General features: G+C 35.3%; 2 protein-coding genes and 1 non-coding gene across 4 annotated transcripts; 2 read left to right on the forward strand and 1 right to left on the reverse strand.

Moving 5' to 3' along the window:
* Positions 1-2,913: 2,913 nt before the first annotated feature.
* On the forward strand, positions 2,914-4,025 carry LOC129236271 (uncharacterized). The gene is made up of 2 exons (XM_054870560.1): positions 2,914-3,502; positions 3,589-4,025. Exons 1-2 carry the CDS (start codon positions 2,914-2,916, stop codon positions 4,023-4,025), a joined length of 1,026 nt encoding a protein of 341 aa, XP_054726535.1.
* A 10,634-nt stretch (positions 4,026-14,659) lies between these two features.
* On the forward strand, positions 14,660-14,766 carry LOC129236627 (U6 spliceosomal RNA). Its single transcript, XR_008581686.1, has one exon. It is a non-coding gene; the product is annotated as a U6 spliceosomal RNA (small nuclear RNA).
* Positions 14,767-29,388: 14,622 nt separating this feature from the next.
* Positions 29,389-50,161, reverse strand: LOC129253372 (acyl-CoA Delta-9 desaturase). 2 transcript variants are annotated; one of them, XM_054891728.1, is made up of 5 exons: positions 49,965-50,161; positions 32,043-32,379; positions 31,593-31,929; positions 30,429-30,775; positions 29,389-30,352 (listed from the first exon to the last, which is right to left on the reverse strand). In XM_054891728.1, exons 2-5 carry the CDS (start codon positions 32,377-32,379, stop codon positions 30,120-30,122), a joined length of 1,254 nt encoding a protein of 417 aa, XP_054747703.1. In that variant the 5' UTR covers positions 49,965-50,161; the 3' UTR covers positions 29,389-30,119. The 2 variants fall into 2 exon arrangements, with proteins under 2 accessions (XP_054747703.1, XP_054747702.1); XM_054891727.1 differs by having other exon boundaries at positions 49,721-50,161.
* Between the last annotated feature and the right edge of the window lie 21,928 nt (positions 50,162-72,089).

The following is a 72,089-nucleotide window of genomic DNA, read 5'->3' on the forward strand; positions in this document are numbered from 1 at the left end:
GGCTAAAGTCACCCAGTCTACACTCATGTATGCAGCACCCATATGGGGTAAAGCCCTGATACAGAAAACATACGCGAAGAAGGCGGAAATAGTTTTTAGACTTATTTCCCTTAGAGTTGCCTGTGCTTTCAGGACAGTGTCGTTTGAAGCAGTATGTGTCATATCGGGTATCATGCCACCAGATATAATGGCCTCTGAACTGGGTAGAGTGTACGACAAAGCCAAAAGCCTAAACAGGAGGTTAACGGCGGAAGAGCGTAAAGAAGAAAGACTGGGGAGCATAACTGAGTGGCAAAATCGCTGGGACCTAGCGACAAAAGGAAGATGGACGCATAAGCTTATCAGAAGCGTACAGGCTTGGGTTGAAAGAGGACATGGTGACACAGATTACTACCTCACACAGTTCCTGACGGGGCATGGATGCTATAGAGAGTATCTCCAAAGACTCGGCCACGAGGACGCAGCTGACTGCTCGCTCTGCGGCAACGGTAGTGAGAACGTGGAACATGTGTTCTTCTCCTGCCCGAGATACGCATCTGAAAGAATGTGCATTGAAGAAATTATAAAAGAAAAAATAACCCCAGGCAACATTGTAGATCACATGCTGCGGTCGAAGTTGGTGTGGGCCAAGATGAAAGAATGGTCCGCAAATGCGTTACAGGAACTGCGAAAAAAGGAATGGGAACGCAGTAAAGAAAGAAGACAAAGAAATAATGAGAGAGAGATATAAGTGAAGAGCCATAATGGCTAGCTTGGCCCTGCGATGCAATGCTTAAACGGCGGTACCCCAGGGCAAACTAAAGCTACAGAAGTCGGAGTTAGGGTTTAGTACGTAGGTGTACTGTTTCGCAAGTCCAGTTTAGTAGTAATACTGACTGTGCGTGGTCCCGAATGAGGTGCACCCTTAGCGATCAGTATGAATCGTGCATGCCATCTATATTGACGGTATCTATGTAAGATTCCCCCTTCGGATAAAAAAAAAAAAAAAAAAAAAAAAAAAAAATACATACATATATACGCTCACTTAAGTAGGGGAGAGCAAGATGTCGAACGTTGCCGTTCGTTTGCTTTGTTTGCTTTGTCGTTCCTTCCGCTCTTTCGCTTGCAGTTCATTCAATGCAATGAGCAAGGTAACTACATATGAGCAAGGTAACACTAATATGAGCAAGGTAACTACATATGAACAGTAATGAGCAAGGTAACACTAATATGAGCAAGGTAACTACATATGAACAGTAATGAGCAAGGTAACGACACATTTTTTCGTGCGTGCAGCCTGTTAAATCGAATTATAAGACGTTATCACGTCAAAAATTTAAATATTGTTTTTCATTTTTCCCCAAATGAAGATATTCATCGCGACCTTAACATCGATACAGTAACAGAAATCATCCACAAATGCAGCACAAATTATATTGTCCGTTTAATCAACCATACGAACACTGACATGCGACAACTCCCATCAGCAGAAAGGACAAACCCAGGCGGCTCAAACGACCAACCCCAACTCAGCTGATAACTAGAATAATTTAAAGCTATGTATGTACATACACTTGTAAGCTCACACAAAAACTTAACCAACATGCAATATTGTTAATGATTAATGTTATGAAATCTAAGCTGTAGAAAGAATTACTTAGTGTCATACGGCAGATTTAATTAATAAGGGAGGCAAAACAACAAAAAAAAATTTTATAAATAAAATTCCTGTAAATACCCTAAATTTTCGAGCTCTAGACCAACGGAACCCTTTAAAAACAAAAAATAAGTCAACACAGAAAGTGTGTACTGTAGCATATAAACATACATATGTATGCATATATGTATATTAAGCAACAATTTTTTAAGCCCAAAAAATGATTTTAAACCCAAACTGAAGTTCAAAATAATTCACGTTATGTACACCAGTTACATCATTACAAATTTTATTTTAGTGCAAAAAGCTATTACCACTTGCAGTTTGTTCTCAACTGAAGCAAAAAACTATTTTAAATGCAACAGAAGAGAATATAAAATGAGATGATACAAACTATTTGGATTTGAATTGGTCTCATTTGATAGGTAATAAAGATTAACGGACACATAAAACATACATACATACATATACATGTACAAACATACATCCATTTGCATCATCAATTACAGTTCTCATCAAAGAACTCTGTACATAATGACGTTTTAGCCACTGATCGAATACTAATTGTCCAATTGCCAGAGCTCTACGGGTGCTAACGGTAATTTCCATATACTCGTGCAAATGTTTGTTTACCAATAAATGCGTGCTACTTAAGACAACTTTTACGCAAAATAATAATCAGGTCTTTATTTTTTTGTTGTTGTTATACAAATACATTTTCCTGCCATTCTAATTGCATTTGTTAGTATGTTAATACGCCGGTTTGTTTGTATGTTGGAATGTATCAATTAAGTGAAAACAGCACCAACACAAATCGATGAACTAAAAGTTGAATTTCTAAACAAACTGTGGTGGATAGCCGTCACAGAAGAATGGCATTGGCATTGGCAGTTAGATGTGCTGAACTAGATTCCTTCCAAGAACCCCATTAAAACGGTATTGCATGGCAGATACATACATACATATGTTCAGTGCTGTAGTAGCAGTGAGTTTTCTTGGCAGAGTCGAATGCCGTTTTAGTTTCGCCACCAACAAGAAAGTCTAGAATTTCCGGCTAGAAATCTCGATCATGAATATCAAAGAACTGCAACATTTGGGGTTTGCTGGCGCGCTGCACAATTGACCGCATCAGTCGCTGATCGCGCACAAAAGAGCACAGAAGTGCAACAGAATTGTAACGCGGCAAAGCGAGCGATAGTTGATTCTACTTATCACTCATTTCTTATTTATAGCAGAAATAAATTCAGTACTGAGCATTTGGGCGATTGCTTTAAAACATGGCGTGCAAAATTTCTCAACCAACTTACTACTCCCTCATTTTGGTTTTTATTACTGTTGTTGGGCTAATCGCTTCCACCAATCAAGAGCGTTTGAATGATAGCGCGCCCACGCCGCCAAGCGACCAGCATAGCGAAGCGTTTAATAATAGCAGCAGCAGCAGCAAAGCCGACGCTGCAGCCACCGCTTCGGCTGCACGCCACACTAGAAAGCTGGTTAAAAGCGTGCCATACTTTCAGGCGTCTCTACCAATGCGCGTCTACGAATGCTTACGGGACTTTAGCATTTTGCGTTGCACGAAATTGTTTGTACTGCAGAAAATGGAGGAACGCAAGAGTTTCAGCCACACAGGCAACTTGACACGCGATTTTCTCGATCAATTCTTCGACTCGGAGGACAGTGTGGGCAGTCTGGTGAATAACAAATACTCTGATATGTCGGATGAGAAGCTGAATCAATATTTGGTTTCGAAATTTCAACGATTCTTCAAGCATCGCGATATCAAACTGCATTTCCTGCCGGGGATTATGGTAAAAATTGTGCCGAGCCGTGACAATAAGTTGAACTTCACGCTGAAGAAGAGCAAAAGTGAGTTGCTTATAGAACAGCAGCAAACCTAAAATTCAGAAAATTCTTAACTTTTGTACTTTGTCTTTTGTTTTATGCATCCATAGAATCAAAGAAACAAGACGTGCATGCGAGTGGTCGCGCTTCAAACCTTGTTGAGGAAATCGATGAAACTCTGGGCATAGCGGATGTGACAGAAACCCAAGTCGATGAGTTTGCGCACACAAAGCAAGGCGAAGCTGGTTTAGGTGGCGCTGGAAATGCCGTTGGTGGTGGTGGTATACGCCGCAAGAATAAAAAGAATTCCTCCTTCTCCTCCTACAAAAGCACCATCCTACAAATGGCCGTGCCGGTAATGGTTATGCCAGCTATTCTGATGGGTACTGTGCTGCCATTCCTATTGCCTATGCTGAAGATGGCAACTATCATGTCGATGGTGTTGAATAATAGCGCCTTCATTGCTGCACTAATTTATGCAGCTCGTACACATGCGAATGCGCAGGAGGAGCAGCATATCAGTTATCCGCCACAGGGATACTTTTAGCGACTGTTTCATTATTTGATTTTCTTAAGCATCTGTAAAAGTAAATAAAAGTTGACAAATATTGAAGTAAAATATAAAAAAAAGTTTAATGGGTACCTTGACATAAGCGATTTAATTGGCTTAAGAACTCTTAGTTTTTCAGAATTTCATGTTTTGAATGTGCTTTGATATTTGTGCCTAGAAAGTGCCTAGAAATAGAACAATCATGTGACAAATCACGGATATTCACGAAACGACTTGCAATACCGGTGCGTAACAACCATTCGGAATTCGGAGTACGTTGGTTCGTATCTCCGTGAAACAACAAAATGAAGAAAAAGTTTTTTCTAATAGGGGTCGCCCCTCAGCAGACAATGGCAAACCTTCGAGTGCATTTCTGCCTTGAAAAAGTTCCTCATAAAAAAAACAAACTGCCGTTCGAAGCCGTCTTAAAACTGTGGGTCCCTCCATTTATAGAACAACATCAAGACCCTTTCCACAAATAGGAGGAGGAGCTCGGTCAAACACCCAAAAAGGGTGTAAACGCCAATTATCTGTATGTATGTATGTACATATATATAGTACATACACTTGCCAAAAAAAGTGTCCGTACACAAAGAAATGTAAGCAACATATTAAGAAATTCATTATAATAGAAAAACTATAAAATTTTAAACTTTTGTGAGAAATGTCTAGTCAGTAATTTTTCTACATTTTTCCCTAAGCCCAACTTTAAAAATTAAATTTTACAAAACAAAAACAAAAAACTTCACTTCAGCGAAGCAGAAAAAGTTTACATACAAATGAAAACAGGGATTTCCCACAGGGATACCCAGTAACGGTTTTATTTTAGTTTGTAATTTATTTTGCTGTTACTACATTACTTTAGAGTTCTTTTAAAGCTTTTGTGTACAAGAAATAGCGATGGCCATCAAAACTGCAGTGTTGGCGGAAGAAAAATTACCCTCAAACTTAGAAATGAAGACAAATCTTTCCGCGAAATTGGGCAAATCATAGGAAGAAGTCACTCTTCTGTGCAATACAACTGGTTCAATTGTGTCAGAGCCCCTTCTAGTGGACATAGCAAGCTGGCCGTACGAGAAAAACGAGCGAAATTGCAATCAGTGAAAAATAATCCCCGAATTACGGCTTCTCAAATATGTGAAAATATTTCAAATTCTGTTGTTATTGCGTCGTTCTAAGCGCTTAAAGAAAACTTTAAAATTTGTTTATCAATCGCATAAGCTTGTCATTTTTGGTACGCAAATTTCATCATTATATTAAATTCCAACATAGGTTAGGTTAGGTTAGCCTGGTTGGCAATAAGCCACGCATAGACCTTTTGGTCCCTAGCGATACCAGATGGAGACCGACCTCTATGAATCCCTAAAGTAGACATCATGTAGGATGTCAGCGCTTTTGGCGAATCTAAGTAGGGCTGGGAGCTCCGCTTTTGAGACGGCTTCCAGACCCTCAAACAGTGGGGCTCCCAGGCATCTTAGTCGCTTTGATAATGCCGGACAAATGCACAGAAGGTGTTCTAAAGTCTCCTCAACATCCTCTCTGCATTTTCTGCATTTGTCCGTGTTAGCAATCCCTCTCTTTCCCTTATTTTCTTATCCCTAAATTCCAACATAAATAAACGTAAAAAATCTCGCTTCTCGAAAAATTTGAATGTGGCAAAACTACACTTATTATTTGTATCTGCAGGAATGTCAAAAATTCTTTACTTTTATTTTAAGTTTTAGCAAAACATTGGATATCTTGGATATTGAAAAAAATCAATAAGAAAGTAAAAACGTAATTTTTGACTCAAAAAGCGTCCAAGCGTTATCCGAATAGAAAAACGTCAAAATGATGTTCAAAACTTCCACATGGCATCGCCACATGTAGAGTTCACTTAAGAGGTTACATACGTCCATTATTATTCTTTTTTTTAGGCGTATTTCTGTGGAAGTCGATTGTAAAAATTCCCTATAGATACAAAGTTATGGTAGGAAATGTGACTGCCCGACGAGAGTTTGATGCGCACAGGTAGCTGTCCTTCATTTGAGGCACTTGAAAGTTTAAACTCGTTTTTTTTTCGGCACGGTCTGCATGATAACTCATACAATTTTTAATATTTTTTGATGCGGTTTTTTTTTTAATATTCGAAAGGGCTGGAATTTAGAACAATGTATATTGGGGAATTTTTGGAAAACTATAATGTTTTTATTAATGAAACTTGGTGGAGATGTTAGTGAGGTGTTAAGGGACACTCCTTATAACTTTAAATTATTCGAGAAATAAATGTTTTGTAATTATTTGCCTTCAAAATGCCCTCGGGAACTTCACTATAATTTGCCACATTACACTCTATATTTTTTATTGAGATTGCAGTTGATTTATTTGAATAATTTAATTTGGAAATTTATAAGTTGATATTGATGCGGTCACAGAAACAGGAAGAATAAAAAATTAGAAACAGAAAATGAATAATGATAGATGGCACGCATAGTGTTGCCAGAAATAACTTGAACACGCCCTCTCAATATGCGGATCATCTAAGTAGTTAAACCAAGTCCAGTACGACATCTTTCGTGATTAACTTTTGAGAGTGATTTCGTCATAACATCTGCAACCATATTTTGCGTTGATATGTGTTGTAGCTTCAAATGGCCAGCGGCGACTGTTTCACGAATGAAATGATGTTTAATGTCGATGTGCTTCGTGCGAACATGAAAAACAGGATCACCAGCCAAACATTGAGCTCCTTTATTATCAACAAAAATTGTTATGTCGATAAACTCTCGTAGACCAAGCTCAGTTAACAAACTTCGTAAATAGATTGCTTCTTTCGCTGCTTCTGCTAAGCTAATATACTCCGCTTCCGTTGAAGATAGTGCGACCGGGCGCTGCTTTTGCGACTTCCAGGTAATCGCAGCGCCGCTAATTAAAAATACGTAGCCGGTATATGAACGACGATCTACGGTACAACCTCCCCAATCAGCATCCGCGTAGCCAATCAGTGGGTCATTCGTCTTACGAAACACTAATCACCTATGTGCCGAGCCAGCAAGATATCTCAGAACTCTCTTCGCAGCCAACCAATGGCACATAGATGGGTTAGTTACATACTGTGCTAAACGCGATACAGTATTAGCTATGTCAGGTCTCGTTGCCACTGACAAATACATCAAACTTCCAATTAATTCTCTATAATGATTTATTTCAGACAGCTTTTTCGAATCTGGAAACATAACATTCACTTCGGATGGCGTCATTACAGGATTGCAATCTTCCATACCATATTGCTTCAACAAATTCATTACATAACCTGTTTGTCGCAAAGTGATATAATCTGCAGATTGACTTATTTCAGGTCCCAAACAATATTTCGCTTGACCCATATCTTTGATCTCAAATTCCTGCAAGAGCTGCTTCTTTACGTATTCAATACATTTGAAACTTTTCGCTGAAACTAATAAATCGTCGACGTACACCAATAACAAGCAAAACTCATCACAGATTATACCAGAAAACAAACAGGGTTCATTTTTTAATGGCTCCAATCCCATTTCAGATAGCTTTGTTCGAAGTTTAATATACCACTGGCGACCACATTTCTTGAGGCCATATAGAGCCTTATTAAGCTTACACGCGTTACCACCATTATGTAAATTTGTGAGCATATTTCCAGCACATATACTAATAGGACAATTATCGCTCCGTTTTGACACAATACGCTTCAGTATCTCAGGTAACATGTCTGGAACCTTCATGAATACGTCTTCATCTAAAGGGCCATTGAGATAAGCTGTAACGACATCAAATTGCCAAATTTTTAAGTTAAAATGAATGGCCAATGCCAACATCAGTCGGACTGTCTCCAACCTCGCAACAGGAGCAAACGTCTCATTGTAATTCACACGGTATTTTTGACTATAACCCTTAGCTACAAGTCGTGCTTTACGCCGCTCAATTTTTCCTTCGTTTCCATACTTGTTAGTAAGCACAAATCGACAGCCAATAATGTTTTTGTTATCGCCGGTCTTCACGATCTTAAAGGTGTCATTTTTAAGAATACTAATAACTTCACTCACAGCGGCCGCCGTAGCCGAATGGGTTGGTGCGTGATCACCATTCGGAATTCACTGAGAGGTCGTTGGTTCGAATCTCGGTGAAAGCAAAATTAATAAAAACATTTTTCTAATAGCGGTCGCCCTTCGGCAGGCAATGTCAAACCTCCGAGTGTATTTCTGCCATGAAAAAGCTCCTCATAAAAATATCTGCCGTTCGGAGTCGGCTTGAAACTGTAGGTCCCTCCATTTGTGGAACAACATCAAGACGCACACCACAAATAGGAGGAGGAGCTCGGCCAAACACCTAACAGAAGTGTACGCGCCAATTATTTATTTTTTTTTTTTAATAACTTCACTCTTAATAGCATCTTTCCATTCATCACTATCGGGACCTCTCAAAGCACTTCGAGTTTCAATTTCGGCTATTCCAGTAAATACGTCATCACGCTGACGAAGTGAACATCTGGAGGATCGGAATCTTGTGAGGCTTCTTCTAAATTTCGAGAATGGAATAACTTTCGTGGACGCCCTCTATACCCGCGGAGGAGTCGTGGTCTTCCAGGTGCCCTATTTCCAACCTGTTTAATATCATTCACAGGGGTAACATTTTTCACAGAATCACCTTCAGTATTTGCTGAATTATCTCCCTGCATCTTCGGAGGAGAAAATTCAACGATCTCTCGCTCATCATTATCGACGTTTTCTTCTTCGTCAGACAACAACAACTCATCAACAACCACCGTATGTGGTGACCGTGGTAGATTCATCTCTAAAAATTTAACATCTCGAGCATAGACTATTTGATGAGTATTGGGGACCCATATACGATAACCCTTTCTGTCTCGTGGGTATCCTACAAATATACCTTCTATGGCTCTAGGAGCAAGTTTATTTTTACCTGGATTCTTATCGAGCACCATTACTTTTGATCCAAATACTTTCATGTGATTGAGCAGTGGTTGGTCGCCATTTACCTTTTCGTAGGGTGTTTTCCAATTTATACTGCTCGATGGGCACCTGTTGCGAATGTATGCAGAGGTTGCAACAGCTTCCGCCCAAAATGACTTCTCTAAGCCAGATTGTGATAAAAGACACCTAGACATGTCCAATAATGTCCGATTCATCCTTTCGGCGAGCCCATTCTGCTCAGGAGTATTGGGAATACTTAGTCTCCTCAAAATACCGTTATCTGAAAGATACTGATCAAAAATGTTATTGCAGTACTCACGACCATTGTCTGATGGTAGACACTTTATTTTCTGTCCTGTCTGCCTCTCGATACAAGTTTGATAAAGTTTGAAAGCGGTGAAAACGTCTGATTTTTGCCGTAAGAAATAAACTTCACACCAACGTGAACTGTCATCTATAAACGTGACGAAGTACCTGGCACGGCCAATTGATTCTTCCCTGAAAGGGCCAACGACGTCGGAGTGCACGATCTTTAGCAATTCTTTGCAATGCTCACGGCTTTTATCAAACGATAAAGCCGTCATTTTGCTCTTCAAACAAGTTTCACAGTTTGAAAGTTCTCTACTCTCGCTAACATTCATTTTAGGAAGTGCCCCCTGACTAACTAATCTTACTAAGTCTTTGGAGTTAAGATGGCCTAGACGACAATGCCATTTAAATAACTCAGAGCATCTGACTTCAGCAATCGCGCATTCGTTGCCTTCACGTACAAAGAACAAATCACCTTTACGATCAGCGACTAAAATTTTTTGCCATTCTCATCACTAACATATGCTCCATTCTTGACAAATGTTACTGTATGCCCTTTGTTGGTGATCTTTGCAACAGATATCAAGTTTGTGCGCAAGTCCGGCACAAATAATGTATTGTTGAACTCAATGAGTTGTTCGCCACCACAACCAGCAACTGCCAGCTTAACTTTACCCTTGCCTTTGACTTCTGCACAAGCTTGACTAGCGAGATTCAGTTTAACCTTTGTTGATTTGTCAATAGACGAAAAATTTGAAATATCGCCACATAAATGCGCCGTACATCCACTGTCAAGAATCCAATCATGTTTCGACCTGAAACTATGCTCACTTCTCCAAGTGTGCTCAGCAGCAGTATAACAAGCTGCATACGATTCGTTTACTTCTTGATCTTGTTGTTTTCCGCGATTCGCACTATCACCTTTTCGTGCTTTACAAGCACTTGCCTTGTGCCCGAAGACACCACACTTAAAACATTTAAAGTTGTGCTTAGGAGTGAACTTATCTTTACACTTTGTAAATTTCTTATGAGCATGTATACGCTCCCCAGCGGCCATTGCAATAACCGCACTTCCCGAAGCTTGTTTACGTGCCTCGCTCTCTTCAATAATTTTTACCTTCAATATATAAGCCTTGGGTAGTTCGTCTCTTGACTCAATAGCACAACGAAAGTTTTCGTACGACGATGGCAAACTATACAGCAGCATTATTGACAATAAATCACCATTTATTGGTACACACATGCTTTCCAACTTGTCAACTGCATCGAAGAACGTAGCAATATGCTCTTTAACATTACCGCCCTCATCTAATTTGTGTAGCATTAGCTGTTTCAAAAGAGTTGCTTTGCGCGCCGGTCCTTTTGATGCATAAATTGACTCTAATTTGAGCCACACGTCCCGCGAAGTGTCGCAGCCACGAACTTGCTTCAATTCTGATGGTTGAATTGGAAGAACTAAATCTGCCTTAGCCTTTTTGTCATTTTTCAACCACAAGGCTTTAGCAGCAGCATCACACTCTGTTGGCATAGCACACGTGCCATTGACATAATCCCACAAATCATTTTTAATCAGCAACGCCTCCACCTGCATACTCCAAGTGTCAAAATTCTCCTTGGACAAAAGCTCAATTCTGGATGAGCTAGATACTGAATTCACAGCCATCTTAGATGCACTATCAAGAGTCGATCCACGTGTCTGTTGGATAATTTCTTCTTTTGGAATCTTCTTTTGGAATCGCCTTTCCTCGGTTTTACTCAGTACGCGCAATTGAAATTATGTCAGCAGAATTATTTTGGGTAACTGGGCTCATAACCTATTGAGATTGCAGTTGATTTATTTGAATAATTTAATTTGGAAATTTATAAGTTGATATTGATGCGGTCACAGAAACAGGAAGAATAAAAAATTAGAAACAGAAAATGAATAATGATAGATGGCACGCATAGTGTTGCCAGAAATAACTTGAACATTTTTTAACACTTCACTAAAATTCACCAAATACCTATACACTCACACGCCTGTTTTTACTTATTTTTATGCTAATATTCTAATTATTTTAATTAAAATTAAATGCAAATTCATTTGCCCATGCAATCACTTTCCAATTTTAAACGCGAATAAGAAGAAGATAGGAATGACAACAGTATGGTGTTGCCGGATGCCTGCAAATGAAACAAAAATATGAACAAAAATTAAGTATTTAAGTTTAGTGTTCATGATGGGGATGGGGGTTATTGTGCCTCCTTACTACATACACGCATATGATGTTTTAATTTTGGGTTCAATGGTTTTAACACAGAAAGGAGTTCTACGCAAAAGTACTGTGGATTGCGTAGCCGGAGTTGGACTGATGAAGGTTATTTTTTGAAGTGCGGCCGAAGGCGGCCCACGCGAAAAGGAATTCTACGCAAAAGTACTGTGGATTGCGTAGCCGAAGTTGGACTGATGAAGGTTATTTTTTGAAGCGCGGCCGAAGGGCGCCCACGCGAAAAGGAGTTCTACGCAAAAATTCTACAAATTTACAAAAACCCTTCTAGTCGACGCTCCTGTAAAATGCAACAGAACCCGCGTATGTATACCGTTTGTTTAACTGTTATTTTCCAATGTTATTTTTTCCATTGTTTTTGATACGTATGTATATTGTTATTGGTAAGTACATCGTAGTATATTATTAATGATATATTCAAGCGTGCAAGTTTGAAATCAAGTGAAAAGTTAAAATACGGTCTTTAAAAGATATTATTGAAAATTTTAAGAATGAATCCACCTGAAAGCGGTAAGTTTATAATTTTATTTATAAATATATCTCATAGTATATTAATAAATTTATTTATAGATTGTAAACTTCCCACAACGAGCAAAGCGATTCCAACGCCAGGCAATACTTCTTTGCCAAATAGTCTGACGACGTTGGAAATAAAGTCCATGTGGAATTTTTCGAAAATAATTCAAAAACTGAACACAACGGAAAAGTGAGTGGCATTTGCGGAGGAAAACGGCCTTGTGTTGCGTTCCAGGCTCTGTCGCACCCACAGGACCCAAATGAAACTACAAGTTAGACGGAACGATTCTTTGGGTACCTTCAGGTGCAGTAAGGACAGTGCAAGAGGAAGTCAGAAGTGTCCAGAGCTACTGATATCGCTGCCACACATTTTTTATCTTATGTACGCATATGCGCTCCGGTGGTCGCACGAAAATGTACGCTTTGAAAATTATTTGGAAGGATCCTGTCTTTCGACAGCCACTATTTGCGACTGATATAATTACTGCCGTGAGGCGGTAAGTTTATACCAGATTGACAGGCAGTAGTCGGTGGGTAGGATTGGGGGTCCAGGAAAAGTAGTACAAATTGACGAAAGTAAATTTGGCAAGCGGAAGTACAATAAAGGTAATAAGTAATATTTGTAATAAAGTATGCAATTTTTTTAATCAGTATGTTTAAATTTAGCAAGAAGAGTGGAAGGCCACTGGGTTCTTGGCATTATTGAGGACGGTAGTGAGGATCTCCGCCTAGAAGTGTGTCCAGACAACATACGTTCCGCGGATGTGCTCATAGCTTTAATTAGAAAGCACGTCAAAGAAGGCTCTATTATACATACGGACTTCTGGAGAGCCTATGACTGCTTGGCTAATTATGGGTGTGAGCACAAAAAGTAAACCACAGCGACCCCGACAACCCCTTTGTGGCGGAGGATGGTACTCAAAGAGTTCCAATGGCGCGTAGAGAAGAGATATTTCGATAAAGAAAACTATAACCACCTTGTTTGTTTTACAGATGTTATAGTTGAATATTTGTGGAGAAAATCTGTAAATAAAAATCACGAAGACCCTTTTGTTAAACTGATCGAAGCAATGGAATACACTTATAAACCGTAATTTTTGGCTTTTAATTACTTTATTAATATCATTGTTTTTAAGTTTAAATGAGTTGTACTTTTTTATATTCAAAAATATTTCTTAACTTTTACTTACAGCAAAAAATACTGCAGTTTTACAATGAACCTTCGACTGAACATCCCTGCGTGCGAACTTCGTTTTCATTTCAGGTGTATGGCAACACCAACTTTTCGCTAAATTAGAGAACTTTAACATTAAATTACTTAAAAACTATAAGCCTCCGGCAGGTTCTGTTTTCAGTTTTAAGATGGGGATACACCCCTCTATCACCCCCTTTTAACCGTTTTTTTTTTTCAAAGCGATATACATTATACTAAAGTTTTCCCTTCGAAAGTGTTTTCTCTATAGCCTTTCGAGCCAGATTTTTGCATATCTAAGCATAATTAAAGTGTGACATTTATGACGTAAAACGCATACTTCTTTTAAAATGCCGTGAATTGCAAAATTTTTAAACAATCCGGCTCGACAGACTATAACTACAACTTTATTTTACAAGAAATTTTTCACTTTCTACAGAGCCATCAACATTTCAAGGAGAAATGATGCAGACCATGGAGCAATTTTTTTTTCATTGTACTTTGGGTCACGTGATTTTTTATAAACTATTTTTTGTAAAGAAAAATTAAAATGAATTTTTTTTATAGAGTTTAAGTACTAATAAACAATGTACACAATTTTTTTATATTTATTTCTATTGCTATCCCTTCTTCATTTTTGGCGCTACTGGACTTATGTAACCTTAAGGGAAAACCCGATTGAAGTCAAGAATGATAGAGAAAAAGATTACGCTTTCCGAATTCGCTGTGTCGTAAGAGCCCATGAATAAACAAGCAAAAAGAAGGTAAATTACATGTTTGCGAAGAAGAAGACTAGTCGAAAGCAAAGGAAACAACCAAACACAAGAAATTATACACAGACACACAATTTCTTGCAACGGCGTCTTTCTCATAAAAACGCAAACAAACTGCATTTGGAGGCTTTATATTAATTTGTGCTGACACAATTTAACGCACGGCACTTCGTTTCCATTAGTTTGATTAGTTTAAATCTCACAAAACTACCAAGCCATTCACTGAATTTTCACAAAAACGTGATTTTTTCTACTTTTCCTTGTTCGTTTGTTTTGTATTGCGAACTGAGCTGACGCCACACTTGTCAAAACCGCGAAAAATAAAAAAAGTGTTTTTCAATAGCAACCGTAGTACTCAATTCGCCTTGGATTGAAGTTAACTCAATTTGCGGACCTCACAGAAAATGTTATGTTAACAGTGATGGTCGGATTACAATGAATAATTTTTTTTTACAAGATACCTTTAGGCGCAATCACGAAGAAAATGAACAAAACACTTAAAAAAATTGATTTTTATGCGGATTTTTTTAACGTATTGTAGAATTTTTTTAACTCACCCGTTCTCCTTTTTCGTGGTTTGCAAAGTTGTGTTTTAAAAACATATTTAATTATTTTTACAGTTTACAGTATTCTTGCTTCGGCAGAACACATACTAAAATTGGAACGATACAGAGAAGATAAGCATGGTCCCTGCGCAAGGATGACACGCAAAATCGTGAAGCGTTCCACATTTTTAATGGAAACCCTCAAGGATCTCCTCTCTCCGTGACTCTTTTCTTAATAGCTCTTGACGAAGTTAGCAAAATTATGAGCCTACAACTAAACATTAAGCATTGTCTATATGCTGACGCCTTATTTTTAATACGCAATAATAAGAAAATAGCTGATATTGAAACTTCATTTTGTACAGCTCTAAGCGCTTTGGACGAATGGTCAAAACATTCGGGTGCTCTTATTTCATTTGAGAAATACAAGCATCTGCATGTCTGCAGGAAATACAATCGTATCAGCTTAACATTCAATATAACAATCACACCATAAACAATGTAAATTTTATGAAAATACTAGGTGTTATTTTTGATAATAAACATAGCTTTAAGCATCATTGTATTAAATTAAGAAGTGATTGTAAAATTTTTGTCATCAAAAAAAAGTTGTATACATACAAACACTCCACTTACCGCAGCTAAACTAATTATACAATCAAAAATTGACTACGGTCTGCAAATATATGGAAAATGTAGTAAGTCTACCATTAATAAAATATTTTTGTGTCTTTGGGTTGGCTACAGTAATGCCTTGAGTAGTGAAAACCGTTCATAGCAACGTCCTGTACCCTAAGTATCCTCTGTATTTTCAGTCGCAACGTGGCCTTCGTTTGAGCATCGTATTACTGTCGATGAATAGTGAAAGTTGCACACATTTGAAAGATTTTGTAATGGAGTAAATTGAACAAAACCAAATGGAATCATCTTCGGAAGGTTAGTAAAATACGAGAAATCTTTAGTGCATATCAATACCTCGACACACAATTTTTAGCTGCAGCAATACGTAGATACATTTTTTGCAATTTTTTTTATAAAATTTGAGTTTTCAAACTGTATAGTAATACAACGCCGTCATATGCTGCTTTGAAACCTATTAAAGGTTACTCAAAAAAGTAATGGTTACTGAATAAAACAAGATTCAGCTGCTACCACTTGCTACCTTGCGACCCCGGAAACATATAAATTTACATGCATCTTGATTATGTTCTAGAATATACGCTATTTCACGTGAGGGGGTGGATTTTCAAAATTTTAAGATCAAATTCGTAATCAGCGACCCCGACAACCCCCGAGTAAGAAATTTTGAATCAATTACTTAATTTTTTGAGTTTTGTCCAACTTTTCGGGAATCGGCCGCACTGTTCGCGGTTCGGAAGAGTTTACGTGCTTTTAAGACAACACCTACTATAAATATGCTAACGGAAGGTGGTTTTCAAGTACTTGAAGATCGCGCGAAATATTTTATGTCAGAAGTCGCATAATATACAAATTATTCTGCGATTCCATATACAAAATATTCCTGCGATTACATAAACAGTGCACCAATTTTCTGAAGCATAGTGCACCCTCTGAAACGAAGTGGTTGGAATCTCCTTTTCACTGATGGCACCAAGCAAGTCAATGACATCGCATTTGCTGTTACAAATGAAGATGGGGAAACCCTTTCTCACGGGCTACTACCGCAGGACGCCAATATCTTTGAAGCTGAATTACAGGGCATAATTTCAGCATTAAATCTTGTAAAGATTAAACAAAAGGTTTTAATATGCACAGATAGCCAATCAGTGATCAATGCTGCAAGAAATATTCGAATGGATGTATGTAGGCCCAATATATCACATGCAACAATTGTTAATTAAGAAAGCGCCAAACACAAAACTAATGTGGATACCTGGATATTCGGGCATACTCGGCAATCATCATGCTGACTATGCCTCAAGTCTTGCCTTAAAATCGTGTTTGCACTTTTATAACCCATTAAGTACAACATCAATTAAAACCATATACACCAGAGCTTTAAAGTCTCAGCTAAGCGCCAATTGGTATATCTACCAGCATGAATACAAAGAAGTAAATCCACACGCTTCCGCTACCATACTGCCAACTTCGACTACTTCTTGGATGAACCGATGTTTTGTACGGTTAAGGCTAGGCCATACACTTTTAACACACCAATACCATTTAACAAAGAGTCCGCAGCCAATGTGTAACTTTTGTAAGGCGAACCGCTTAACCATACGTCACATTCTACTATATTGTCCATCTATCTCCGCCTTACGCACCACAACACTGGATAACGCAGATTCAATCAACATTCTCTCCATCCCTTCTGAAGCAAATATAATAAAAATGCCAAATTTTCTTAAAGTTATAAATATATTTCAACTTATTAAGTCTCATAATTTTTATTTACTTATAAGCCGATAGCCCTGTTAGCTAGAGCTTTTATATTAGGTTAATATATACCTAATTTTTATTATATTTTAATAAATAATAATAATAATTATATTACAGTTTTGCATAGAATTGAACAACAATGGTCCTGAAAGTGTGGACGACTGTGGTAGCTCCTCTTTAACTGTTCAGCTCTCGGAAGTTACGCGGACCATGATACTTGAAAAATGACCATGACTTTGAAAAAGCAATGGTATACTACCGCGAACTATAATAAAGCGTTTTTCAGTAAGAGCGCTTCAACTTTTGAACTTTTTTGAATAAAACACAAACGGTTTGACTTTTTTAACTAATTTTTTTTTATTATCGAGTTTGAACATATACATTTAAGTATGAAATTCGATTTCTTTTGCATGACCACCGCGTGCACGTTTTACGAAGTCCAATCGTTGAACCCAATTTTCGACCACTCTTTTGCATAAATCGGCCGAAATTCCAGCAATTTCGCGTTCAATATTGGCTCTGAGCTCACAAATCGTCGCTGGTTTGTTACTGTAGACCAATGACTTCACATAACCCCAAAGAAAATAGTCTAGAGGCGTCAAATCACATGAGCGCGGCGGCCATTCGACCGGTCCATTTCTGGAAATAATGCGCTCATCGAACTTACTCTTCAACAAATCAATTGTAGCGTGTGCTGTGTGGCTTGTGGCCCCGTCCTGTTGAAACCACATGTCGTCTAAGTCCATACCATTCGGTATCGATTTCCATTCACAGTAACGTGGCGATCGTTCTCGTCAACGAAAAAATATGGGCCATTACGCCGCCGGCATGTAAACCGCACCAAACAGTCACTCTTTGTGGGTACATTGGTTTTTCGGCAATCTCTCTTGGATTATCTTTCGCCCAAATACGGAAATTCTGCTTATTGACGAATCCACTGAGGTGAAAATGTGCGTCCTCACTGAAGATGAAGTGCGCGATATGCATTTTGATTGGAACGCCCGTTTTCATAATAAGCCTGAATAACTTAAACGCGTTGGTCAAGCGTGTAGCGTTCCATAATGAACTGTATACTAATGAAGTTTACAAATGACAAGGGAAAAATAAAAAATATTGCGTCGTTCGCCCTCCCTATCGGAAAAAAGTTGAAGCGCACCTATTGAAAAACGCTTTATATAACGATATGAGGCGTATTATTTTGAGAATTAGACAAAATTAGATACTCTGTAAGGCGGAACCACATCCATACATTTAAAATTGAAAATGTTTATTATTGGGTATGGGAATAAGTTTCCGTCCTCGTAAAAGAGGGGTCGCTGCTGATACTATTTTTGTGTTCTGCTCTAGTAATATACTGGAGATTTGAATGTGTATATGTATGTATGTGAGGTCTCGATCGCAGTAGTTAACATTCGTTTGAAGCGTAAATATCCTTTTTTATCTGATGTCAAAAATGTCTACGTTCGTCCCGAAAAACAGGTTTTTTGCATCGCATCGTCACTGGCGATCAGAATTTGTAATTGCGATCTAGGAGAACCAGGTCCTAGGAGAACCAGGTCCATCGATAGCGAAAACAAATATTCATGCTTCAAAGGTTATGTTGTGCATCTGGTGGATCAGAAGGGTGCCATCTATTATGAACTCCTTAAACCATCTGAAACCATCACTGGCGATCGTTACTGACTGCAGCTAATGCGTTTGAATTGAGCTCTCAAAGAAAAGCGGCGAGAATGGGACGATAAGCATGACAAACTGATTTTGCTGCATGACAACGCCAGGCCACACGTTGCTAAATCGGTACAGAAATATTTGGAGGGACTGAATTTAGGAATCTTGCTCCACCCGCCGTATTCCCCAGACATTGCCCCTTCGGATTACTATCTGTTCCGATCAATGCAGTCAACCCCTATTGGAGAGCGGTTAACTTCTTACGACAACATCGCAAACTGGCTCAATGAATGGATCAAGCCAAAAGAACTCGAATCTTTCATCAGAGGAATCGGGATGCTGCCTGAAAAATGGAGTAAAGTTGTAGCTTCCAATGGCACATACTGTGAGCGTCAAAATAAAGTGTACAAAGCATTTTGTTTTAATATGGATTTTATTTCGGTCTTTTGTAACAAAACAATATATTTTAATTTCATGTTTTTTAAATTAGTATTTAATTCTCTACTAATTACTAGAAAACCACAAAAAAATAAATTACAACAACAAAAGTTGTAAGACAAAAACAAAATTTAGTGCATATTTTACGCGTCAAAATAAAGTGTACAGCGTACATCAGTAGCATTTTAGCGGTGTTGTGCGGTAAAAAATACCGTGGTTGTTTACTTCCTTTTTCGATGCATTGAAACTTTTTTCATATTGTATTTTAATTGGTTGCAATCGGCAGAGTGAAAACTTTTTGTCTACAGTAATTTAAATTCTATTATTAATTTTTTTTATTAATGGGTCGACTGATGTTAGAGAACTGGTACTAAAGCTTCGCAATGAAGGTAAAACCTTTCGTGAAATTGGCTCTATTGTCAACAGAAGCCATAATACTGTGAAAAAAATAATTGACAAATACAAAAAGTTCAGCAAAGTAGAAAATCGCTCAGGTGCAGACCGTCCAAAAATTTTAAATGAGATTGAAGTGAGGTCCATAGTGCGTGATGTGAAGAAAAATCCCTTTAAAAGTGCGGTCAAAATATCACAAGAAGTTTCAACTGCATCAGATACTAGCGTAAGTGCCAGTACAATACGTCGAGCGTTGCACGAAAATGGGTTACATGGTCGTCTCCAACGAAAAAAGCCGCTAATATCGACAGTTAATCAAAAAAAAACGTCTTGATTAAGCAAAAAAATACGAAAATCGGGACGTTTCTTTCTGGAATAATGTCCTTTTTAGCGATGAAAGTAAGTTCGAGGCCTTTGGGCAAAAAAAACCGGTTAAAGTCTGGAGAACCAAAAATAAAGAGTATGCCGACCAAAATTTGATAACCACAGTTAAGCACGGTGGAGGTTCGGTAATGGTGGGGGGATGTATGGCGGCAAGCGGAGTTGGCAATTTGGGTTTTATTGAAAGTACCATGAACAAAACAGATTATCTGAATATTTTACAAAATAATTTACTAACCAGTATGCAGAAATTAGACTTGCAGGGATCTCGGATCTTTCAACAAGATAATGATCCCAAGCACACAGCAAAAATAGTAAAAGAATGGCTGCTTTATCGTACTCCTAAGACATTGGATCATCCTCCACAGTCACCGGACTTAAACCCTATTGAACATTTGTGGGAGCATTTAGACCACCAAATCCGGAAAAGGACAATCGCCAATATGGATATGCTGAAACTCGGTATAAAGGAAGAGTTGGATAAAATTTCATCTGACGTGACAAAAAAACTAGTTGAGTCGATGCCCCGAAGACTGTCTTCCGTTATCAAAGCAAAAGGGAAATCAACAAAATACTAAATCGATATCATTTTTGTAAAATATATCTCTGTACACTTTATTTTGACGCGTAAAATATGCACTAAATTTTGTTTTTGTCTTACAACTTTTGTTGTTGTAATTTATTTTTTTGTTGTTTTCTAGTAATTAGTAGAGAATTAAATACTAATTTGAAAAACATGAAATTAAAATATATTTTTTTGTTACAAAAGACTGAAATGAGATCCATATTATAACAAAATGCTTTGTACGCTTTATTTTGATGCTCACAGTACTTCACATAATATCATGTATTACTTAATTCTTTGAAAGATTCGTAACTTTGGCTAAGAAAGGACGGAAACTTATTCCCATACCCAATATAAAAGTTCATATATGTAGGAGTTCAGCTTTTATTTAAAGTTTAACTCAGTTTACAATAAGATTTAGCGGCGTGTTAATTTAAATAGTAAGATAAAAGAATGTTAAATAAAAAATAAATGTTGTCATGCACACGAAGTTTCCAGCTATCGTTTTTTACTCAAGGATTTCGAATGAATGCTGCTGCATATATCGAGGTTCTAGAGACACTAGTGCAACCCTAAATTAATAGTGTATGCGGTGACAGTCCAAGGGCGTCTTCCCAAAATAGTTACTTTATTTTTCGCGATTTCGACAAGTCTGACGTCATATCCCTCGGCAATACAAAACAAACAAAAAGAGGAGAAATTACATGTTTGAGAAAATTCAGTCACTGGCTTTGAATATTATGATTTGTGAGATTTAGAGTAAATAAACTAATGAAATCAAAGTGCGGCGGGCTTAATTGTGAAATTACAAATGCATATTTTTTTTTTTTATTTTTTTGTGAAGACACCGTGGTAAGAAAGTGGGTATGTGAACGTAAAATTTCTTGTGTTTGGTTGTTTATATTGCTTTCGCATACTCTCCCTCTTCACGAACAAGTGATTCCTTCCGTTTTGTTCGCTTATTCATGGGCTCTGACGACACAGCGAATTCGGAAGACTCATCCTTGTATTCTATCGTCCTTGGTGGGTGGTCATCTTTCAAGAAGACTCTGCTCCTTGCAATGGCGATACAAGATTGGATGGCAGAAAATTTCCCTGGCCACATAACAACGAACTAATAGCCTCCTCACTCCCCAGACCTTATACCCTAGATTATTACGTATAAGGCGTAGTTGAGCGTGAAACCAATAAGCATCCTCATAACACCCTTTCTTCTTTGAAGGCTGCAATTAAAACCCTTATGGCCAATATGAATAAGGAGCATTTGATTAGGGCTTACAATCGTTTCCGAGCTCGAATCGAGGAGGTTATTGCGCTTAATGGAAATTTTATTGAATTCGTGAATTTGCATTAAATTTTTTCAAATACAATTAAAAGCTGATTAGTTTCACTCTCAAGTTGTTCTCAAATACCGTGCGCATCCTACACTTAAGAAGATTACGCATACGTATATTGTTTTTGTAAAGTAATAGTTCACGAATATTTTTACGCGCTGAACACAACTCTGGTGTTCAAATGTGACCATAACGTCATGGTTTTTAGAAAAGTGGCAGTAGAAACTCATAATTAGATTTTTTAATTCCACTTTTCTCAAATACCTGCCGTGCCAGAGACATCGACGTATACTCAAATTAAAGCTTATATCTTACACTACCATAACAATCTATGAAAGCTCAAAAATGAAAAGATACAGTTTTGTATAAAATGAGGTTAAGAATTGAAGAAGAATACTTCTAAAGCGCTTTATTTTTTCACGTACACGTTGCTGGAACTAGATTTGATTAAAAATATTTTTTCGGATTTTTGGTTTTTTTAATTTTAGTTACCAAATGTTTTAATAAATATACATATATAATTTGTATTTTTGTCACACCTCAACTTGAAGATTACGGAAACACATGCTATGCAAATCCCTTGAAGTGAAATGAATTATACTGCGAATTTTCGAATGCAAAAGGAAGCTGGGCAATCACAATACAGCAGCTAAACTAAAATTAGTCGGTTTGTGGAAGCAGTGTTGATTATCTAACAAAATAGAGAGTCAAAAGAGTTGCAAAAGTAGTCTGCATAAAATATGTACATATTTACTAGTTTATTAAAATATTCATGCATAAACTTTAATATTATAAGCAATACCCTTTTTCGCCTTCTTAAGAATTTCTCGTTTCTATAATTGATAAGAATTATACGAATTTTTATATATGTATGTATGTGCATATGTACGTATAAGTTTAATCATTTTAAAATTAAAAGAAATTCTCACTTAATTCAAAGAAATTCTACTTTTTTCGTATGTAACAAATGTCCATTTGAACAGCATCCGTGGGAAAATTATTAAGACAACTTATGGGATATCTGAAATTGGCAACATACTCGCACACTGAGTCAAAAAATTAAAACATACCGACTTTTTGACAAGTTTCGTAAATTTATTTGTATCTTATTTAATTCTAAGTTTTTTAAATCAAAATAAGATCAAACGTGGATTTAAATAGTCAGATAATCCCATTTATAGGTACAAGCCATTTTGTGGCCTAAAAAGAGGGCACTATCCTCTCTTATTCAAAACAAAAAAGATCAGACTGACAAAATCTGTCTGATTCATCGCAATCAAAATCAACGATAGCTAGCTTTAACAGTTTTAAAGATTGCATTGAATTCAATAAGAATAATTCTAGAATCATCACAGAAGGCGTTATAGATTGCATCTTATTAACCTGGGAATATACTCCAGTGGAATTTTTAGGTTCCGTATAGTGCTGGTATAGTGACCAGATGTTGCATTAGCGGGACAGTATAATATTATACCAGAAGAGAAAATAAAACTCAATAAAATAGAGCAAATACTCAAATTTAATGAGGAGTTGAGCTCAGAAAAATACTTAGAATTCATGAATGGAACACAACAGATTTTTCAGGCTGATGTGCAAAATTTGCTCATAATAGCAATACTAATCAAATATTCATTGAAAAATTGAAATTGAAATTGATAAAAAATTTCAAAAAATTCAAAATAAATTTAAATGTTACTGGAGAGTTAAAAAATTTAGTTAAATTTCAAAAAATTGTACGACAATGATTTATGTATATACAACTTACTAATAAAGCAAAATGCCTTTATGCGTAAGTAAATTCTATTTTTTTATAAAACTAAGAGAAATATTGTCGCGTTTTAGTTTACCGAAAAAAAACAGATTTTGCAGGCTTACACTTTAAGGCGACAATATGTAATAAAAACTTAGAGATAAAAAAAGCGATAGACGGGGTGAGTTTTATCCTATTTAGGTTAGGTAAGGTTATACTGGCTGGCCGAAGCTACGCAGAGACCATTTTGGTACCAGATCAGAGTCCTATTTAGCGAACATATGCATCACTCTAGTTGCGCGTACTGTTCGCGAATTTAAGGAGTCGCTCGAGCTCCAGTACAAGGATAGATTCTAGCGTTTCAAAGCTGTAAGCACCCAGATAGCATAGTCTAGTTTTCGAGAGAGCCGGACAACCATGGTTTCTCTTGTACCCGGCTCATTACATTTTCTGCAAAAATCGTTAATAGTTAAATTTAGCTTGTAAGCGTGTGTTGCAACTAGGCAGTGCTCTGTTAGTATACCAAATAAAGTCCCGCAGTTTCTCCTATCGAACAATATAACCGATTTAGTATACTTGTCATCATATGCGTGTTTACACACGATCCTGGCAACTTTGCAATTGGTTGGGCTAAGCCTTTTGCCTTTCTTAGCATGCATTCCTCTAGTTCTTTTTGAATTGTGCGCAGGGGTTTAAGTATCTGACTTATTTGATCCCCTGCAAGTTTCGCGCCTTCTATAGCTATTTCATCCACAGTCTTGTTTCCCTCTATGCCTTTATGCCCAATTTATACTTTTAAAATTTTTTAGAAAATTTATTTATTTAGAAAATAAGATTGATACCACTTATTTGATTGTTGAAAAAATTAAACTAATTCATATACGAATTTTTCTTAAAACATTCTAGAATCGATATTTTTTGTGTACTTGAACGGCATGATTCAATGATAAAAGGTTTGCTCAGTAAGCAGCTTTCTGCTTTTCTTTTGACAAATAGCTCTAGAAATTTTGAGTAAAAGTGGAGGAAAAGTAAAATTTGTAGAAAAAAATATTTCGTTTTCAAAATGGTCTGCTTACGAGCAACAACTCACTAAAGAGTTTTCATCGGTATGCTCAGGACTATGCTAGTATGACGTGGAATACATACCTTCTACCTCTTAAGTCAGAACATGATAGAGTATTGACGTTATCAAATACACATTTCTTATAGATATTGTTTAGGAATTTTGTTACAGCAAATAAAATACGATCGATTTGATTTTATAGTATGTTATTATTGACATCAAATAGTATACAAAAACATTTTTTTTTTTTACATATTTTTTTGTATATAAAGACAGGTGGCTTGTCAAAAGGATTTTGGCAGGGCATCTGAAACGAAAAAGTTAAACTGATTTTATTCTGTAGGCTTGTCATTCTGGCAGGTGCTCCTTTCGTTTCTTCTTAGCCCTAACTTTCCATACTAAAGTCTGAAAAACATACCATATTATTTACAAAAGTCCGCCATTTTGTTATTTTTCAAAAAAAAAATTCCCATTTGATATTTATAAGTTGTTGAAAGTTAAAATAGATGGGATTTCGCCTGAAATGAATAAAAAGTGAATTTTGTGTGGAGAATCGTTAATGAGGTGTACGGGTTAAAAAATACAACTCTTTTCTGAATAGAATGGACTCATTAGATTTGGAAGCTTATTGTGGCACCTTCATACTGGCCGATTCCATTGGTTTTGTGCGTATAGTTACTTAAATTGTTCAAATCTTTCTTAATTATGGGCGATAATTGGCTACAAAATCAAAATGAGTTCTACCGCACCAGGCCATATAAAAACAAAAAGCTACCAGGACGAAAAGCTCGGCGGAGTAATTCAACGTTCTACAACCTTAATTAGTTATCAAACTGAAATACTATCGGACTTAAAATCTTTCCGACGATATGCTAGTTATGCAAATCGGATCAGCAAAATTTGGCTTATATATTATATCTTGTTATGTACTTTTTTGATTTTAGCCATCTCCGTAACTTCTGTGAAAAAATGGAAAATTCTTTTTAAGTTCGGAACAGTTTGGCTAAGGAACAAAAAAACTTACCTATGAAAGATATTTTGGTGGTTTGTAAAAAATAATGCAATAAAGACAAAATCATACTGCCACCTTTGCGAAAGCTCTTTATAAAAAATTCACGACTTTTTCAGTTTATTTCGTAAAAAATTTCTTCACCCATCTGAAATTAGTGCTCAAAAATTTAAGCAGGAATTGTCGTTGGACCCCAAATACAGCAACTCATTAAGGTCACCAAAGATGTCGAATTTTCTATAACTCAAGTCTGAAAGCTGGAATGGAAATTCTTTGGAAAACTTACTCGAAATTTCCTTGCCAAAATGAAGGCAAAAACTTAAGTACATACGGAGACTTAGTGAATGAAACGCCCGAGCGTGTAAATTGCTTTTATCTGTAATGAGAGCATCTACATACAATATATTCATAGTAAAATAGATCACTTCCAACTTAAACTGGGAAACTTATGCGTAGGTCAAGGGAAGGGAATACAAACAATAGAAAGTTAGGTACCAAGCAAGATAGAATGCTCATATGATGGCATACTTGGAGGCTTGTGAGTGATTGCCCAACAAACCACTAAAGATGTGACATATAAAAATACATAAATATGATTCTTAATGAAAAACATTAGCTACATTAAGAGATCACCTTAATAAACATAATCAAAGTAAGGCGTTTTCTACCAAACACGATGTGGTGCAAAATTAATAATCCATTTTTGCTTGTGAATAACTTGTTTACAAAAAAAAGGGATGAAACTATTTATTTTGACCTTTATGTGGTTCATTGCTTGTCTGTTTGTATACTGCAGCTCTCTAATTCATAAGTGTAAAATATGATTGACGTACGATGCCATTTGCAAAAAGCTTAAATCATCAGATTGGGTTATTAATTTTGCGTCACTGTACCATTTCTTTTTTCGTACACCCATATGTTACGTCACTGAAAATTCACACAAAATTACATACTATGTGATGAACTCGAATACAGTGAGACCCTTTTGGCTGCTAAATATTTCGTTTGCTTGCTTTTCTTCTGTAACTTAATACTATTATTTCTACATAGTAGAGCGATTTTATGTCAAGTCAATCAGATATTTTGGGCATGCAACTGAAAAAATTTTGAAAATTTATAGTTTAATGAATGTTGAAAATTTTGCTATGGAGTTTTTAAAGTCAAATATCTGCGGTTCTCTTTAACATTTATATGAAAATGTTGGTTGCACTTTTTTAGGACAAAATATTACCTTTCAAGCAATTTTGATCTTCGGTAATTTTTAATATTTTTTTAAATACAGTGTCTCTAATAGAAGCGTGACCGCCATAACTTGGAAAGTATTTGACCGATTCGATTCTAACAAACTGCATTGTATGGACTTATAATATTTAGTAATCGCAGTATTTTCAATAAAGTCTATAGTGCATGGTGGTGCATTAGCTATAGTGGTTTCACAACTTCGACTCATACTTTGTGTTAATTTCTGCGCAAGTTGTAGAGGTAATCGGCTTCAAATCAGCCGAATTTGTCATGACAACTGGTTGACCGTCCATATTTGTTTTTTTTTTTTGAGTTTTTTATATTTTCAATAGGATTGACATCGGGCAAATGTGAAGGCCAATCCAACGTTCCAATCCCATTTGGCTGCTTTCACTCTACACACCTTCGCCTTCGAAGCTTGGGATCTTCTTGTGAAATCCAAGGTTGGCTAGTTCTTCCAAACATCTTCGTAGCTGACGGTAATAATGCTTTTAAATTTTATTCATCAAAACTGCTAGCGGTAAACACTAAGAAACGGCCAAATCCTTTTTCGGAGCAGCAATTCATGTTTGAGAACCTTAACTGGATGTTTAACACTTCGTTGAAGTTGTTGATTATCGGCAGTACACCAGTACCGACGTATGCAACTATTCACCCAAAAGGAAGATGCGTCTATGAGTATTACCCAGAATATTATTAGGCCAAGCAAGTCTTTTTTCAATGATGTGTGGTGATGAGAGCAGCGATTTCTCCGAAATTCGAGTTCTTCTGCACGCAGCCGTCCGCATGTCGTTAACACCACTTCTCCTTAAAACTGCTCCAGCTTCACGCAACGATGAGTTCGGCTTTGTTACAAACAAATTAATGATCGTTTCACAAGTGACAACAAAAATGTTTCCCAAAATTAAATTTTTTTCCCATAAATTTTTTTTTAATATTATTTTACTTTTTATTTTTATTTTTTTTTTTTATTTTATTAAAAAAAACATGTTTCCCATAAATTTACGCGAAACCATTTTATTTTTTCCAAATATTTTTTTTTTTTTTGCTTTCGAATTTATTACCAAAAAAAAAATATTTTCTCCAAAAATTTTCCACAAACAAAATGTAATTTTTTCTAAATACATTTTCTTTAAGCTCCGAACCTAACCTAACCATTTTTCTCATAAATTTCACGCGAAACAATTTTATTCTTTCCATATAATTTTTTTTGTTATTGAATATAATATATTTTAATACTAAAACAAAAAATATTTTCCCCAAAAATTTTCCACAAAAACTGTAATCTTTTCCAAATACTTTTTCTTTAAGCGCCTTACATAAAAACGAAAACAAAATAAATTTATAAAAATGTTAAAAAGAATGTTATTTTTTATCAAAATTGAATAAATCTCAAGATTATTAATTTTTTTTTTTTATCTTTTTACGTTATTTCTTAAACCAAACCATAAACCGACAAATTAACCAATTTCAGAAAAACTGAAGATCATATCCAACTTAATAATCTTGTCTTTAATTCCTTTATTTTCTTTAAATTGCTAAACAAATTGAGGACTTACGTTTTGTTTTTCGTTTACTTTTTTAGAAACTATGTAACCAGATACATTTACTTACCGTTAAGTCATACTTGGTTAGTTTTGCAAATTGCAAATTGCAAAAACAAGACCTTGTCCATAACACTCATTGTTTTAACTGAAAAGAGCTAAAGATTTTTAAATATACATGCACAAGCTCCTCTAACTGGCACTGACTATTTCTTATAGTCTCGTTTATTTCTTTTTTCTTTATTATGCATTTGACGTTGGTTCTGACTCGTTAGATACTTATTAACCCCAACCAATACCCAATACCCAATAATTAGGCAATGAATTCTATAGCCAAAGTTGCTGCTCACTGATCATTGAGTGATCTCACTAGCATGCGTTTTTATTTGTTAGTATGATTATGTGTGTGTGTGTGTTTTTTTTTTTTCTTGTTCACCTCCAAATTCTTGTTTTGCAACAATTATCATCGTAGAGTTGGTTTCTTGCACGCTGCTATCGAATTCGATTTCATTTTGAGATACTTCCGCTTATTAATATTCTTCGCTTCCTCAGCTACTCGTGGACAAGAAAAATATGATTTTTTTTTGTGATATATAATAAAAAATTCAATATCACAAGCTTTGCGACAAACTAGATGGAATGTACACAATTGCGCATCTGTGAGTTGAATTGAAAGGATGAGGTTAAGGCTAAGTCTATGATGTTATACAGAAGGTAGCTGCTGTCACTGAATCCGAGTTGGAAATTGCTTAAAGGCAAAAAAAAACTCATTTGGTATGCATAGATGTTCTGCACGAGCTGTTGGCATTAGCTGGGTAATCGTGTATAACTATGTATGTGTGTGTGCGTTCTTTTTTATGCAGATCACTATCTCTTCGTTGTTATATAAGTAAGTTGTATATCTTGTTGTATTTCCATTGTATACTCTTTCGCTAAAAAGTTAATAAGTCTAAAAGTGAATTTACTGCATTATGCAAAAATCAGCTGCTAAAAAGCTTTCAAGCACGCGACAGAAATAATTGAAATTTCCTTTTTTTTATTTTTCGAACTGTTTTATTATTTACCTTAACATTTTTGGTTATTGTTTATATTGTAATATACAAAATAATTTTAAAGCAAACTAAAACTAAAATTTCTTTATATATGTATTGTATATATAAAAACATAATCAAGTTCTAAGTAGAAAATAATAAACTCTTAAAACTCTATACAAGCAATCTCCTTAGAACTAGCCTTAACTCTCTATGTTGTATGTGAACTACCTCCCTTAACGTAATAAGTATGTATGCCGCATAGAACCTCCTTTAATAAGAACGTACAATCATAATTATCGTAACTTTAGATCTTCATCTCTAACATCAACTTCTTAACTTCCTCATCATTACACGATTTCTTTCAATTGTGCGCAGCGGTGTACGAACGAAATTTCCCTCAATGTTTCCTTCACGCGTGCTACTAAATGGAGCATAAAGCTAGTACCTCCCCCTTTGAATGAATTCCAAGCACACTTGTATACATATATGCATGTTGATTATGCAACCGTGTGCGCTGGCCTGCGTATGTGTGTGTGTGTGTGAGTGTGTTAGTGTTCGTACTTTTATATTGGTGGTTGTGCGTGGTTTTTGTTGTTTGTATGAATCTGTTCAGTGTGATAACTTTAGCATGAGAATAGGAAGCTTTCAACAGGCACCGAGTACAATTTTACTAATTAAATACTGTACTATTCTAAAAAAAAAGCACTGTAAACTGAAACGCTTTATTCCTCTTTATCGTGCACCGCACCCTTGCGATCCTCGTCGCAAATATCCTTATCGTCCCAACCCCAAACCATGGTCTCTTCGTTCTCATGATCAAGTTTCGCCACCAGTTCATTTAGGTTCACATTATTGTTATTCACATCTTGTAATGAGAAATGCGAGCCATCGCCGGTACGTTGTACACGTTTTAAGATCAACTCTTGGGACACCGATTTCAAATCATAAGCTTGACCTGTATGAATACAAAATGAGAAATAATTTATTTCATCTAATCCACATTAGTTAGTTTAGTTGGTGGTTTGACTTACCAATACGTGCCATGACGTCCAAGAAAGCAGTGGTCCAGTTGTATTGGTATGCGCCCAATTCTCCCGCTTTGTAGTCCCATGGGAAGACATGATGATAGTTGTGCCAGCCCTCGCCAAAAGCAATGATCGAAACGAGTTTACTATCAACCGAACTGATATTCTTCTCGTATGGGCGCATGCCGTAGAAGTGAGCAGCGCTGTTCACCAACCAAGTACCGTGCAGCGAGAGTGCATAACGCGCCATTGAGCAAACGAAGAAGCAAACTTGTAACGAAGAGCCCATCACAAAGTAAGGGAAGAGTGCAGGAATAACGAAACAACAAATCGGCATTACAACAAAGTAGTATCTGTGAAAGCAAAAAAACATAAGATTAGCAAAAACGCATATTGCAGCAATTGCTAAGGTTTGCACTAAAACCCTTGATTCCTCCGTGCCTGTAATAAGCGAGCGCTATTTTCATGTTTTATGTAATTGAACCCACAATCTTCAAATCACAGGCTGATATGACATGCTTTAATGCTATAAATAATTCTCAAGTGAATTTGAAAAGTTTTTTAAGCGTACTTTTGACTCTATCCTACGATACAAAGGTATTTCTAAAATCTCGACTTCTTGGAAGAATTGAATCTGCTAATCAGGGCAACAAGATCTCATTCTCACACATCAAACTCTAATTTATCCAAATCTTATATAAGAATGTTTACTGGAAAAAACCGTTCCTATAATTTACTGTTTCATGCCCTAGATTTCGAGCCCGCTCCCTACCGAATAGTCATTCACGGTTACGACGGCCGCCGTAGAACTACTACATAGTTGTATTATATATATCATGGCCCTACTAAAGGAACCACTCACACATTGTTTCTTCGTCTGTGTTCGTCTGTGCCGTTGGTAAAGCGCAAAATCCAGAGATCTTCTGCAGAAAAACTTTCCCTCGAACACTCAACCATTGGCAACTGCTGCGCTATATAACATTACGAGTATGCATTAAGGAAATTTCTTAAAGAGTGTGCAACTTTTTACTATCAAGTGCATCAGTTGCATATGCCCCAAATATTTCTGCGTTTTTACCCCCACTTTTCACATTTTAACCTTTCTGACGCTCGAATGAAATATTATTTCAACACCACTTTTCACCCCCCCCCCCCTTTCAAACAACTTACTTCTTCTGGAATTGAACCACGGGATCGGCTAAAATGTCGCTCATATCAATGCTCTTGCCATGGTCGATAACATCGCGATGTTTCTTGCACATCAACCAACCCATATGAGCAAAGAAGAAACCACGACGTGAATTGTGTGGATCCGCATTGGTATCGGTGAATTTGTGATGAACACGATGATCACGACACCATTCGTAAATGCTATTCTGGAAGGCGAGCGATTGACAAAGCATAAGGAAGATACGCAGCGGAAGTTTGGCTTTGTATGCGCGGTGCGACCAAAGACGATGTACACCGGCAGTGATGCCCAGACCGCCGAGTACGGCGTAAAAGTAGCCTGTTGATGAGGAAAGAGACAGATTTAGTTTATTTAGAAAAACCAATAATTTTGTGTTTGTACTCGTACATACATATGCAAACTTATATTGTCGTTCACATTGCCATACTCACCAATCAGAAATTCCAAATAAGCATTCTCAGCCCAAATTAAATAAACACCATACAGCGCTGTCGAGTGCAATATCACAAATAGGAATACATTGAACCACACAATTTCCATCTCGTAAGGTTTTTGCGTTGCAACATCGGATTTGTTCTGAGTCTGCGCCACGGGTTTGGCAGCGTTTTGGCTCATGGACGCTGCTGGCTCACCTTGATGGGGTACACGGTCGTTGTTGGCTTTGCAAGCAGACTTAGCTAATGTCGCTTGCTTGTTATTATTGGCGTCATTGTTAGTAATAGCCGTTTCGGCGATGAGGAAAGTACTACCGATCAGATTAGGAGCCATCTGTAAAGGTGAAGAAAGAGAGCAAACGATTATTTTAAGATGAAATAAATGTCAAAAAAATCAAATTTCAAGTTTATTGAGCTGATTTAAAGAGTCGGATAAATCATTTCTTAGCAGAAAAGCATGTGATTTTTGCTTTCAGAATATCTAACATTTAAATTATATTTGATTGCATAATAGACATTGTCAGCAACTGCCATTGATAAACTTATATAACTGAGTTTATTCAGAAATATACTCGTAAGCACATGAGCTCATTGTCCTCCTCCTGAGACGCCCACCGCACTGTTCTGGCGCACAACTGTATTGAATATTGAAAAAATATTCGTATTATCTACATTACAGCCATAACGACTACTGATTGCTGAATGCTGTCTATGTTGCCAAACTCACGTTTTTCGCCTTGAATGCATTACCAATTCGGCTAACGTGTCTACTGTTTCCTTTTACTGACTACCAAATAAGTTCTAAATAATCCAATCGGTAGATGCCTGGGATTAATTGATAAAACGCGTAAAAACGTTCCTCATCAAATATTCGTGTCAGGCCACAATTGAATTAAAAACAAAAAAGCAAAGTTTTACCATTTTGAAAAAGTTTATAGTTAAAAACATAGAGCACAGAGAGTATAGAATACAAAGTCGTTAAAGCCGGAACACCAATTTAAATTCAATAGTGAGAGACACGTAAAGTTTTAGAGACTTTAGACCAAATTCCATTAATACGAAGATTAAATGCGACGATATTCCAAAATTTTGTATTTGAACTGTTTTTGTTATAAAAATAAAAATCTCTACTTAAGAAAATGTTAGTCAAAACGGCACTATTCATGCCCGTTTCTTCAAAAGAGGCTTGGCTCGATAATTCTCGGCAATAAAATTTGGCTAAAAGTGTATAAAACATGATGCGTACTAGATAATTTTTTTTATTCCTTGAAAAAATTACTTTTGAATGACATTTTTAAGAGGCATTAAAGAACTACTTTGAAACAAAAAAACCTTCCCCCTCTTGCTAATAGTCGGAGAGAGGAACAAACAATAGAACTTAGATTTTGACAATTTCATATTTCCATATTCACAAATTTCAAGTATTTGTTATATGGAGTGCTCAAGCATAACTGCGCCAAATGGGCTATAAAACTGCATACTAGAAATTTTTTTAAAATTCTGATTAAAAAATGTGAATTTTTAATGTAAGTCTACTGCATTTTTTTAATATGTGCAAAGTTTGAAACGTGGACTTACTTTTTTTTCTGTTTTTGTATATTTATTGTTATATTTTCATAAAAAAATTATTAAAATTAAATAAGTGAGAAACAAATCAATTTTCACATCAAACTTAGGCTACTACGCACTGCGACCGAAAGAGATCTATGTAACAAAACTGCTGAGATACCCTAAATTTTAAGGCTTTTTCAGAATTTTAGTAAAGTAACCAATTTAAAGTCATAAGTCTACTTTGCTGAGCGAAAGTAGCTTATCAGAAGTTCCTCTGTTCGGCGTTCCTCTGTGCCCTTGTCGCTGACCGATAAAACTTGTTAATAAGTCGCAGGGCTATAGTTATTTGACGCACTGTATATGTTCGTAGAGAAAAAAGTTCACAAATACATGCACGCAGCAATAAAATAGAGTCTGATGTAGCAAGACAAGTGTGAACTTTGTAAACCCATCTTATGGCTTTTCTTATGGGAAAATAATTTTTGTTAAGCAAACTGAGTTGAAGGCACGCTTCCCTTTCGATTTCTGCCTGCGCGATTTTAATTTTTAATAAATTTTATTAATATGTTTCTTTTCATTTTCATTGTTTTTCCCTTCAACATTTCATAAAATTTAGATTTTATTAGACAGATAATTAACACCGAAGTTTGTACCGTAATAGGCACTAAATTTTAAGCAGAAGGCGACATATAATTTTTTTTTTGTTTTTCGAAAACAATGATTCAGTGACTGTCATGCGTTGAAGTTATCGAGTAGCATCAGGTGAGTGTGCTACTAACATAAGTACAATAGATAAAATACTACAAGGTGACCTAAATTAATCATTGAATTCTTTTTGTTCTTGAATAACTTTTTTACTTACTATCCATTGCGTGTATGTTTGTATACTGCAGCCGTCATGTTTAGAAGTGTTAAATATGATTGACGTTGAAGCCACTTGCAAAAATTATAATTCTTTCGTTAACGTGATTAATTTTGCGCCACCTTGTATTTTTATTGAAATAGTCATGGGATTCTCTTTTGAGTTTAGTGCGATAAAAAAGCATAATAGTAAATAGTAATTGATAGAAAAATAGAAACAAAAGAAATTGTAAATAGTGATAGAAGTTATTGCTCGTAAAGCAGATAGTGAACTATTATGAACATCTATTGTTACTTTTATCACTCTTTCTTTGTTTTTGTTTTCTCATATTACAACAACAATTGGGTACTTTGCAACCGATTCTATTCAACGCTTTTGTAATCTCTAGACATACATACAGTATTTTTGTAGAAACAATAACTGCATCCAAGCCAATTCCCCACAAGCAACAAAAACAATTACGTTTTTAGCGCTTAACCCCATTTGCGGTTTATTAAACTCAACATTCTTTCTTTCATTTTTCTCTCTTTTGATTAGAGTAATTGCAATTTTTTCCAAGCCACTTTTGGAAGCTATAAAATTTGATTCGCCACGCTGTGACGGTATGTTTTATTGTTTAGCATGTTGGATAATACATACATACGTATATATACATATGTATATATAGACGTGCTTATATGCATGTGTTTGTAATGATTTGCATAAGAATGTGATCTATATATGTATGTATATGGGGAGGTGTATTTTCACAATTTATGGCAATTACTCATTTCCGGTCTCGAATGTACACTCGAACTGTACTCTTTGGCAATAAGCGGAACATATTTTTGAAGGAAGCTAAGCAAGAAGATTACTACTTACTACTATTTATTACTTTGTACAAAGGATCATCGTACTACGGCTAAAAGCAATATAAAACTTGTCCTGTCTCTAGATCACAAAAGGTGGAGTGAAGTGTTGTTCAAATGCGACATTGGAACCTCTCTCAGACTGGACTATTCTTCACATTTCCACATCTACAAACAGCAGTGGTCCGGAAAGACATTTTATAAGAACAAAAAAAGTAAAAAACTCACCAACGCGATGCACAAATTATCTACCACTTTTCATGCTAGGTTAGGTTAGGTATATATCATAAGAGTCCGTAGTGCTACCAGTGTTGTTGGAGTCGTGATACATGTCCTGGCGAGAGTTCTGCTTAGAGAAGAACAGTGGCAAAGGAGGTGTTCTAACACTTTTCATGCTAAGACGCTAGCAATTTTAATCGCGCCAGCATTAACTTTGCAAAAGATTTGAAGACCAGAAGTAACACATTTACAGTTAAATAGCCATTAAACTCCACTCCAATTTTGCAAACTTGTGCAAGACTGCTAGGACTCACCCTTTAGATTATTATATCAAAATAATTTATGTTATCATAATAATTTAATACAACTAAATTTTTCACCTCCTGGTATTTCCTAGTTATGAGTGATTCATCTGCTGCTGTACTAAATCTGCGGGCTTTGAAGTGGATCGTTTCATGCCTGAACAAGGTTTCGAAATATTGATGCTAATCTTTTAAAATGGGTGTTTTGATCTGCAAACATTAGCCGCACTCGCTTACCATATTTGCTTATAAGGCCCAATGGCTAATTATAATTAACTTCTCGAATATTGTCGTATTAAAATATACATAAATATATATAATTGGCGCTTACACCCTTTATTGGGTCTTTAGCATAACTTTTCCTCTTGTTTGTGGTGTGCGTCTTGATGTTGTTCCACAAATGGAATGACCTACAGTTTTAAACCAACTCCGAACGGCAAATGACGAGCTTTTTCCTGGCAGAAATACAGTAGGGGGTTTGTCATGGTCTACCTAGCGACCATCTTTAGAAAAAGCTTTTTCTATTAATTTTACTATTACGTGTCCGTGGTTTCGAACCTGTGTGCAAGCGAATGGTAGTCACGTCCCAATCCATTCAGCTACGGCGGCCTGCCTAATTTGGTTCTCCGAAAAACTCAAGCGGAGTCGTAACGAAGCCAATGCATCCTTAGAGCTTGACCGTTTGGTGGGATGTCGGTGATACATTTTTCTTCGAAAATAAAGGTATTAATAACATATCGCGCAAAGAATTCATGCTAACCGCTTTTCTTTTTTTTATGACATGGAATTGGATGTGGTTTCTACAAGGGGCTTTTTTGCGCACTCAATCCGGTAATCGTGTAGACAGCAGCTTTGATAATGTCTGTCAGATGCTATGCTGCGATGATCGACTTTTTTTCGTGGGGTTCAAAAACGATAAAGGCAGCCAATCGCTAAAATAGAGGCTAATATCATAGGAAGTTTACTGTAAAATTGGATTGAGGGTATGCGCGAATCCAGGGCTAACCGATGTAGCTGTTTAATAAAGCAAAAATCATTGAGAAATATTGAACTGTGCTTTCAAGGCATACTAATGCAATAGCTATATTAAATACACAAAATGTCGAGATTTTTTTCCGACACAAACCGGTGTTCTCACAAGAATTAAATGCAATAGAATTTCAGCTAATTTATGCATACATGCTATACACACTAACACCCAACTTAGAGTACAAAAGAACTTCAAATAATTCTTCAAGAAGCGAATACTATCGAAATATTGCGTTAATAAATTTTAAATTTACATATATTTGAAAAGACCAACGTCGTAGGTATTTCCATAAATTAAAGAGATGCTGAAGCGTGCTTTGACTCTGCCAAACTTGAAAACTTGCACTTTGTTAGCAGCGTCAAGCAACTCTTGGAATTAATGCACTTGACATTGAATGCTGCACACTTTCCTCCGCCCCACCTTGGCTAATAGCAGATAGCTGATAATTGGTAGTTGAAAACATGGCTTTGTTTGGCTTGCTGCAAGCCATAGTTGCTTAGCAGCTGTTGCAACTGCAGCATAACGCAGTTGAATGTGAATGCTGGTAATAGGCAGCAGCAATTAATTGTAGGTATGCAAGTGTGTAATATAAGATATTGTATACAGGGTGTTGTTGAGGTAAGCACCCTGGTGGGTAGTGCGTTTATACTCGTATTAATAATCATCTTTTTTTTTTTGTGAAGAAAACACAAACTTTCAAAGAGAGCAATTTCAACATTTCAATAGTTTTTATCAATAAAAACTTGCTCAATTCGTTTTCTTAAAGATTTGTTGACATTCTGATAAATACCCTTTATAATCATACATACTAGTAATTCAATAATTTTCTTATGCAATTATGTATGTATGTTTGTATGTGTGTGCTTGTGTGCGAAAAATCTTGGCACTATTTTCTAGGCCAAGTATACTTGTACAGAATATTTTTATTGAAACAATTCTTTCGAAGCTCAAAGTACTCGCACACAAACAAACACGCAAACCACATACATACACATACACATTCATATGTGAATATGTGTGCTTTGAAAACCAGTCAAACTGTTTGTAATTTTCATTGTTGCCTCTCTGTCGACCTGTGGCCCCCCATTACCATCACTTGCGACACGGGTTAATCCACTCCTCTCTATGCAATGAAGAATCATTTTAAACTTTCAGTTAATATTGTTTTGTTCGGACTGTTATGCTTGTTCCATTTGCCATTCTTCGCTTTAGTGTGTTTTTTAGTTATCTGATTTTTCGATGAAACCGATTCGATTCGGTACTAAATGTTGCATAGCAACTTTAATTTTAGTGGCGAAGCGCAACTGGTTGGCCTCATACACGCTTTTTCTACATACATACATGTATACATATGTTAGGTACACTGGGACGTCTATTCGCAGATGTTTAAAATTATATTTCAGTTTTAATTGTTTTTTCTCAAACAAAAATCATTTCGTTTTTGCGCATTTAATTTTTTATGTCTGTTGGTGCTGGGAAACTCGGAAATTGCAATCTTCAAAAAAAATAAAAATAAAAGGGAATGTCAATTGCAGGTGGCATTGGAAGTAGAGTAGCATCGCCGTTACTGCAACCATAAGAAGAGATCAAAAACAAATAAATATTTTTATGTAAAAAAGGGAGCCCTTCACCAAGTGCACTGTAAACTACTTAAATGGCTGCATTCTGAGAACCGTTGACTTCGTATTAAAATTTTAATTATTACTGTTGGCCAAAATTTCAAAAAAAGTAATAATTAACTTGAACTGTGAGGCATATATTTTACGGCATAGCAAACTTTGCTAAATATATACATAAGTGTCGAGTATTAAACCAAATTTGATTATTTCTCATAAAATGAAAATGGTTTTCGCTATCGAAAGTGGGCACTACCGCAAACAAACGACGAACGTAAACGGAACAGGTGCTAGTGTTGCATTATCGTTTATGTGACTTTTTGCTGCATGAAACTTTGTGTGCAATAAAAATGCAAAATAATAAATGCAAAATAATGCTCCTGCGAAATTTTAAGAAATAAACAAATTTTAGCTTAGCAAACTTTTCAAATGATGCAATGGTGTATGCCTTTAACTTGTTTTTATATTTTCCAAGCAATCAATAGTATTTTCAAAATATTTAGTGATTTAGATGACAATATAATCATAGTTCTTTCAACAAATCAAGGAAAACAATGTTAACTTTTTTTTAACTAAACAAAATTCTCAAAACCAAAAGCTAGATATACTGCAATGGTGTATGTATTTACTCAATTTTTATTTCATATTTTCCAAGGAAGAAAAATATTTTCAAACATTAAATAAAAAAAAAAAAAAAAAATTAACAAAAAGAAATTCTCAATAATTCAAGACATTATGGAATAAAATTCCAAAAAAATGCTAACAATCTTGCAATGGCGTATGCATTTAATTTGTTTTTTTTTTATATTTAACAAAAATGAAATAAGAAAAACACATAATTTTTTTTTTTTTTTTGTAAATTATAAACAAAAATTTGTTAACTTGATGAAGTTCTAACAAAAACAATGCTCGGTATCTTAAACTGGTGCATATAGTTTTATGAAAAACTACAAAAATAAATAACCACAAAAAGTATGGTTATTTCAAAAAACAAACTTGCTCTGTTTGAATGCTTACGTATTTTAATTTTTTTTATTCTCCAAAGCAAAATTTATTTCAAGAAATTGTGGAATAAAATTCTTTATCTAAGTAAAATGACCATCTATCTTCCAATCGTACACGCATTTAATTTGGTTTGTTTTATATTTTCCATAAAATATAATAAAAACAAAAGAAAAAATACTTTTTCAATAAATTAAGAAAAACAAAATTTTGATTGAACAAAATTCCTAAAAACGAAATATCTTGTAATAGCACATGCATTTAATTCATTTTATTTTTTTGAGAAAGTTTTAAAAAAATTTATTCAAAATATATTTAACCAAAAAAAAAAAAAACAAATTATTATCTTGGAATAAAATTGTCACAAAAATTTAAAACTAAAATTTAAATTAAGAAGAAATCAAAAATATTTTTAACCATAAAAATAATTATTATCTTGGAATAAAATTGCCAAAAATTTTCCAAGCAAAACATATTTTCAAAAATTATTGTAAATAAAAAAAAACGAGTTTACAAAAAAAAAAACAATTATTTCAGGAAATTATGGAAAAAAGTTCTCAAAAAACACTGTTTTCATTTATTATTAAATTTGTATTATTATATTTTACATTTTTTGTGAACTATATTCTTTTTATATTTCCCAAACAAACAAAAATTGTGTGAAAAAATTAAATTAAAAAAAAATTACCAAAAAACATAATTATAATTTCAAGAAATCATGGAATAAAGTTATCAAAAAACCAACTACCTTGTAATAGTATACACTTTATTTATATAAATTTTTCTATTTTTATATATTTTGTATTAATATTTCATTTTTTATTACTTTATTTATTATATTTTCTTATATTTCCACACAGGCAAGAATATTTACAAAAAAAATCTTGTGTGCTGCCAAAGAAAACAAATTTTAAAAACCAATGCGAATTCTAAACTATTTATTTCAAACTTGCACTTTATCACATCGCAACTTCATTTTGAAAAAAAGTTTGAAATGTTTATGAAAATTTGTTGAATTTGTTTTTTTTTTTTTGTTTTGCACAAAGTTTGAAATTTGGTCATATTTAGAATGGTTATACATGGAATTTATATATTTTTTTCAGTAGAATGAACTTTTTTACATAAATAAAATTAAATAAGAATCAAAAAAATAGTAGTTTCTGGAGCTATAGTTATGAAACGCACTGTACATAGTAAGTGTCATTAGGGATTGTTAAACTGCTCTTTCGATACTTTCTGGTTGTACTCAAAGCTGCAAGTAAATGTCTATTGGTAGTTATACCCAGCAGTGAGTCTATCGGTAAAATCGTAGTTTAATTTACAAGAACGCGATCACACAGGAAAACTTTCGTTGCTTCAACTTTATGAAGTCCGCGTCGTTCACACTGGGCAACTCCTTTGCTTGCAATTGCATTGGTTTTTAGTCTAAATCGAACAACAACATTGAGAAGAATGAAAACACATAGCGAGTTGCCCGAGCAAATTACGAGTTGCTTCAACAAAAGTTGCCCTGTGTGAACGTGGCCTAAGATATGTATATTTTTTAAGCATAACAGAGTTGCGAAAACGCCTTTGTGCGATACCGCTTACGCTTACTTTCTACTTCGTACTCAGGAGTAAAATAATCACAAAATATTTTATTTGTTTAAAAAACGGCGATGAAGCCGCAAGGCACAAACAATTTTTTGAAGGGAAGCAAATGAAATCGAAATCTCGTTGATGTTGTAACATATTTCATTATACTACAATTTTTCGGATTAATGCGACTGTAATATTATACTTTTAATTTGTAATCCTTCTTTGTGAAATTTTTTTGGTTATGCACGCTCTTCTCATACATACATACATGCATATGTATGATTCTATGTGAGTGCACGCATACATACTACATATCTATTTTCTTTATATATTCACAACACGCGCTCACAAATTCCATCAAATGGTTTGAGTACAATAATTGTAGAATAATAGACACAATTCTAAATGTGTATACAAACATATTTTCGAATTAGCAAGCGTCACCAGACTCATCAGCTCTCATCAACAAATTATCCATCGCCAACTGCCAACCGCCATCAGCACTCCCACAGTAACTACCTCCGGTGGCAATAGTGCGACTACAGCAACGTGTATTCATGCAAGTGACGCTTATTTGCCGCCATCATGCAATATACAAATGTAGACACAACAACCACTGCCACTGCCACTGCCATCGGCACCGGCTACGGCTACGGCGACGACATCGACACCGACACCGACAAGGCGCTGAAGAGTCGCACGCATTTGCGCATGCGCATGCCAAACATACTAATTGTTAGGTGTTTTTGCTTGTCGCGTAACTTTTTGCGCTTGCTTTGTGCTTTGGTTCCGCCTGAAGCTCTCATATGTATTCGTCATACATATATACATATACATATGTAGGTATATACAAATGTATATGCACTCACATATCGGTTTCTTTGTATGTATGAAGGAACGCGCGGTCATCCCAAATCCAATATCAATCGCGAAAAAATCAATATGCAAAATGGCAAATGAATTGGCGTGCATATTGTGAATAATCAATTTGATCGATTCACTCAGTTGACGTGCGTTAGTTATTTCAGTTTTCTTTGAAAAAAATAATTTTTTATACATAGGTATATATATATTTTTTTTTAATTTTTAATATTCCACTTATGGTAGGCAAAACTTGGAATAATTTATAAGTCTTTGCTTTTTTTGTAAATTATACGTGATCTTAATTCTAACAACAACAATAACAAAAAATCGCACTCCGGCTATTATACTGTTTTACATACGTACATATATATGTATATGTAAATATTCTTACGTACATGCGAGTATGTACATCCATATGTTAATGACAATGTCACAGGCAATGGTCGAAGCTGCTATGTAACAAGTGTGCATGGAAATATGTAAGTATGTAACTAATTCCGCCGATAACTAGCGCGTATGACCCCAAGGTACGCAACGTCGTTCACCTCACACATTCATGCGTACTATGTGCATGTACTTATGCACAACTGGATTGCTTCCTCAGTTCATGGTTGTGGTAGTCAACTAGGAAGTCAAATATTTTTGAGGGTTTTCATTATCACTGCTTTTTTTTTTAATTTTGAGTCACTATTTTATTGATACTCTCAAAACAAGTTCTGGTTGAAATGTATGGCTAAGTTGGTGGCAATATGAATGGCATTTGTTTGACAGCAAAAGAGAATGGAAAAATTTGAATACAGCGCTTCATATTGCCCTTTTTATTGGAAACAATAACAACAATATTAATGGTGATTTCAAACGTTGTATAATAGCAAAAATGTGCTTGGAAGCCACACCGACTGTCTTTCAAGTGTTTACAAATTTTTTTTAAACATTATTATACACCAGCAACTACATTTGATTGATGGTCTGTCCAGATTATAGGAAATTCTTCCTCAAAAGAACAGTAAAGGAAAAAAACTTAAATATTTGACATATAGAGTTATTTTTCAAATATATTTCTTGTTCTAGCTAGCTTTTTGGCTTTTTTTTAGTATATGTAATTTTTAAAAAGTTTATTTTATCCTATGAAAATAAAAAACAAATAAAATTACAACAAAAAAGTACATCTTAAAAACAAAAAAAAAAACAAATAACTTTCTTGTTTTAGCTTTTTTCCAGTATAGTTATTTTTTTTTAAGTTTTTTTTATCCTATAAATTAAAAAAAAAATTAATTTTGTTTTATGAAATAAACCGAAGTTATTTCATCTCAAAAACGCTACTCCATAACTTTCAACATAATTTATATAGTTTATTATAATTTTTTGTTTTTCTAAAATTTTTCAGTTTACTTCCTACAACTCTTCGAGTTATATTAAAATACGTACAGTGAATCAAAAGAAAATACCGCTCTAATGTTTTGCAAGCGGGTGTACGTACTCTAGACAGAAATCACAAAGTTTGCAGTCAATGAAATCATTTGCGATCGTATGTTCCCCACAAAAATTGTGCCTCATAATCAGCCCTTCTGATCTTAGCTCCTTTATATATACCTTAGTTTGACGCATTTAACTATCTCTTTCTAGCCTTTTCTTGAAACACTCTAAAGTCAACGTGTCCCTAAACACCACAGTGTCCTTAAACCCTTTCAAGCACAAACCTCAGTTCACATTCCAGAATAATTTTTGAGCAAGTATTAGCGGCCGCCGTAGCCGAATGGTTTGGTGCGTGACTCCCATTCGGAATTCGCAGAACGTAGGTTTGAATCTCCGAGAAACACCAAAATGAAGAAAAAGTTTTTTCTAATAGCGATAGGCAATGGCAATCCACCGAGTGCATTTCTGCATAACCAGAGGTGTCGAGGCGTGAGAAAATTTGTAGCTGAATATAAGAGCCATCAGGAAAGAAATGTTGTTGGAGCGAATTCATAGCTGCTAATCGCTGTTGAATATCAATAAAATTGTTCCATTTCTTAAGCGGATGGTGACTGGTGATAGAAAGTGCACAACTTGCGGCAAGGTGAAACAAAAAGGATTGCAGCGCAAGCGATAGACAAGCCAGCACTGAAGGTTTTGCTGCGTGTTCGGTGGAATTGACAAGGATTAATCTGCTATGAGCTGCTTGCCTACAGTTAAAGTCACATTTTAGACCTGTATTCTAAACAATTGGATCGTTTGAAGGAAACAATCGCAAAGCATCGCTCAGTTTTAGTCAATAGGAGAGTAATTTTGTTCTACCACCGCACAGCTCAACGGGATGCCACACACATTGATAGTGACTGTCCAGAAACTTAAAGATCTTTGTTGGTTAGTGCCTATATATGCCTGTACCTGTATGTATATGTACCTGTTGCTGTCTATGGCGAATAATTTTTCTGGTAAAAAAATCGCATTCATAAAAGCTTGTGAAAATTCACTATCCCAGTTTTTCGCCAATTGCAGCGAGGGTTTCTATGTGAGAGGCATAATGGAATTAACTTCAAATTAAATTGGATCATTGAAACTATGTTAAGTAGAGCCTTCAATATTATGAAAAAATAATGGATTCCTTTTTATTTCAGTTGCCTTGAGTTTGAGTAATAAATTTCTACTTTCATTCTTATTTGCGCCCTAAGAGGCCAAGATCACCATAATGAAGAATGTATGTCAAATAGTGAGTAGTATAAGTAAACTCATTACAAAAAAAAAAAAAAATCATAACTTACAGAAAGTAGCATGACAGGGCCTTAAAATCAAAAAATTTAAATAAAAAAAATACTAGCACATTAACATATAATACATAAATACATATATATGAGTATGTAGTTTCCCTCACTAACCTCCAACTATCTATGCACTTAGAACACGACTCAAGTAAGCAACGAGCATAATTGCAAATTGCATACAATTTCTTCAACAAACGCGCAGGAGTGCTTAAAGGTATTGTGGTCAGACTTCGGTCAGATATATTTCAAAATATAAAACAAAAACTTAAAAAAGACAACAATGTATTGCACAATTTGCACTTCTAATGAAATTCTTAGCAAAACTATTAGAATGCAACGTTTTGCATACTCGACCACAGATGACACTAAGGATCACTTGGCTGTGGCGTGTAGGCTTCATGCAATGCAGAAAGTCGTATGTAAAAACATGTGAACTGTGTATGAATATGTATAGTTTGAACACATCAATATTCAGCCATAAATTTCAGAAATGTTTTAGTGATGTACAATGGCGTGATCAAATTGCATTTTCAAATTTTTTATATATTTTTTCTTCTTCTTTTGCAAATTATTACCTGCCCTTTTAGATTAGAATTTAATTTGAATTCGTGAATATTGTTTTGTTGCATTAATTTTTGCAGTATCTGTAATGCTGGCAACTGCATATATGAATATATATATGTACATATATGCATGTAGTAATGAAAAAATTAATTATATTTTTCTAACACTTCTTTCGAGCATGAAAAATGTCTTAAAAATGTACACGAAAAGTTGGTTTTGAATTTATGCCAAGCATTTTCTAGTTAATAATAATTATTATTTTCTTTTTTTTGAGAAGTATAGACATTATAGGTCACAAAAACTGTCTTAAATACTTCCATATAAAAGACTTCCAAAGATGTGCCTCATATAAAAGAAAATTCTCAGCTTCGTATGCAAAAAAAAATTTCAGAAATCAACGCGAAGTTTGAGCGGCTATAAAACTCTATGGAACTTTTCTAAAAGTTACGCTAAAAAAATGAAAATTTGGATCACATTTTTATGAATATTTTTAAATTTTTGCGGATTTTTCACAGAGTTTGGATATTTGATTGAACAGTTTTTTTTTATGTATTGCAATATATTTTTATGGAGAGTTAGCGAAAAAATTTCAGCATAAAAATTGTTATGAATATTGCAAGAAATTTAATTGTGACTTCTGTGCACACAAATTTATGTAAGTGCGAGTGCTTTTTCCGTATTTTTTAGCGCGAAAAAAAACCTTTTAACTGATATTGAGCCAAGCCGGAAGATCCGTATTACTAATGAGCTTGAAAAAAAAAATCATTTAAATGCTGTTAAGCTAAACCGGAAGGTCCGCATAACTATTTAATGAGCTTGTTAACCGAACATAAGAGCGGTTCTGTTCTGTGCCACTTCACATACTTAATTGAATTCTTAAATACTCTTATATAGCAGAACAAGCAGCATTATTACAAAATAAAATAACAAATAAAAAAAAAAAACATCTCAATCAAACCTGCCTAAAAAACACTTCAAAAAAGTATAAAAGTAAATTAAGCAAAAAGCGAGGCTTTTACTATGGCGATATTTTCTGAAACGAATAGGATTGAATATTTTTTTAAAGGTACGCGAATATCATTTTATACATAGAATTCATATCGAAATATGCTAATCTTAAAGGAGAATAATCCCCAAGAACTCTCGACGGACAAGGCGCGTAAACAAATGGTAGTGGTGATTTTCCATAAACAAGTTTTTCGATTTTTTTTTATTCATTTCTTCTCTATTTTCTTAATAATTTATGCCAACTAGTTTTTTATTACCTATCACTTGCTATATGGCCTCGCATGGGATTTTTGCAAGAACTACAGCGAAGTAATTCAATATTTACTTTGTGAATTTCGTGAACTTCGAAGAACGTGCTTCAGATTTTTGGGGAGCGATTTTTTATGTATTTTTTTTTTTGCAATTATGTATTCTATTCTAGGCACAGTCGCTTCTTCGGCAACGCAAGTTTAAAGCGCAAACCATCTGGTTAGTTAAAAGATATGTATGAGTACTCGTATATAGAGTATAGGATTTGGGAGGTGTTTTCTCTGCGTAGCAATCGGTCTGTTTGTCAATCGAGTGAAAAACAGGCCTGATCTACTGAAATTTAGGCTAAGTTAAACGTATTTTAACAGCGACGCAGTTGACGACGGCCGCTGTAAGAGCGGAGGCATTTTGTACCCTGCCTCACCCACCAAAAAACAAAAAAATTAATTTATGAGTTAACAATGAACTTCAAATAGGAATATTCTACTTTTTCGCACAATATTGTAAAATAATACTGCAGCTTTTGATTTTTATTAAAAAAAAAAATGCACTATTTTTGAAAGTATCTAATTCTCTTATTCTGAAGCTATCCAGTTATTCTAAACAGTTATTTATTCTTTAAAATAGTAACATTCGATGCCTCAATCTTTCACTAATGATTTTCTAATTGAAAACAATAGTCGGAAATTGAGGCAGTTGGTATATCTTGTCATAATCTGTATTGAGTTCTATTAATATTCTAAGAAACCCCAATCCCATGCAAATAAATTCAAGTTCACATTAAGAAATTAAATTCAACCCAATTCTAATTATTTATCATTACATATTTTTATTCATTTTCTAATTCTTCGTGCATTTCAGGCATGTTCTTTCGATTATTTCTATTCATACTTCAGACTAGTAGTTAGTTAGGGCAGAGTGCAAACTTCAGTTACGAAAAAGGTACTTGAATTGGCCACAAATTGGTCGTAAACTACTTTTCGAGCACGCCCTTCCATTAAGAAAAAATCATAGTTTCAGACTAGTTGGAACTGTGACAGCCAGTAGTTAGTTAGGGCAAAGTGCAAACTTTAATAACGAAAAAAAGCACTTGAATTGGGCGTAAGCTATTTTTCGAGCACGCCCTTCCATTTAGGAAACAATTAGATATAGTTTCTTGACTAGCTTCATGTTGCAGGAATCGCGCTACAGACACACGTGAATATGTGAGTAGATGTATTAGATGAGCAGATATAGGAATTAAGAAAGTTGTGTGCATGGCGATATTTGATTTCTATAACGAGAGAGGCGATAGCGATATAGAATTTAGACCTATTACGGAAAAATTTTATAAGCATATATTGTTCATATCGCTTCAATCAGATATCAGATCAACATAATTGATTTGAGAAAGTATCGCAGGCGTTTTCCAACAGCTCACTGAAATATTTGCTACCTGCGAAATCATAATCATTAATCCCGTTAATTATAATTTTTCCAACCCCATGATGTCTAAAAAATATGTTGTCCCTCTTAAACTCTTCCAATACTGATATGTCGGCCAAATAAAGTTTTTTGAACCGCAGGTTATAGCAATATTTTTAAGGTTATGTAGAATATCTATTAAAAAAAAAATAATTAAGCAAAAGTTATTGACTTTAAAATACATTTTAAAAATGTTTAGAAATCTGCGCTAAACATATACACTGCTCTAAAAATATTGCTTAAGGCAAAATAATAAATAAATAAGGAAACTGTTTTAACCTCACTTTTTAGTATAATTTGTGAACGTCTTCTAATTTGTTAGGCCTATATTATTTTTATATTGACCTTTCACCTGGTTTTAATCCATAATATTTGCACTTCATTTCAAAAGTGAGCATACAAAAATTCTAATGGCTTAATAATTCTCTATGGAGAGAAGCTAATTGTTCGTTAAAAAAGTTTAAAATTCTTTGCAGAATATGATTACAGTTTTAGCCAAAGCTAAGAAATATTTTGAAGCATAAATAAATAATGCGCAAGCCTCAATTGGTGGAGTGTATAATTAGAGACAGTGAAATAAACCCAATGTGTATTGTTTATATGCAAAGGTACATATGAACGTACCTATGAAAATATTTTATGAAAAACAAGTACTCCACAAAATTTTAAATTTATTTATTGATTTCATTTTAAGGCGGAACACCACTGTGATTTTTTCAAAAAAATCGATTGTTTTTTTGTGCATTTCCTTAAAGTAGATATATTCAGAAATATGTAAATCAAATTTTGACTTAAAATCTGTAAAATTGACGAAGATATACTTTACATATCATTTCAATTATCGCTACTTAATACTGAGCGCTCTCTCCGAGCGCCGCCAATGGAAACTTTAAACGCGTTTTTCTCGACTTTTCTGAATACGGTGGCCTCGATTTCTCGAAGACTTATGAACCGATTTTAATTTTTTTTTTTCAATTTTTGAACATATATTGGCCACAGTCGTACATAGCCGTTTTTTTAATTCCAAAAATTAATATTTTTTCAAGCCTTTCGAAAACAAAAAAAAGGGTAAAAACACAAACTCATTTTTCAAACCTGCACCATTTTCTCAAAAATAACAAAAAAAAAAATAATAAAACTGCCACGTACGACGATAGCCATTGATGTATAGATTAAGAATTTGTTTCGCTTTTTGCTTTCAGATGATTTTTCTCCGTTGTATCGTGCCCACCAGTTTTTTATGACGTCATTGCATTAATATTAATAACAATTGTCATTTTTATTATTTTTTAATAAAAATTTGTTTCAGTATAGTTGAATATATGTTAAATAAATTATAATTTGTCCGATCCTCAAATAATCATCCCTACTTATAAAAAAATTCATGAAAATCACTTAATTTTCAAGCGTTCGCAGTGGTTTTCCCCTTTAATTTTTTTCATTTATTTTTTTTTCGGAGTAAGTTAAACATATTCTATGGCTCTGAAATAATCATTTACTCAAATAACCTAATAAACGGGCGTGCATTGCCTCACTCTCTTGTGTCCTGGCGCATTTCATTTTTGGAAACTTTTTGAGTCTATTGTGTTTTTTTTCATTATTTATTTATTAATTTTTTCTTTAGCACATAGTCCTCTTTTCGCTCGACAGTTTCGAGACACAGTTCCTTTGCGAATCATCACTAACCAATTCGCCACTTATCATTATCCAATATTTTCTTTTTTTTTTTTTTTGGTTTTTGATGTTTGCTAAATATGTTTCTCATTTGTCTCACCTTAGTTTTTACGCCCCTTAAAAAGTTATTCAAATCCAGAGAATTTGATGTTTCTTAATAATCCTTTTGTTTTGCAAAATTCACATCTATGAATTCCACAAAAGGTAAATAATTGAATCCTTATACCGCTTCCACAATGTTCTTGATTTTTTTTGTTCAATTATATGTTTTAAATAAATTACTTTGTTTTAAACAATAAACTTAAGTTTGCATTTTGTTTTTTGTTTTCGTAATCACACCGCACCTTTTCTTCTGCAAACTTTATATACGCGAAAGGATAATAACGTCGCGCTTCGTACACGTCACTTCTTGAACTTAAAAGAATCTACTAAGAAAATTCATTCGCACTTTTGGTCGTCGTCGTATTCGTGCCGCCGATCAGTGCGTTCGTTGTTGACTGTATGAAGTCAGTAGACAAACAGTTTGCCTAGAAATAATTACACCGAATTTTAAAGACAATTCAAATGTGCTGTCTTTAAATGTTTAGCTTGGCTGAGTTGCGCATATGTGTATGTGTTTTCGTATTTTTGCTTGCATATATTGTAGTTATGTATATATGTAAAATTAGTAGTTCTTGTTGGTACGTTTAGTTGTTATTAATTCGAAACGCTCTTCTAATGCTGCTCGATCGCTTAATGCACAAGGAGTACGTATGTGTATGTGAGAAGTTTTTGTAGTGTGTTGTTGTCACCTCAAGCATTTGATCGGGTGGTTAGTTGGTCGGCTACTTAATCGGCTGGGTTAAAGGGGTTTACTCGCGCAACAGCGCCGCTTCAACTCAGGTGTGTTACTGCTATATTGTTATTGTTATTGCTATTATTAGTATTGTGGTCATTGTGGTGGTGGTGTTGTTTCGCCACCATGATAACGATGCTTACGTCGTCGACTTCTTAGGGGCGAGTTTGTGCGGTCAAGTTGATCATGTTGTTGTTGGCATGCAGATGAGACAAATTGCAAGTAATCAGCATCATCTTCTTTTCTATTGTGCCGAAATACTAAGTGTTTACTTTTTTACTTATTGCCAAAAACAGGTTTTCGGTTGCAAAAATGTTATTGGTGCAATGAATTCAGTGGGGTTGGTATCGTGCTTAGCTACCATGTACATACGTATATAAATTTTGATAATAGATTATGCATTCCTTAAGAATATCTTGAATGTATGTAGCATTGCAGCACATTTGTACTTATAAAATCACATGCATACGTACACATGAATTATGGATGAACGAAGGGTTAAAGATTTGTAAAACCTATTAAGGTGAAAAAAGTTGACTTTAGTTGACTTGTCTTCAATGACGTAGCAGCTACTCTCACAGTTACTCTCACAAGCTTGCTTCGAATGGCCATATCGTGTAACCTATAATTCTTTTGTTTTAGTATAAATACATTTAGCATAATAAATGTTTTAATACTTTAGATCACAATGCAATTAATTAATTGTTTTGAAGTATATCACTCGTTTCAAGCATTTTCACAAGGGAATGAAAAAATTCCGATTTACTCTAAATGCATTTGAAGCTCTTTGTCCGTGTACTATGCGTGAGTTTTCGTTCATGGCACCTAACTTTTCTTACACAAAATATTGCACACTAGCGCGTCTTCTAGGGATGTATCACTTAAATAAGAGTCACTGCAATATTTTTATTAATGCAAGTGGATAATCAATGTAGAATAAAAATAACCGAAATTGCACAAAACTTATACTATATAAATAAAACAATACTTCCCACTAAAAGTCCTAACTAAATTGGTACCTAGGTAAACAGACAAAATAATTTAAGAACCCTTGTTGCAGTAATAGTTACTCTAACGAACTTAAAATTTAAGGTCAATAGCCTCAGGTGTCAAATTTTATGTTTGCCGATCTCACGTTCGAAATTCAAACCAAAGTTCAAGTATTATACGAGTATAATTACGTAAATCCACATCAAAAAGCATTGATATACTAGTTTTTCATACCCTTCTTACATAAAGAATATGTTTGCTTACTTTTTAATATGCATTTTATAATATGTAAATATTAAATGCTGACAAATGAAAAATGAATTTGTTGGCATATGAAAGAAAAAAGTTTAAACTTCAAACCTGTTCTTTAAAGAGCACCGCGAAATCATATCCAAGAGCTTAAACGATTGGAATACGAATGGTTTAATAAAGGAGGTTTCAATAAGCGTGTTATTCTTCAAAGGGTTATAATAACAACAAAATGTTAAAGTATAGTGCTAAATTTAGTTTTGTTTCTAAAATTTTTCCACAAATACTACCTTCGATGCACCCAAATATTTTTTTCCAGAATGTTTGGCCATAGATATATGAGACACGAAAGCGTCTGCATATTTCATTCAAATATATCATGTTCCTAGTCCTAGAGTCCAAGGCACCATCACGCTGAAAGATAAAAAACCCTTGATTCTATTATATAAAGAATTTCCTACTTACTGTTTTGACTCAAAATAGAAAACGTTTTTTCAAAAATGCAACATTTCTACAAACATTTTATTTAAAAATTCTATATGTATTTTGAAATTATTGTCTTACACTTTATGATCGTGGCTGTTGCCGCCATTTTTCGTCACGATAAGAAACATTTTGTTCTTTATATTTTAACATGCCAACCATTGGACTCTTTAACAACGTTGCGGGTTTTCACTTCAATCGGAGTTTTTCACTTCACCTCCATATCGAATACTTCCACAGTTTCACTCTCCCTCCTTTCTAAAAAACGCTTCGATTTTCAGTAATTAAGTCTGTTTTTATTCATTAATTACAAACATTTAGAATAACTTTCCTGTCTAATTTTTCGTTAGAATATTCTGGATAATACACTTGTGTTCAAAATAATAGGAGCGCGACTAATTGACAACATTTAAGTATTTTATTGGTATTTAGTCATCAAAGTACAAACATTACAAGGTCCGGCACTCGAAACATCAGCTGTCTGTTAGTTGGTTAAACGACAGTCCAGAGAATTGTTTGCATTTTTTCCGAGAGTAAACGCGAAAAAAGAAAATCAGTAATGGATGTCAAACGTATCAGCGATTGTTCGTGGGCTCGATCACCTTAAAGTAAATAAAGTTTTTGTTTATCGCACCATTGCTCGTTACAATAATACTGGTCGCATTCCGAAACGTCATGGCAATGGTCATCAAAAAACTGCAACTGCAACGTCACGGAAAATGGTTCAAAAAGTGAAGAAGTGCCAATCAAATGACGAAAGAACTGAAAATATTTGACCGTAGCATCCGCCGCATACAGAAAAATGATCTTAAAGGCAAGCCTTACAAGATCCAAAAGGCGCATGATCTCACACCCAAGCAGCAAAGCAGCAATAAGTCAGCCTTGAGGGAGCGAGGGAGTTCCTTCGCTTGGCCGAAAGCGTTCAATTTCCGAACACTGTGTTTTTTGGCGAGAAAATTTTTCAAATTGAGCAATTCTTAAACTCCCAAAACGATAAGGTTTATTTGATCTACCGCTCATACGAGAATTCGAGCCATCGATTTGCCACCAGAAGGCAGCACCCAACACAGGTTCGGGCCGCAAATGGGCGCTCTCCAATCGTTTTCAACGAGCCTGGCGTCAAGGTAAATACGAAATATTATCGGGAAAATATTCTGTAGGTTGCTTTGAAGCCGTAGGCAGACAAACATTTCGGTGGCAGGTCATGGAGGTTTCAACAGGACTCGCCACCGTCTCACAAAGCTCGAGTGAACCAAGAATGACTAAAAACAACTTTCCGAACTTCATAACGTTCACACAATCAATGGCTCTCAAATTCAACAGACGCGAATCCAATGGATTATTCTCTTTGTGCCATTTTGGAGAGCAAGGTCCGAACTTAAAGATTCACCAGTCTCGAGGAGCCGAAAATAGCCATTGTCCGCGAGTGGGTCAAAATACCTGTAAGTCACGTTCGGGCAGATTGCAATTCGTTGCTGGACCGTCTCAAAGCCATAGTCAAGGCAAAAGGGGGTCATATCGAGCAAAAGTAAATAGGTTCTTAAACTTTGTATTATTTTCACATATTTTTTTATTTAAATTGAATAAAAGAAATTTTCAAAACTAAAATTATTGCCTTTTTAATTGGTTGCACTTGGAGTGCCGGACTCTGAAGTATAGTCATCAAAAAAGGCAAAAGACAAAATTTTGTTGACTATTTTCTTAAATTTTTAAAATTTTCTTTTTATATAAACCTAAAAAAATTTAATGCAAAAGCATGCAGGAAATTGTCGCGTTTCTATTAATTTGAACATAGTTGTATGTGACCGTATATTCCAAATGCATTATTTCACTCCGCCTGTGTTTTGGATTTTATGAATAGATCAGCTGTGTGTGTGTAAATTATGACGAAAAATAAATTTACTATAAGTCGAAAAACACAATAAATTAAGGGTGTTGAGTTAAAATGTGCAAATTTACGGTTTTTTGTCATTTTTTACCATTTCTACCTCATTATTTATTCAAGATTGAATAGCTGATTGAAACTAAATGCTCGGTTATGCTCCTTTATTCATTAATTTCTGGATAAATCGGTTTGTATTCTACAATACATATTCCATTCCAAAGGCGGAATGAATAAATGAAACAGCCGAAATCTCACTTAATATGCATTTTGTTTTTTTTTTGTTTTGTAATTCCAACTTAGATTCATTCCTATGGTTGATCTGCATCCAATAAGAATGAAACAAAAAGAAATGTACACTTCTTTATCATCTTTATAAGCAAATTATGAAAATAGTGAATTCCAAAGATACAGTATAAGTAATCGATCCAAAACCTTTGGGTATTACTTTGGTGTCCCTCATAAAACTTTTCCTTAATCTAATCGATGAGAAAGGCATCATCGGTCTAGAAAGCGAAGACCACGTTCAAATTCACAAATGAAACTAAATTATTTTTCAGTTGATAGACGAAAATTAAAAGCGTTTTGGTTCAATATAAGAGAATGTAGAAAATGCTTTATGAGACTGATGTAACCAAAAGCATGAATGAGCGCTGTCAGGTTTACACACAGTAGTGCAGCAACAAAATGTTATAATTTTAACAAAACATGTCAATAAATATAAATTCGATAATGCTCATATGAGACCACTACTCCTCACCTCAACTGGTAAACTGCAATAAGGCAACATTTTTCCCAAAAGTCATTTTTCCCAAAACTTTTGTTCCCAATAAAATAACTCCCAAACCAATTTTCCCAAAAACAATTTTCCCAATTCAATTAAAATCCTATTTTTCCCAAACTTGTTTTTTTTTTTGCGTAGAACTCCTTTTCGCGTGGGCGGCCTTCGGCCGCGCTTCAAAAAAATAACCCTCACCAGTCCAACTCCGGCTACGCAATCCACCGTATTTTTGCGTAGAACTCCTTTTCGCCTTAGCGGACTTCGGCCGCGCTTCAAAAAAACAACCCTCATCAGTCCGACTCCGGCTACGCAATCCACCGTATTTTTGCGTAGAACTCCTCTAAAGAATTTATTTTATTGGGAACAAAAGTTTTGGGAAAAATGACTTTTGGGAAAAAAGTCTTGGGAAAAACAGTTTGGATGAAAAAATTTGGGAACATTTGCCTTTGGGAAAAGTAAGCATTGGGAAAAAAGTTTTGGGAAGAATGGATTGGGAAAACTGGTCGGCAACGAACATAACCATAAGTCGGTTATTTAAATTTTTCTTGTTTGTACTGCTTGAGTCCTTTGCCCATCACATCTATTACTTAAATTTCTTCGCATCTTCGCATTTGTATATAACTAGTACCTACCTTTATGCCCAAATCGAAGGTCGCTAGGGAACTGTTATTACTTAACACTCAGAAGAGGATACCTCCAAAATGAGTTATTTAAAGGATTCGAGAACAAAAAGACATCAATGGGTGTCAAACAAGGGCTGTAAGGCGGATGACCCATCAATTCGCTTTTCTGAATGCTCAAAAGATGATTCCTCTTCGGAGGTTGGTTTTCTTTTTCCTTTCCTTAATTCTCTGAAAACTTCTGGCAAACAAATTTAAGTGTACCACTCATAGTCAATTGTTTTAAGTTTCTCTAGTCGAACAGTAGCGAAATGAAAAGATTTTTCGAAAAAACTGACACCATTTGCTTTGAAGTGCTTTTTCCACGAACAAATTTTGTTGGATTAAGCTCGTCTTGGAACATCCATACTATCGATTGTTCTGTTGTTTCGGACTCATATGTATGGTCACCTGTTATAATCTCATAGACGTGTTTTGAAACACCGCGCCTGAATTTCTACAACATTTCTTTACACCAATCGAAACGTATACTTTTTTGGGCAATTGCCAAATTATGCGGTATCCAACGAAAAAACGTCTTCTTAATGGCCAAATGGTCATTCAATATTGAATAAATGCTGGTCCCACTATTGCCCTAAGAAGCCTCTATCTATAGCGCGATAGACACATGACGATCTTGGGTTATCACTTGATGCACAGCGTCGATTGTTTTCGGCATAACAACTGTTTTTGAACGACTTTCACGAAATTCATCTTACAAGGGTCGATGGCCACGTTGGTTACTCATTGTACCAGCGTTTAACAGTGACTAAATGTGGTGCATCAACGCTCGATACTCCACATTGAAAATCGTAAAAATCGACTTTTTCAGCTCATTGTCAAAAGAACAAATAAAGCTCGTAACTGAAAAAGGTATATGTAGGCTTATGCTAAAATAACCAAAATATCGATATTGCAATGTTGAATGCAGTACGCTTTGATTATATAGATATAAGAGCCAATACCATTATATGTATTTCCTTCAATAATTCGTAATAACTGGTCACTGCTCAAGCAGTTAGTATCAGAATTTAGAGAATACATTGCGCTTATTGCGATACCACCACTTGACTTTTAGTGAATTAGACAAAAAGTGGGCAAAAAGTAAGGTGCATTTGGTTGTAAAATGAAAAATCTTTATTTATTCTTGTAAATCAATTTCATCCCCTTCAAAATAGTCCCCTCCCGATGAAATACACTTATGCCAACGATTTTTCCAATCCCCGAAACATGCCAAATAGTCCATTTCCGGTATAGCCATCAGCACCTTCTTCGATTCAGCTTTTACCTATCTCCTCAATCGACTCGAAACGCGTTCCCCGGAGTGGTCTCTTGAGTTTTGGGAATAGCCAGAAGTCATACGGAGCCAAATCAGGCGAATACGGTAGTTGCGGAACGATATACGTGGAATTTTTGGCGAAATGGTCACGAAGAACGAGTGCAGTGTGAGACGGTGCATTACCGTAATGCAAACACCAAGAGTTGTTGGCCCATAATTCTGGTCTTTTTAGACGAATTGCTTCACATGAACGACGCATAACGCTGAAATAATATTCCTTATTAACAGTTTGGCCAGGTGGAAGGAATTCATAGTGCACCACACCAAGAAAATCGAAAAAAAAACTGTCATCATGACCTTTATTTTTGAACGACTTTGATGTGCTCTTTTCGGTCTGGACTCGCCTTTAGCACGACATTCGCTTGATTGGTCGGTTGTTTCAGGGTCGTAAGCATAAATCCAAGTCTCATCTCCCGTAATGATGCATTTGAGCTCGTCCTGATAGTCTGAAAGCATTGTTTTACACACATCAACGCGACGACTTTTTCCAAGAAATTGAGAGTTTTCGGTACCAAACGAGATTTGACTGTTCGTAGGCCCAAATGGTCTTTCAAAATGGTTTTCACAGATCCTTCTGATATTCCGATCATATCAGTAAGGTCTTTAACAGTCAACCGACGATTTTTGAGCACTAACTCCTTTACTTTTTTGACGTCGATGGTCGTCCGGAGCGCTTCAAGTCATCAACACGTTCTCGACCCTCTTTGAAGTCTTTGTACCACTTATAAACATTTTTCTGCGACATGGTCGAATCACCAAATGCCTTCTGCAACGTGCTAAACGTTTCCGCAGCCGAAATTTCATTCCGCAAACAAAATTTGATGGCACTTCTCTGCTCAATCAAATCAGACATTGTAAAAATCGAAAAATGCACTCTTGGTCGTTTGGTATACACAAGCGTAAATATATTACTGATAATGACATTCCCATGAAAGTTGGCCCAGATGTTATTAACAGTGCTGCCAACTCATGAAAAAAATAACTAGAGCGAAATTTTAATCCCGCGAAGTTTGACAAATAAATTCACCTTACTTTTTGCCCGCAGTAGTAATCAATTGTTGACCTGATCTCATTTTAGAGGTTTGGAAGAAGTTATGAATGTACGCAATCCGAATCAAGTTGATTGCAAGAAAGAAGTAAGGAACGCTCACTTTAAGTCTATTTGCTTCCGCTGCCCATACCAGGAAAATGAAATCAGTGTGGTGCCTGACCGCTGGGACATGAGATACCAAAATGATAGAAAAAATCCCTCAAAAGTGCCAGAAATATCATTGGTCGATTGAAATCATTGGTCGATTTTATTGACTCTTCACAAATAATGCTTTTGCTTCAAATTGCAAAATGGCGATTCCATTACGGTACAAGAATTTTCAAAATAATCAGCGGATTTTGAGAACACTGATAACGAATCTGAAATTAGTTTGTCAAAATTCAAAATTCAAAATCGTGGATTCAATATGACGTACGAAAAATAATTATCCAATTTTAATTAAACTTCGTAAAGGGCGTGTGGAGGTGCGATCGAGATGGAGGGAAGCCTATGAGTAGATCAGCTCGTGGAATCAGCTCTTGCAGTTAAACGTAATTCGATTGCTTTTCTTGAAAATTTATCCAATAAATGAATAAATAAAAAGCTCAATGCGAAAAAATAATTCATCGGCATGCTTTGACCGCTCTGCGCGCTGTATCGAGGCTCTAAAATTGTCACATATCTTTTGAAGGTTCAATAACGACGCTTAAAATGCAATTTATAAAAATTAAAAATAATAACAAAAAAACATATTTTTTTAATATATTAAAAAAAACGTATGAAAGAAAATAATACAAAGGAATAAAATAATCTCGTGGTGCACTTTATAAACTACATTTGCAAGACAAACAAAACTGACAAAAGGACCACATATTCCATTATAGTGTACGCGCTAAAGTTACGCTCAGACATGCATTATAATTGCGCAATTAGAAAACTTAATTAATCAAGGTCTTAATTGTGTTCAATTTAGCCTAAAAGAAATAATCACTACCTAATTGCCCATAATGTAAGTCGTGTTCCCCATATAACTCTGTGAAGATTGTTCAATGAGAATACAAAAGTATGGTGAATAAGAAAGCGAAGTGGCATCAAAACAAAAAAGGTAGCATAAATTGGAAACAAAACTGATTACGAGTAAATTAAAAAAAAAATTCCTTTCAATTGTCAAATTTCTATAAAGTTGTGCAACGAATAGCACCAGAACAAAAAAGGAAGGAGAGAAGTGAGCCAGTTTTTCTTGGCTTGCGGTCGCAGCGTGTGAGCCAATGGAAAAATAGACACCTAGGCAGAGCTGTTTACCATTTCTCAAAAAACTTTTTTCGTAATAAATTTCGCACCATTTCTCTACTTTAACAAATTTAATTCAATACAGTGTGTGTGGAGTACTCAAAGTCGATAACTCATTTACAAACTTAATTATCGCAGTTAAGGTGGCTGTCTAAACATAGTACATGGAGCGAAATAGCCCTAAAGTAATTTCATTTTGAAGAAAATTAGTGGATTGTGGGTTTATAATTACTCTTATAATTCAAATAATATGATACAGTAAACACTCGATATAACGAACCGCGATAAAATGAAAAACTTAGTATAACAAAATGTTTGCTAAATACCTTAAAGAAGTCTCGTAATTGAGAAATTTTCCACACACAAATTCTTCATATATAAAGAGTCTTTCAAACATGTAAAAATGTAGATCCTGTGAGGTTTTTTTTCTACATACGGCTCTTAACAAATATATGTGGAAAATGACATCATTTAGATACCACCATGAGCATGTCTATTAGGCCGGGTAGATTTGTGGGGAGGCAAAAAAATCGCCCATTGCTCTGTGAAAATCATATTCTAGGGATCAAAATAAGAAACTTTGCCGAAGGAACCATACCTTTAAAACGAATTCTGATGTCCCCCAATTTGGGTCGAACTTTTCAGTTTCTTTTCTATAACTCACTTAAATTAATTTTTTCATTCACATATGTTCTGACTAAATAAATTTCTTAATAAATAATAAATATTATTATAAATAAATAAAAATAAATAAAAAACATAGCCATTTAGCTGATTTTTTTATGTAAAGGCCAAAAATGGTGATATTTTTACATTGGGGGACATCAGAATTCGTTTTAGAGGTATGGTTCCTTCGGCAAAGTTTCTTATTTTGATTTCTAGAATACGATTTTCACAGAGCAATGAGCGATTTTTAAATCGACCCGCCCTAATGTATATATATAAAAACTGCCAAACCATTGAAATTGTTAGGAACGTTGAGATATCGATGTTGAGGGTTGGCCAGCAACATTTTGCGCTACAGCAGCAATATTCCCAACAGAACGCCCAGTTTCGGTCTGGCAGTCCTTTTTATCCTCGACAGAACCAGTTTCTTGAAATTTTTTCACACCAACCTTTGCATTGTCGTCTTACTCGGACGATTATTTCAACCAAAAAAATCATGAACTTTGCGATATGTTGTTGTTAAAAATCGACCAGTTTCATAATAAGTTTCAACAATTTTAATGCGTTGTTCTATGGAGCAAAATTGTAAATCTACGTACATGACAAATGTCAGCAATGGAATAAAAAAGTTACCGTATAGAAATTATTCACTACTGACATCTAGGCGTCATTTTTGAAAGGAACTTTATACGAGTATACGAAAAAGTTTTGAATAAGAACACGTTTTGCAAAATAGAACCGGAACGTGATTGCAAAGTTTAATTAAAACTCCATGTGCTTGAAACTTGTGTTCAATGTACATTTATTTATATATTGTATAATAGATAGTCTAGTCCATTTAACCAATTTTTAGCATTAAAATTTATTTAATTTCGCCAGAGATTTGAGAGGTTTTCGTAAAAGCTACCTAACTTTTATAAAACTAACAAGGCTAACATTATAGGAGAAACCTTACCTAAAGGCTTCCCAAGGATTTCTATACTAACAAACTATGTTACTTAAATGAGCTGTGCTGCTCGAAACTCTCAGCCGGCTTATGGAAAAATTAAATAAAAGTGCACTCTACTTCCGCTATTATAATCTTGCATATATGATATGTATGTATGTATGTATACTACACAATATTAAAACTACTATATAAATTGAAGAAGATATCAAATTCCATAGTATCACCGCGTAGCAGAACTAGGCCCATTTTAATGAATGAAAAAAGCGTATCATCTGCCTGCAAGTACTGCTAGTAACTACACACCCATACCTCGCTATGCGGCCGCTCTTTATAGACCACTTCGTTATAACCGACTTTTTCAATTTCGACATTTTTTCAATTTATTTTATAAGGAGCTAGAGCATTCTTTATCCCGGCAAATAGCAATAAAATCGTTGAGAAATGCGCTTTCTTATTTCGAAAAGGAAATAAACATTGCTAATCAAAATGATCCTGAAGAAGAACGCAGCAATAAGGTGTCCCAAGAAGTAAACCAGCGCTTAGTTGCTACAAAACACACAAAACAAGGAGAAAGGAGGTGAAGCCGGACAAAGTCCAACGACGGAAATTGACGACAACAACATTTCATCTTATTAAAACAGCTCCCAGGTATTTTATAATCTAGGTAATTTTTTTTTTTTTTTTTGTTTTTTTGCTTAACTGTGAGATTCCGAAATTTTTGTTCTTATTTGTTCTGTTCTTTTATTTTTAAGTAAGCATTCTTATAGAAGATAAACATAATACAATGCCTAATGAACTTAAACCCGTATATATTGTGTTCCGAACTTTTACTACCTCGATATATTTAATAAAATAACCTCAACGGAAGTAAATTGTACTATATGCTGTATGCTATACCACCTTGAACAAAAAGTTCCCGGAAGAGCCGGCAAGTGACGCTCCAAGTCAACTGATTTGAGTTCTGTTTTTTACACATCTGTGGTAATCATTCCTGCCAGAATTTGATCGCCATTGCTTGACATTTGTAAAAGTTACGCGGTCTTGAATAAATCTATTTCGCACGTGTTTTCATTTTTTTAAGTTGTAAAAATTAATTTTAATTTGTAACAACGAGTTTGCATTACATTTTGCGCCCAAAATGGATTCAATGGTGTGAAAACCTTAGAAATTTTGGGAAACTGTGATGTAATGGTAATGGTACTCCAAAGAAAACAACCGTTTACGAGTGAAATGAACTCCTCGGCAGAGGCAATTCGCCAAAAAAAAGAAGGATTTATGGGAAAGCAACTCGTGCATTTGACACCACGATTATGCACCGTCGCATAGTGGCATCATTACCCATGAATTTTCAACCATGAACGAAACGAATACCAACCAAAAGCCGATATCATCGAATATGGCTCCCCGTGATCTTTTTCTATTTGATCGAGTCAAAAAACCATTACCGAGAACGCGTTTTAACAGCCGAAAGTAAAAAGTAGGTAATGGGAAAATCGAAGACGGTTCTTATGGGTATACCGAAAATAGAGTTCCAGAAATGTTTTGAAATTTGGGTCAAACGCTAGCATAAGTCCGTTACAGGTGATGGGAAGTACAATACTTTGAAGGTGATAATATCACTATTGCGGAATAAACTTGTAAATCGAATTTTCTGAATATATTCCGGGAACTTTTTGATCAAGGTTGTAAGCTTTCTACCTTCATTCACTATGACACTTCTTTAATAAACTCTATCTCTCTCTCTCTCTATGGGCGTATACTAGACTAGTTTCTCAAACATTTAGTGATTCTATTTCTAGAGTTTCCGAGGCATTGAGCACTCACATCATTTTACCTCTTCGAAGGTAAAGGTCATTTTGCCAGTTTCTCAACTCAACTTCTCAATTATCCTATCTATAGTTGACTACTCTTCCTAAGTTAAACGTTTATTATTTTTAATTTTTTTTAAGTTCTTGCCTAATATTTTCACGGTTGCTATTTGGAAATGTAAGAAATTTTTAGCCCTCTCTATATAATAAAAAATTTAATAGTTTAAAAATCTTTAGCGAATCAGCAAACTATTAAGGAATACAAGAAAAGGCTAACTGCTATTTTTCTACTAGCAAATTAATAATCAACTAAAAGTTAACTTTGTAGCAAAGTCTTAGCCAACATTTAAGAGCGTTTTTGTATTTATCTTAGCGGGCCTATGAAGTGCTTAAATATCAACTAACGTGTTTTTTTTCCACGAGTAGTCAATTTTATTATCTCTTAAATGTGCCTTTAGGTCACCTCGTCGCAAGCGAATAACGTCTACTTAGCTCCGCGTTCTCATCTCAATTATAACTGATTTGCATTTGATACAAAATTCGTTTTCATTTTTATTTAAACTTTTTTTTTTTGGGTAAACGAGAGTGAAAAAGTAAGAAAAGAAAACCGAAAAATAAAAACAAATAAAAAAAATTATACCAAGAAGGTGAAAAAGTAAATGCAGAAATGCGTATTATGAATCGCTCGAATTTGTGTGTGCACGTGTGTGTATGTGAGTGTGCAAAAAAATGTCAGGGATAAAATGCGAGCATACAAACCAAGGTACTAGGTATCACTATACCAATTAAGTGATACGAATATGTATAAATGTACATATGTACTTAGGTAAATATGTATATACTTTAAAAAAGCATCGGCCGATAGTGGTGGGAATAGCCAATATTTTGGTAAATATTTTCCAACTGTTACAGTTCTTAAACTTAACAATTAATTGCTTTCGCAGCATATTTAATTGCTTGTTTGCTTATTTGTTTGTACGCTTGTGTGCTTTTACACACGTTGTGAGTTTGTGTCACTGCATGCATTGTTGGCTCAGATGATAAGACGCCTCAAGAGTCATAACTTGCGACATATGTAAATATATATGTATGTATGTATGTGCATACTCGCAAATACATATGTACATACTTATGTAGATACATACGTATATGCATATACTCGTATACATACATATATACATATGTATGTATGTCCATAGAATGTCAATAGCTATGGAGCATGGTTTCCACGAATCAAGTGCTGGTCTTAAGTGAGTTATACTCGCTTTGTGGGGAGATATTGGATATGGTCAATAATATTTTTTTTATTCTTTCCGTTTGTCAATAGCCGCGTTCGCTTTACATTCTGTCTTATGTTATGGCTGGTTAAGAGCGGATAAGACAAAATTTTACTTTATGGCACTCTAGCTTTATGACAATGCAAATCTATTAAAACTGCAAGAGATTTATGCGTATGTGTGCCTAAATACATACATACCTATATATGTAACCACAAATGTTTTCTTTAACAGCAGAATAGTGAAAAACATGCAATTACATGAACGAATACATATTGTTTTTTTAGTATTTGTTAACGAGATGAATATATAAATTGCCAACGCACAACTTTTCATGAATAATTGGTCATAATTCAAAACTTCATGGAAAATGTGAGTTGTCTTTAGTGCGGGAAACATGAAATAACTAGTAGTTAATTCAAGTATGTACTAATAAACATAGGTATATATGTATGTAAGTACAGGTGCTCGCCCAAGAACTCTGCTAAATAGAAACGAAAGGAACCTTGGGAGCTCATTACACAAATAAACATACCTACAGACCTACAAACATATATGCATATGTATAAGTGCACATTTTTTAAGTGCGAATACCAGATTTCACGTCCCGCTTTAAGCACGCGTTGCAAAAAGTGTGCGAAAACGTTACCAGTCCCTACAATTCAGTTGGGCCGATTTCGAAATGCACTGTGGGTATGAAACATCAAATAATTAAAAAACTTCTTCTAAAGCAAAACTCCACGCTAATTTCTGCTTTTTGCTAATAAAGGCTATCTGTTCTTCGAAGGCGGCATAAAACTATAAGTCCCGCTATTTGTAGAACAACATCAAAGCGCATGTCACAAATTGGAGGAGAAGTGCACCTAACAAAAGGCGTACCGCATATTATGCTCATATACGAGGTGTGTTATAAAAGTATCGCGAGCTTTGAATTTTCGCAGGTTACTTATATTCGAATTTCGATTTTCTTGTGGCGATATGTAGGTACTCATGTCTCTCACTCGTTTTGAATGTTCAGTTAATTGTTGACAGCTGCTTTGCTTGCACGTGTTTCGGCTCGTCTTCGATTTTTACCTATTCAAAAAGATGGATCAAAGAACCTGTATCAAATTTTGGGTAACAAGCGAAATTAAGTGCGCGGATGCATTCCGAATGTTGACTGTGTCATACGGAGAAGCTACTTTGGACCAAAGCAACGTTTATTGGTGGTAAAAAATTTTCTCAGAAGGCCGAGAAGATGTGAACGACGAAAAGCATGCCGGACGCCCGAGCACTTCAACAACAGACGAAAAAATTGATGAAGAGAAGAAAATGGTATTGGTCAATCGTCGAATCACCGTTAGAGAAGTTGCTGAGGACCTAAACATATCGATTGGCTCGTGCCATTCGATTTTCTTCAATAATTTGGGCATGAGACGGATCGCCGCAAAATTCGTATCAAAACTGCTCAATTTCGACCAAAAGCGGCATCGCATAAACACTGCTATTGAGATATTGGACTCTGTCTGCGACGACCCAAATTTGCTCCAGACGGTCATAACTGGTGACGAATCGTGGGTTTATGGTTATGACGTGTAAACCAAAGCTCAATCATCTCAATGGAAGCTGCCGCACGAACCAAGACCGAAAAAAGCGCGCCGAGTTCGGTCGACTGTAAAAGTTTTGCTTACCGTTTTCTTCGATTGCAGGGGCGTTGTGCATCATGAGTTCTTGCCACAGGGTAACACGGTCAATAAGGAATATTACCTGCAAGTTATGCGTAATTTGCGCAAAACAATCTGCCTGAAACGCCCGGATTTGTGAAAGAACAAAAATTGGCTCTTGCATCACGATAACGCCCCTGCTCACACATCGTTGCTTGTGCGCGACTTTTTGGCCAAAAACAACACACTAATGATGCCACCGTATTCCCCAGATCTGGCCCCTGTGACTTTTTCTTGTTCCCGAAACTGAAGAGGCCCATGAAAGGACGACGCTAAGCTACGATTGACGAGATAAAGACGGCATCGAAGGAGGAGCTGAACAAGATAAAAAAAAATGATTTTTTGAAGTGCTTCGAAGATTGGAAAAAACGTGCACAAGTTGAAAAAACGTTGGCATAAGTGCATAATATCTGAAGGGGATTACTTTGAAGAGGGCAAAATATATATTAATGAATAAATAAATAACTTTTAAAAGAACACAAAATTCGCGATACTTTTTGAACACACCTCGAATGTAGGTTTGTTGCATTTGAAGTTGACATGTCAATGTTTTTTTTTTTGTAATAAAAAGAGCCGAAAATCATGAAATGCTAAAATTTTTGGTTTTGGAGCCGGCTTGAAACTGTAAGTCCCTCCATTTGTGGAACAACATCAAGACACAGGCCACAAATAGGAGAAGGGACTCAGCCAAACACACAAAAAGGGTATAACCGCCAATTATATCTATGTATGTATATATATTGATTCGTTCGTGGGTTATTGTGCTAAGAGTGTTAGCGTGTTGGCTTTATATTGCATGAACATTTGACTATGAGAAAGCTCTGTTAGAAGTGAGTGCCGCACTTGCTCACTGTTGTCCAAAAACAGGAACGTGTTGATAATTCTAAGCAATGACAATTGAACAACGAATTCACTGTATTCAACAAATTTGGCTCCTAGCAACTACTGGCTGTTAGCAGACCCACAAAAAATGCTCGCCGGTAAGAAATTTCGCTCAAATGAAGGGGTTATCGCTGAAACTGAGGCCTATTTTGAGGCAAAAGATAAATCGTTCTACAAAAGTGGTATTGAAATGTTAGAATGGCGCTGGAATGATTGCTTTGTTCTTGATGGAAATTACGTTAATGAAGAAATCTAATTGTGAACAAAAAAACGTGTTTTCTTTGTTAGGCCGGGGACTTTTCAGCCCATGTGGAGAATAATTCCAATAAGTGTATTGAATTTGAGGGATATTATATTGAATAAGAAAAGTCTAATTTAAAAGTTCGTATTTTCTGCCACTTGTAATTAACCACATTCATTCAATTTTGTTTTCTTACTTTTCAACCAACCTGTATATACATATGTATGTGCATGCACTTATTATTCAATTTGTATGGTAGTTTCATAAAAGCCTATAAGAGCATTAGTTTAACGAAGGCGTCACCATCTTAATATCGAATCCGATCATCACTTAGCGGTGATATTTTTATGCGCCTTTTGACACAATTTAATAATGAATACTAAATTCATTAAATGAAAAAGTGAGCCTCGCTGAGATTACTGTGATTTCTCAACCAGAAAATATTTACTTACATATATAGCCTCACCATACCGAACAATAGGTTTTCTATCTAGGCTTTAAGAAAGTACTACAAAACGTATCCTTTCATTTGGAAAATTTATATTTGGGTAGCAAAACCTTTGCTGTTAAATCCTGAAATTATTACAGGTGCGTCTGAGAATGCTACGACAGCCTGTATACCGATATTCCCTTGCCCAACGGGGTTTAGTAGCTCATATAATGCTTTTCTTAAAGGTAAGATAAATGATTTTGCATTCCACTATCCTGGACTTTACAGTGTCCGTGTCGAGTGAATTCCGTGTCTTCCCAATCGTTGGTAACTTCCTTTATTTGTCCGTAAAAAGATTCTGGTCCACGGAATTTGAATATGACAGCTAATTTTGGTAGGCTACCCGGTAGCCCGTCTGTTCGTGGCAATCATGGCCTTCATGTCCTGATACCCGGACGATGCTCCTTGGTTCCATGATATTGAAGAGAGTTAAGCATTCCGTATTCGCTTGCCGTAGCCGAACGGGTTGGTGCGTGACTACCATTCGGAAGTCCGTACGTTCGAATTTCCGTGCATGAAACAGCAAAATAATAGAAAAAGTTTTTTCTAATAGCGGTCGCTCCTTGGCAAGCAATGGCAATCCTCCGAGCGTATTTCTGCCATGAAAACGCCACTTATAAAAACCATTCGCCGTTCGGAGTCGGTTTAAAACAGTAGGTCCCTCCATTGGTGGAACAACATCAAGACACACACACGCAATTCCTCAACAAGTGAGGAGTTATTATGTGAGACTATTGGGCACATAAAGTGGGGCGTGAATGTCAAAAGCATCTGATTAAATGCCGATGTGCTTCGAAGTTATGCCACTTGGAAGGTAATCTCTACCCCATATTTCTTTTCCATCAATCTGCGATTTAAAGACTTTGGGATAACCGCCTATTGGCATCGATCTTTCAGAGTCCCAAAAACACAAACCTACCATCCCCAAGCTTCGACTCATCTGTATACCTACCAGATTTCAGATACCTAAAATGGTTATCTCGAAATTTCTACAGATCTTTTGCGTAAAAATGATTCCATCCTTGGGTCAGAAATAATATTTAGTCTTAGTGCTCCCAAGGTAGCTTCCTTCACAATCACAGTAGGGAAGGAGTATTCCCAAAAAGTGCCTTGCGGCAGTTATGCCAACGTACGCCAATCGTAGCAATTTACTTAATTTAGTTCCACTAGTTGAGACCAGTGTAAGACCAGTTGCCTAGTGTAAGAGCTCGCCTATAACCAAATTCCACAGAGAAGTAGAGTGTTCATTCTCCTGAGGGCATCCTCTGGCGGTCATTATTGATTTATGTGTTCCTTATAGTTTGCTGCTGTATTGAGGATAGAACGTGTAATCATTGCATTTATGGCTCTGCTAGGCATTACCAGTTGCCCCGCTTCATAAGACATATTGACATTGTTTAATTAAAATATATAAAGGGTGATTTTTTAGCTATTATCTTTTTAAACAGTTGGTTTAAACAACTGACGCACATTTCGTGTTTTGCTTCACTGTCAAACATCTTCAGTTTGGTCTATAATTTAACCATGAATCATCTTACAAACGAACAACACTTGCAAATCATTGAATTTTATTATAAAGATGCGTGTTCTGTTTAGAAAGTTTAAAGTCGAAAAATTGTGTTCAGCGACGAAGCTCATTTTTGGATCAATGGGTACGTAAATAAGCAGAATTGTCGATTTTGGAGTGAAGATCAGCCAGAAGAATTGCAAGAGCTACCAATGTATCCAGAAAAGGTCACAGTTTGGTGCGGTTTATGGGCTGGAGGACCGTACTTCTTCAAAGATGCTGCGAATCGTAACGTAACTGTGAATGGTGAGCGCTACCGTGAAATGATATCCAACTTTTTTTGCCCAAAATGCAAGACATGTGGTTTCAGCAAGACGGTGCCACATGTCACACAGCACGCATAACAATGGACTTTTTGAGAGGCGAGTTCGGTGAACATTTTATTTCACGTTCGGGACCTGTCAATTGGCCACCCAGATCGTGCGATATAACGCCTTTAGATTATTTTTTGTGGGGTATGTTAAAGCTCGTGTCTATTCAGACAAGCCTGCTTCAATTAACGGATTGGAAGACAACATTAAAGCATTTATATGTGAGATACCGGCCGAAAAATTGGAAAGAGTGTGCCAAAATTGGACTAAGCGGATGGACCATTTGAAGCGCAGTCGCGCTCAACATTTGCATGAAATAATCTTCAAACATTAAACATTCTACCGTAATCCTGTAAACAGCCTTGAATTATGCTTGGAAATGGAGGGAGGGCACTTTTAACATTTAAGTAACGTTGTCTTTTGTAAGTAACTTTGAATGTATTTTTTTTTGTGTTTGCTTGATTTGTTTTGTTTTTTTACTTAGTAAATAATAAAGCGATTGAAAAACATGTTTCAGAAAATAATAACTTGTCATATCTCCAAAATTGCTAGTTTGATAATATCCTATGATCAGAAAGTACCGGGAATGTTTAAATAAAACAAAACAGAGTTAAATTTCAGGCAAATTTATTTTATCGCCTTTAAAATATGGCCCTTCTGAAGCAACACACATGTGCCAACGTTTAACCCAGTGCTCCATGCACCCCTGGTAAGCTGACGAAGTGATGGCTTCAGCTCCTTCGTCGCATTCTCTTTGATCTCCTCTGTCGACTGAAATCTCCTTCCACGAAGTGGTAACTTCCACTTGGGAAACCAAAGGAAGCCGCACGGGGCCATGTGAATACGGTGCTTGCACGATGGTATTTATTTGGTGTTTGGTCAATTAATCCAGCACAATTTCGGCTCGGTGCGATGGCGCGTTATCATCATGCAAAATCCAATAATTGTTTGCTTTGTTTGGCCGGACCGTTTGCAATGTACAGCATCTTTCAAACGCTTCAAAGCGGATAAATAATATTCTTTATTAACTGTCTGGCCCGATGGAAGGTATTCATGGTGCACTATGTCTTGGCAATCGAAGAAAACAGTCAACCAGGTATTTTTTGATCATAGCGTACATCTCATGGAAGATGCATTCCCCAGGAAAATATCGAAATTGAAATTGTTACTAAGCCGTAAAACAACGGAAATCGCTCGCTACGAGGTAAATTTATTTTTTAGAAACCAGCTATTAAGCCTATATAGACCTAGGAACAACCAATTTGTGAAAGTTGGAAGAAATCAAAAGAATGCGTGTGTGTATAATAAATAAAATCTGCTAAATTCGACATAAGTCTCTAGTGAAGTAATTTTAATAAATAAATAAATATTGATGGAAATCCAGAAGTGATCGCTTTGATCTCACTGTTGACATATGGTAAATGTGGTTTCTAATATTTTATTATCACTAAAACTTTTGCAATTGGTATGGAAAATTTCGTTAATTTTGGTGATAATATTTCCACAGAATTTTAGCTATAAACTTTTAACAACTTGAAGTCGCGACTTGATGTCATCATTGTTATTTTTGTGCCATCATGAATTTTCAGATTTTGCATTTACACTGATACTGGTCTGGTGCTAATGCTGTTGCTGTGGCTCTTGCGGCTATTCTTTTTTTATGCTGATGCTGCTGCTGATGCTGTTGATGCAATGATACATTCAGACCACAATTTTCTTCAAGGTTCTTTGTAAAACAGCAAATAGTCATAAACAATTACTAGAGTTACTGCGGCATACAACTTCAGTTCGACAGATAAAAAAAAAACAACATTAAGCCAGCATTAAGTACCCATACGATATGACCCAGTAGGAAATAGTCTTGTATCGGCCTTAGGGATGCCTCACGGCGATGTCCTAGAAAAGTCATGCTCCCCTTGATATTTAAATGCAATAATCAAAAATTATAAAATTGCGACAACTGTAAGAGTAATTCTGACTGTGACGTGATGTAAATAAACAAGAAACAGAGCGAAATTGTAGTGGAAATTCGCTAATGAATAACAATAAAAATGAAAAACAATACAATCATACATTGAATACAAATATTATATTATTACACCGACATGCCATCACCTCTGTATACTTTCCGCGTGCATCCAATGCAAGTATGATAGAATACATTTTTTCGAGTTTTAGAATCTCGGCATTTTCGAGATGTCATTATTACAATCGCGATAACTCGAAATTAGGATCGGGATTTAGATATTCGTTATTTTGTAACAACGTAACTCGAAAAATATTGCCTCAGTATTTTGAAAAGCTTTGAAAAGCTCTATAACAATATAATCTTTAATTGGTTTTAAATATACCTTTTTTATTTAAAGTGAAAATTATTTCATTAGTAACAAAACAAAAGTCAATATTACTTGAGTGCAATGGTTTTTGTATAAATAGTTCTCCGAGACTTTGACAACTGAAATCCGTTAGCTCTTATTACAACTCGGAGATCTTTAGACATTAAAAACGATGAAAATTTTAAGCCGTCCACTATCGTGTGTTTTTTTTTTTGCCAAAACTGCTTCAATACTTTTGTCCTTTCGACTTTCAAAATAATAAGTTAGTTTTGGCCCCTTGCAAATCACGCAAATAAGCTTTCTTTTCATTCTGCTTATGACCTTCCTCTTCTTTATTTGCAAATTCTTAATACAGAATGTAAGCAATTACAGTAATAAATTGTTCATTAATTTTAATACAAATGTGGTATATAATTCTTTCTTCTATTTTACATTTAACAAAACTATAAAATATTAGATATAAAATTATGGTAATTGCCCAACTGCCCAATAGTCATTAATCCTGGCCACTCTCTTATGTTACGTAGCCAAGACATTTACTTCCTTCCAATTCCTCGTTTGCCTTCTATGTTACCTTGCACAATCAGTTGCAACAATTCATATTTAAGACCACGCATAATATGACCAAAATATGCGGGTTTGCGGCGCTTTATCGTTAATAACAGCTCTCTATTCTTTCTAAGTTTTATTAAGACTTCTTT

This window comes from Anastrepha obliqua, chromosome 1, assembly GCF_027943255.1.
Source record: "Anastrepha obliqua isolate idAnaObli1 chromosome 1, idAnaObli1_1.0, whole genome shotgun sequence".
NCBI lineage: Eukaryota > Metazoa > Arthropoda > Insecta > Diptera > Tephritidae > Anastrepha > Anastrepha obliqua.

Coding starts and splice junctions, on each gene's coding strand:
- LOC129236271 (XM_054870560.1), top strand. CDS start 2,914: ATGGCGTGCAAAATTTCTCAACCAACTTACTACTCCCTCATTTTGGTT. Junction 3,503..3,588: donor CACGCTGAAGAAGAGCAAAA/GTGAGTTGCTTA, acceptor ATGCATCCATAG/AATCAAAGAAACAAGACGTG.
- LOC129253372 (XM_054891728.1), bottom strand. CDS start 32,379: ATGGCTCCTAATCTGATCGGTAGTACTTTCCTCATCGCCGAAACGGCT. Junction 31,930..32,042: donor TTATTTGGAATTTCTGATTG/GTGAGTATGGCA, acceptor CCTCATCAACAG/GCTACTTTTACGCCGTACTC. Junction 30,353..30,428: donor GGACGTCATGGCACGTATTG/GTAAGTCAAACC, acceptor GTATTCATACAG/GTCAAGCTTATGATTTGAAA.